Raw genomic sequence first — 70598 nt, forward strand, 5'->3', positions numbered from 1 at the left:
GCACTAGCCAATCAGATCGCGTTTCTGCTCAAGTCTAAAAAGTGCGAAGATCAAAAATAAAAAGATGGCGTACCAAACTCCATAGCTGGCTTTGTTTGTACCTATAAATTGTTAGTTTGACATTTTTTTTCTTAGATAAAAAAAAATAAATGAAGAGAAATAGACACTGTACAAGGTCAAAAAACGTTAATTGTAACTGAAAAATAAGTCAGAGGATTTGCGAGGTGTATGAGCCCCCTAGCTAATGTAAGCATGCTACTACCTACAACTTTAACAACTTGCTAGCGGTGTGATTGGTTTGTTGAACTGTCAATCTCACTATAATCCATGCGCCAGACTCCTCCTCCATCATCCGTTGGATCGTGTCAGTCAGGAGTTATTGAAAAGATAGGCCTACATCTCAATAATGTGGGAGGATGTGTGCCATCGACAGATGCTTGAGGATTCACTGTCCCTGTTTTTTGTATGATGAAATAAAAACATATATCTGTTAATTATTTTAATAAGTTGTTATTAATTGTTAGCTCAGAGTTGTTTGCAAGATGTATGTTTATAAATGGCAGTGGAACGGCCACCCTGTACCTTTCATGTTGTTAAATGTTAAATTAAATTCAATGTTAAAAAATGTTAAGTTAAAAACCCCTGCTCTAGTAGGTTCCACAGCACACCAGTAAGGCCATACAAGATGCAGGCTACAGGCTTTTTTTTAAAGTGTGGTCTTTGTGGTTTTTGTGAAGTAGAAGAGGATGTCACCGGCCCCATGTCTGCAGGTTGACTTATGGCCACCTTCACTGCTGTCTTCTCAGCCATTGGATGTTGAATGTTGCGTTTGTATGAGTCAAGTTGCTGTGTTTGACGTAGCGCTATTAGTCAACTACACCGAGGCAGGTAAAAGAAAGCGTCTATGTCCATTTTAAAACCAAATGAACATTGAAAATGCCCCGCATTATAGCCTACAGAAAGCGGTAGGCATATAGGCTACGTTGTTTCGTCTCCAAACTTGGGTAAGTTAACTCAAAAGTAACTGGTAAACTTCCTAAAGCAGCAGCCCCGATGCTTTGTTTAGCTAGGATAATAAAATCATATGGCTCTTCTGTTTAATTAACCACTAAGTCTGAGTTAACTTACTCAGGACTTGGAATGCCCCGCCATCCTTTTCAGTGATGTAATGACTCATTTACTCATGTTTAGGCTACTGGTGGGCGGAGAGACCTACTAGAACAAAATGTGCCTCAAGAACACGAACATAGCTCGTTTTCTAGAACTGAAAGGGATCGGTTTAGTCCCAGAGAAGAGGAACGTGTGAGCGGGTTGCTGCGATGAGAGCGCCGCACCCCATCTTATTTCTTAACCGCAGAATGTTTGATACAGAAAAACACAAAATACACACCCTAACGGAAACATGAGACACTTTAGGTTTCCGAGAAGTGAGGTTCTTTACAGTGCCTTTTTATCCTACTCAGCTATACAATTGATCACACATTATCTCACGTTGCTGTAGCCTGCTTCATTTTTAGGGCGAAATAAATTGCCATGTCCTCGATGTTCCGCATTGTTGTCCTGTCCTGCATCTCTAACCCACACACGCCACAAAGGCAAACGCAACTGCGGGATAAATGTCTACTTAGTCAGCATTTTCATTGTTTGGGTCTATTATATCCGGGCTTGGCGAGATGATCCAGGCAACAGTTGAAACAGACGAATGTTTGTAATACAGCACAACTCCTCTCTTTGTGGACAATGCCCTGGAAAACTTCAATCTTGAATATTGAATGTTCATCACACTTTGCCTCTACTATCTTTCCCGCATACTGGTCACAGAATATTTAAGTGGCTATGAGATGCAGGTTACAGGGATTGACTGAGAAGGGTGGCTTGAGGGGTGCATGCATGCGTTCGTCCAAAATGTGAGTATTCCCAGCTTGGATAATTACGTCACTGTCAAAAGGTTACTAAAGTTCATTACAATCAGAAGTTGCCCACCGCCAGTTCATCGGGATACACCGTCTGATCACATTTAACCAATGAGACTCCTTGGGTAACTTGTCTGACTCCAGCAGACCAATCCTACGTAGCCCTTAAATTTAGACTGAGTCTCACACGAGATTCTTCGCGGTTCAACGTCTTCTCGAAGAACTAGAACCTGCAGCGTGGAGGTGTGACTGCCTAAACCGTCGATGTATTAATTATTCATATCACCTCATGGTCCGATGCTGCAAATGTGCCTTTCGTTATTTTAGGAATGTGTTCTAGGGCTCAGTCACAAGTGATTCACACTGAACAAGTAGCATCTATACAGCTTGGTCGCTCATACACAATAAAAAAAAAAACTACGACGACATTAATTGATGGCCTTAAAAAGAGTATGATTAGGTCACCCTATAAAAGTAGGTTTGTCAAGTTTACCTGGTATAACCATTCAGTCCCGTCTTCTTGGGGCTTTTTCGCCTATGTTCCGGGGGCCTATAGCTGCAGTAGACACGGCAGTCTTAATTTAACGGCAAAACGGATGCGTATGAGATTATGCATTTGCTGTCACACAGCCATTCCTTGTGTCATTGTTGGCTCGTCCAAAATCTAATTAGCAAAGGTGGTCTGGTCTTGAAGAACGTTATGAATATGGCAATGCGCACTGCAATAACATCGTCTGTACGACAGACAGCACAGATCATACTTTCGTTCCCCCTGCTGGATGTACCAGGAATTGTTTTCTTTTTTTTTTTCACGCAAGACCACTGCAATAAAATGTGAACTTTTGAAGACATACTTCAGCATTTTTTTTTTTTTACTTACACCCAAAACAAGGAAAAATTAACGTTAATAAAACCCCCACACACATCCGAGCTCCAATTACCAGGTTTTATAAGAAAAGCAAAATACAGCGATGAATGACAACATTTGCAGTAAAGGACTATAAATACATAGGTTAGGAGTGTGGGACAAAGGTGAACGAAGCACAGAGGCACTTGTCAGCCTTCCTCAGCTTTGAGGCGTTTGTGTTCATCGCACTTCTTAACACGGCACATCGACAGAAGATCTCTACTGATTAGCCTGTTCGTGTCTTTCCATTTCCTCTTCGCAGACAAAATTTGTACACAATGCATACCCAGCATCCTTGTAAAGAGAGTATTTTTTTCTTACCGCCCCCCCAATTACTCCTACACTTTGATAGAAAACAAAACATTTCTGCAACGTTAGTGGTGTGTTTTTCTTCCCGTTTGGTATTGCCACTGAGGAAAATAATACTTTTTCAAAATATGTTCAAATTCTCCAAATATTACCCACACTACCCATCGTTTTATATCTACAGCATAAGGGGGAATCTCCTTCAGAAGACTGAATGATCAATATCCCAAATGACTACTAAAACATGTATGAACAAGGAATGCCACAATGACTCAATTCATTTTCAGCCATGTTTAAATTGTCAGGCATAAGAGTAGACACCACCCTTTTCCAATATATAAGCATCCCAGAGAGCCACTGGACCCTGGGTCAGATTTGGCACCGAGATGTCAATGACCCAGAGGGGTTCCAGATCAGGGCCAGCTATGATACAGAGACAAGCTGCACTGTGGAACGCAACAATCACAACATCTTGAGTGAATCAACCTCAAAATGCAGTGCAGCAGACAAGATCATAACTCGTCATGTGGAATTGGTTGGGTAGGAAAGCCCAGTGACCAAATGACAAACTCCGAGCTGCTCATGACACACACAAACAAACACACACACACACACACACACACACACACACACACACACACACACACAGACACACAGAGATGCAGCACACACATGTACACACAGACAGAGATGTAACGCACACACACGCGCACACACACACACAGATGCAGCACACACACATTTGAGTTAGTTAAGTGCCCACTTTTCACTCCCCCGACCATAATACCTCACGCTGCATGTGATTCCTTAAGACCAGTTCATTCAGACATATGAAACACACAGAACTACTTAGACATTCAAGCCAAACATTTAAGATAAACAGACTCTTTTCTAACTACATTCCCTGGACAGTGTAGTGCTGTTATAATCAGAAATAACCGTATGACAACACTGGAAGCAGATGGCACAATGTGTGTGTGTGTTTTTTTTTTTTTTTTAACCCCTTATCAAGAGTTGGTAGTTAACAGTTGAAGAGGCTGAAGCTGATCAGTGTTGAAAGCGAAAAAGGGTTAGCTAGTTGGCGTCGCAATATGTTTACACTACTACAAAAACTCTCATTGAGTTTGAGAGTGACTTTCATTAAAAATATAATGCTTCCGATGTTAGAAGCTCACTACATCCACATATTTGTTGCCTTTAACCTTGAGGTTACTTTAGAACTTCAGCAGAACCGTCACTGAGTCCAGTTGAGGATCGGGAGAAACACCTTTGGAAACATTGTCATGTTTAAAGCAACTGGAAAATAAACTAATTCCTATAAAAAAAAAACCTGCTAACTAATGATCACCATTATGGCAACAGTAGCATTGCCAACTCTCTTCCGAGAACACAGGCTCACAGCATCGGAGTTATAAAATGCATAAAAAAGGAAAACAAAAACAATGAATCACTCATGCGCAATAAAAAAAAAGAATCTGCAGCAATGTTGGTACAGCTGGAGCTTTTTTTTTCTCTCTCTCTCTCTCTTGTAACCTGACAAATCGTTCATAAATAAATATCATATTTATATAGTTTTAACACTGGAGTCGTTGGTGGTGATGGATCCCCCACCCTCCCACCACATGAGCACTTTTGGGTGGAGGGGTTGTGGGGATGGGGTGTTTAGACGGCCAGCTTGTTGGCAATGGTCATTACCACTTTGAGGATGGGCATGAAGGCGGAGATCTCGCTGAAGTTGCTGCTGCTGACGATCTGCGTGTGCACCTCTAGGCCGTGCTGGTAGTTCCTCGCTGCCACGCCGCGGCAGATCTCGTGCAGGCCCCCAAGGATGCTGGGAGAGAGCTGAGGAGGAGGAGATGACGAAGGGTGGTGGTGATTAAATATATTTACAACACCTACTTCACCTAAGGAAGAGATGCCAAAGCCTGCTACTAGGGACTTGAAGAGAAATACAGAGGTGGGCACTTACAGCCTGGTCCCTCAGCTTGTCGTACAGGTGGGAAAGCCTCTTTGCTGCGTCTTCAAGTTTTCTTTTCGTTTGCTGGAGAAACAATAATATGGAATGTTGAAATCCACAGAATGCTCAACAGAAAGGAGACATCTGCGGCGCAATCTCAGAGTGAGGTGTTTCAAACTCTAGCCCGACTGGCATGATCTGTGTGTATGTGTTTGTGTGTGTGTGTATGTGTGTGACAATAGCACAAAATAGACATGTGAACTGGTCATTGAAGTTTGTGTGAGAGACACTTGTCACGTGCAAGTACTCATGTGCATGTGCAAGTTGGTATTTGTACGTGTGTGTGTGTGTGGGGAAGTATTCACAGATCTCTATGCAGTGTGAATCCGCCATCCGCCTGTTGTTTTTAGGTATAGGCGCTGTGACGCGAGGCTAGAAAGTTCTTGCCTGTTTTCAAAAGGAGACTGATCCAATGCCGCAAAGATATTTAAAGGATAAAGCCCCTAGTATGAAAGCCTATTGGCTATGTTGTAGCCTATCCCCAGAATATTATCAGTGAAGTGACGTCTGTCTCCGATCGATGCACAGGGAGAAACTTTAAAATAGCAAAGCACATCGGCAAACCTGACCTTACCATAGGCTAGTAGGCCTACACTTTTTTATCATTGTAATAAAACGCAATTTGGTACACCATTTTAATATGGTAATATAGCCTACTGTTTTTAGTTTAGAAGGAAACGCCGAGTCTATTAATTCCGAAATTTCACCGCATTGTAGGCTTTATACTGTAACAACCCCAACACTTGCCTGCTTGCCTTGCAAATCAAAGTTTTCCGACTATTTTTCTAACCTTCTTTCTTAGCTGGTGATGTTACTGAGCTAGAAGTTTAACTTGTTCATCTCGCGCTGCCAATGCCCAATGTCACTTCTGAGTCAAATCACTCCATCATCTCTTTGAAATTCCTTATTCCACGAGTGGTAGGCTACAATGACTGGCTGTTTTAAAATATAACTAATAGCCTAACGAAACAAAATAGCCAGGCAGTTTCATCTACGACACGTTAAGGCTTCTTCCAATACTGACAGCTGACTAATAGCTTGCAGGTTTGCGGCGTTGCAAAGAGACGCGACATGATGGGGATCGTCACTTAATTTAAACTTTTTTGCTTCCTTTGTTTGCTTTGTATGCATACACGGAACAAGGCCAATTTACTGCCTGATGAAAATTTGATTATTTCAAAATGTGCTTGGATGTAGGTAACGACATTTAACAATGTGTATATATTTTGAATTTCGTTGGGTAAACCGCCACCCGCCCGAATTTAATTCAAATATAATTTTTTGTCACGTCATCCGCCCGATCCGCGGTTTAACCGCGGAGTCCGCGGGTGCAACCGCCAACCGCGCATCTCTAATCTGTATATCTATGAGTTGCGAGATGGAGAGTCGCTGTGTGTGTGTGTGTGTGTGTGTGTGTGTGTGTGTGTATGTATGTGTGTGTGTGTATGTGCATGTATGCACAGAGGGCATCATTACCGGGTCTCCAGCAGCCAGCTGGCATCTCTGTACCAGGCTGTCGAAGGTGTTCTTGAGGACCATGTGCTCAGCAGGGATCTCTTTTTGCTCCACGCGCTCGGCAGGCAGCTGCGCCAGGAGCTAAGGACGGACGGACGGACGGACACACACACGGACACACACACACACACACACACACACACACACACACACACACACACACACGGTGCACATGAACACAGACAACACACCTCGTTGCCTTTTCAGCCTTATCAGTTCAGCTCAGTTCAGATCAGGGCCAGATCAATTCCACAGTGAACCAGTATCCTGTTCTGCTTTTGTGGAATCTCACCTGACTTGATTTAGCAATGCCGCCTGCCGTTGGGTTATGCGTCATTTGCTTAGTACAAAAATCAACAAGGTCATGAGTGGCCCATCAGGTTCCTCTGACCCTAGAGCTTTCAACGGTGCCTGGAACTTGGATACATGCAATTGTGCCATTGTGACAAGGCTGTAGGCATTTTATTAACAAAAATTAATCTAATAAGAATTTTGAATAAGCCACTTGGTATTTAACTGGCCATGCATTGTGACAAATTGAATTCCATCACCTTCTGACAAAATTTCCAGTGGACAAAGGATCAAAAATGTCACAATGTCACAAAAATGAAACAAAATGTAGTGCAACGCAATCTCATAGGAAGCATTTAGATAGGAGGGTTTTTTACCTGCACACTTGGCTCCTGGGGGGCCCCGGGGGGGACCTGCGCACGGTCCTGAGGCAGAGGGGCCTCTACCGGGTAGCCCATGACCGGGGCTGTGATGGGGGCCATGGGAGTGTAGTTCTCAGGAAACTGCAAAAAGCAGTCATGAGCCTTTAATGATTTTCCTTTTAATAATTTAATAATTCCGTTAATGGTTAAGATACCCAGCAAATGCACTGCAAAGTAATGAACAGTACTTCGGCAACTGTTCCGTTATCAATAAAGCCTTCAACAAGGGTCTACTTAACGACCAAATGTAACTTTTCGGTACCTTCTTCTTCCTGGGACCACCCCTCACGGCTGGAGGATCGTTCCAGCCCTCTTGTGCTGGAGAGCGTCAAAAGACCATAGAAAAGAACCATTAGGCATTATCACACAGTAAAGAAACACAACACAACGCTAACTACATGATGCAGACGGACTATGGTAATGCAAGCAAACACCGTATTATCGGACTTAGATGAGGCCAAGGAGGCGTCTCATTGGACACTCTGATACGTTTTGGATTTAGACTCATCCTTTGGAGATGACCCAATCTAATTTAGAATAATTCAGCTACCTAAAATCCCTCATCTAAGCCTCATCTTTCTGGGACATATGGTTATGTTTGGCTTTCTTGCGATGCAGCACAACACAGAAAACTCAGGCTATATCGTGACCCCACCTTGAACAGAACCAAAAAAAAACTGCAGGCATGACTACATGCTCACAAGCACTTTCATACCACTCGCTGGCCAGGCAATGCTGCAAGGATTAGCTTCAAGCTTTGGTTCATGTTTGTTTGTTTTTGTTGTGCCCAGTTCACTTGTGGGAATGATCACACACACTGCAATACACCCTAACGCTCAATCCACACTGTCTCCTGCCTGTCACCTTCATCCTCAAGAGGGGAACTCAGCCACGGAAAATAACCTGAAAGTCAGAGAGCGGGCAACAGCTTCAAAACTCCTGCAGTCAACACTTCAATGACAAACACGAACCAACAGGAACTGATAACATTATGGTAACATTAAAGGTACCCTGTCTTCTGACTGAAAAACATCTTCTGACTGAAAGATGAAGAGAGGTTGATATGCAAGTTGATATGCTCAAAGAAAATTATACATTCCACCTGCTGTGGAAACTACAACCTATCTTTCCTCAGCTATTTAGTCGGGTTGGGAAAGCACAATCACCATGGGAACAAAAGAGATATTGATATTCCAGGGGTCAGTTTTCTGGAAGGTACTAGTAATTTCTACAAATATTTGGAAAATGTTTCTACAAAGGGTACCTTTAACCTTACAGTCCTGCACTGCTATCTAGGTTACAGTGCTTGAGGACTGACTCCGTGGCATTGACAAAAAATATGAAATATTTCTGAGAGACTGTAGTTTAGAATAAAACTTGCTATTTTATGACTGGTGAAAATATGAAAGGGGCCTGTGAAGTTATTACCTGTCGGAGGGGGGGCTACCACTGGGGCACTAACCGGCCTGGATGCTGGCGCCCCTGGTCCTCCCTGAGGATAGCCTTTCCCCATGGGGGGGTAGGAGACACCGGGCATAGAGGGAGGCATCCCCCCCTGGCTGTGAGGGACCCCTGGGTACATAGGCACGGGCGCCCCTGGCAGGACATTGGGTGGCATGGCAGGAGGCGTGGAGGGGACCGACGACGAGGGTGGCAGGAAGGCGGCCGGGGGTGGCCCTACGGGGTTGGGCATCATGGGCAGGCTGCCCGCGGACGAGGAGGACGGCGGGGGCCCCGGAGGGCCAGACAGAAAGCCCAGGGGAGCGCTGATGGGCGCGTTTTGAGGATGGAATGGCTGAGAGGGAGGGAATCCTGAAGGAGCAGAGATGTAAAGGAAGGGAATGAACAAACAAAAGAAAGAAAGACATAAAGAAAAAGAAGGTCATGATAATAAGGAGTCAATTAGTGTCTAAACTTTCATAGAGTTTTACTAGAAAAGCAGATTACTAGCGCTAGTGCTTCTGCTGCTCCAGTTAGACCCACAGCTTAAGGGCGATCTGAGGTGTACCTGGGGCGGGGTTTGGTTGTTGAGGGTACATGGGCCTCTGGCCCGGCCGGGACATGCCCGAGGGGGCGACGTGGGAGCCGGGTGGTGGGGCCATGGCGTCGGGAGCCTGTGGGGCTAAGGTGCGGGGCATCGGGGGGAGCCCGGCTTCTTGCATCCGTGAGGGCATGGAGGGCTGGAATGGTACCTGCTGTTGCTAACATGGGAGAAGAACCACATAAAACGTAATGCAACCACCAACAACACTGTGCAGATGATACAACACTACTAGAGTCAATCAGTCAGTCCCTTGCCGCCAACACCATCAAGAGCTGGTTAGTGTGCGAGTCCTGCGGTCACTGTGTTACCTGTTTGGGTGCGTTTTGGGTGGGCATTTGGGCCGGAGCTGGAGTGGGCGCAGCTGCAGGGCCCTGCCTGGGACTGCCCACTGAGGGTTTGGGGGAGGGCTGACTCTGTGCACCCATCCCCTGGGCGTGGAACAGCCTGTCCCGGAGCATCTGGATGATCGCCTAATAACCAGTGGGGAGGTCAGTTTGTTTAGAAAAAAATAAAGGAACAATCCCAAGTAAAAGGAGAAAACGCAACCAAATCAACTCTATGGTGTAGAAACTACCTGACATTATGTTAATTTGGAAGAGCTGATTATGAGCCATTTTTTTTCACCATGCAGTGAAGGCCATGTTTACCACACTATTCCCTACTACACATTTCTATGGATCTGCTCTCTGATTTCAAACAGATCTCCGAGGCCTGGCACCTGCAGGTGTGATGAGGCCCAGAGTGCTCACCTGGTCTGAGCTGTCGGGCAGGTAGCTCATGGCGGTGGCCAGGCTGCCCTGCGATGCCAGCAGGCTGGCGTAGTGGGTGAGCTTCTCCGCCAGGACGGGGCTCTGCACGGACACCTCCCCGTTCCGCAGACGCTCGATAGACTTCCGTAGGATCATCACCTTCTCCACCAGATCCTGGGACAGCAAAAAAGAGCGAACCGTGGGATAAATAATCAAACTAATCCTGTGTTCTGGGAGCTCAATGGGTGGAGCAGGGTGCCAACACCACCAAGGTCACAAATTCAATACCCATGAAAGTGTACATACTGGAACCAGTTACTCATTTATTTTTTAGTGGATGAAACTGTATTGGATGGGATGACAAAAAAAAAATGCAAATAAGCACATATACTGTACAAACAAATCAAGTATTGACACAGAGTAACTGGACTACAAAAAGCATTCAGAATGGCCCCAAGTCGGAACTGTTTACATGAAAACCTGTCCATGCCAACGTTTTACATACTAGTAAAATGTTTTAAACGTGAGACAGTGTACCATCATGGTACTGGTGCGTAATCCAAGGTTCTGGCCTGTAGAGCTCCAACACTGTCCCCTCATTAGCTGACACTGCCTTTTGAAGAGCACCTTCTATAGGTGTGGAAGTTGGAAGGAACTGCACTCTTGTTGCCATTACTCTAAATTATATTATAAAGTAATTGTCCTACAGTAGTCTGCCTCATTTTCCTTACTTGCCCAAGTGGACAATTCTTGTGGGTCTGCATACTTGGAATTATCCATAAGGACACACAAAAATGGCTGATTATACAGACACACTCCTGTAAGCTTGTGTTCTTATTCTGCTTAAGGTAAGAAGTTCATATGAACACCAAGGTTCCATTACATCGCTATTCCTTGACAAAGGATTAACTATGGCAACAGACAAATATCTACTTTAAAGAATGTGCTCCTCTTTAGCCTAACTAGCATGAGTCTCTTCTTTCCTCCTGTGTTTCCAAGCTTGTGTAAGGTGCGTATGTAAGGTGCCTATGTAAGGAGCGTGAGTGAGGTGCGTATGTAAGGTGCGTGAGTGAGGCTGCTCCTACCTCCAGGACCAGCGGTGAGGAGGAGTCCCTCTGCTGGGCCCAGCACTCCACCAGCTTCTCGATGTTCACGGAGCAGATGTAGCACAGGCAGGCCTGCAGCCGGTTCTTTTCCGTGCCTCCGGCCTCCAGACGAGCGCCCAGCGTGTCTGTCGCAAGAAACGCAAGAGACCATTAGCACATGGTAGGTCTCTGCAGTGCTGTCAGAGTCTAGAATAGTTCGACTCACAGCAAGTGCTTGCTTTACTTGCAATTTCAGGTTATGCTGAAGAAAGCTTATTTTAAGGAATACTGGAAGTTCAGGCCTAATGTCAGTCATTGCCACAACTCTTTAAAATGCTGTAATTTCTTGTATAACATACTGTCATTTTCCACTGATCTTTGCACTGGTGTTTACATAAAAGAAACTTTGCAGCTGTTACGTGGCTCCAAAAGCACTATTGCAATGTCAACATGCTACTACACAAGGTTGAGTCCAATGCCATGTCTTCATTTATATCAGTCACTGCAGTGAATAGTTTGCACACATGAGCACATTTGGCTTCTCATGGTTTCCGTGACAGGCCAAAGCCTTTTTAGTAACTTGATGCCACGTTATAACCTTGTGCACATAGTCGTTCCCTTTTGTATGAAGCAGCATGTTCCCTCTTGTTTGGTCTGAAGGTGTGTCAGGAACACAGGTCCACTGTTGGCCCGCTATACAACATATCAGCTAAGCCGTGAACCAGCAGGCTTCAAATTGATGTCAAAGTTCAAGAACAGACAGAAAAATGTCATATCAAGATCGTGTGTGCTTTAAGAAGCAGGGTTGGTATGGCACTAGAGATGTCTGTGACAGATATGGGACAACAGTGTCTGAAATGTTTCACACTTATCGGTATCTGCCTCCCCATCTCAGTGTTGCTGATATTCGCCCAAATGCGCCCTCTTGTGTTAACGCTACATATGGCAAGAACTGGAACTATTTATTATTTGAATTCTTGCTTCTTGATATACTTACATTCGTTATTAACATTCATTTCTGGAGACTCCTGGTTGGGAACCATAACAATCAAGACAAGGCAATTTAGCACACCAGGGAAGACATTCACTGCACTTCTACTGGCACAGATTGGCTTACTATCTCAGTTTCTCAAGTTGTATGCTTTAACATCCTATTTTAGCAAATTCGTGATGGCACATTTTAGTCAGATATCTTAAGAATGAAGTTAAGGTTATAAATTCAAATAGATGTCAAACATGATGGCAAAGCTCAATCTTTGTGTACGTTAGCTGGTTAACGGGTTAATGAATGCAACATCCATACCTTTGCTACATTAATTCAAGCCATCGTTGGTGCCATTCATTTGACTTTCATATATTTTAGAGAGAAAGATTTTGACATTATATGAAGATTTGTAAAACAATGATTGGTCCCTGGTGGTGCAAGATTGCTTCTTTAAGAAGGTATTTGCAAATAAACTCATTATAATTCCCTTTATGCATTTAGTTTTTACAACAGCCAAATATGATAAATGATTATCGGCCATCCTAAGCCATTAGATATTGATATCGGTATCGGCCCTAATAAATCCTATCAGTATCCCTATATGTGACAATACCCACCCACACACAACAGTCTGTGAAATGTGTCGGAGTACTGAAATGGATCAAGAGTTCCAAGACCTCCTCAACCCAATCAACACAACTGACAATTTACCTCCCAATGAAATATGAGGAGAAATTCTTTTAGTCTTAATTTTTATATTTTTGATACTTCTACACTTATTTAATTGTATCCCGTCCTATATTTGATCCAGAGGTTTCTGGCGTGCACTCTTGTCTTACCACAGAGTGGGGCGAACTCCTCGGGGTGAGCGTAGGTCAGGAGGGCAGCCAGGGCCTCCTTCCAGTTGTCCAGCTCACAGCTCTGCACGATGTCCTGCCAGTTCTGCGTCACCACTGAGGAGATCAGCTGAAAGGGGCGCACAGTTACATTTATGACGTCAGCTGCGGTGAAATTCACTTGTCATTGATCAGTCAGCCGAGCAGTCACGGCTAGGGAGCAGGTATTTGTGAAAGTGTACCACATTCAAGGAAAAAAAAATAAAAAAGTAATCACATTAGACAACCTCCAAACAGACATTGTCGTGTAGCATGTAATGAAATAGCCCATCACTAAACTAGAACATCTAATGGCAGTCATGGGTATTACCATGGACACGCTGTTCTTCTGGCGCTCCAGGTATCTCTGCTGGGTCTTCTTCAGTAGCGCTTCCCCGCCGCTGATGGACAGCAAGATGGCCTCGGCGTAGCGGCCGTCGCTCAGGCACAGCTCCACGGCCCCCTCGAAGTTCCCCACCAGCAGAGCCTGGCTGATCAGGCCGTCTGTGTCTGTGGTGGGAGCGTGTGCAGGAGGAAAGATGAGATGAGGCAAACCCCACAAACAGACAGACAGAGAGACAAACAGACAGACAACTCTCACAATGGCCTTATTCACTTGCAGATATACATTATTTACAGGGAATGTTACAGTCCAGAGACCTTCATCCGGTTATTTTGAAAATTAATTGTTGAAGGCCTTTTGTACGAAAACGTTGAACCACCTAGTTCAACTAATGGTGCCTGAAAACAATAACACCCGCAGATAAACTATCTATGAAAGACAAGTCACAGTGGTCAAAACCATCCCTGCACGTACTTAAAACACTGAAATGAATGTTGAAAGGCACAGCCCCTAAACCCTCAGTGTGTGCATGGAGGATCACCTGCAGAGACTGGGATTTGGAAGCTAGTTTTCTCTTTGGGCAGCTGGCTGAAGAAGTCGGCTGGGGAGTCTGAGCGTGGACTGGCGGCGGCAGGAGACTCACTTGATCTCTAATATGAAACAAACAAAAGACAAGACATTAGGTCTACATAAGGGGGAGGGGTAAAAAACTAAAAAATGAAAGACAAATCATACATTTTGCAGGTGAAAAGATTTTGCACAATGTCGAATGATATGACATTACCAGAAATAATTTTCAAAAGGGATAAACCACAAATAAGGATTATGTATGCAGTAGAGAGAGAGAGAGAGAGAGCGAGCGAGAGAGAGAGAAAACAGACCTCGTCAGAGAGGGCCTGCATCTTCTCAGCCAGGTCATTAGCGTCCACACCATGTCCATTTGGCTGAAGGCTCTTCCCTAAACATGTGGAAATCTGGACAACCACAGACAAACATAAACAACTGCTTTACTGCTAGAGAAAACAAGAGGTGGAAGCACACATTTAAATCTAGGATGGCCTTGTACACAACACAGTGCAATAATAACAAAACGCTGTCACATCCATTTAGCCAACACAAAGCGATAATCCTAAATGGATTCCTTTTTTCTTAAATTCAAGTTGTCATTGTGAAAAACATCACACACAGAACAGCAATTGCTGCACAGAAACTTCTGACAGATACCTTTTTGTCCAATTCATCTTTACTAAATCCTAATAGCTTCAGGAACTTCACACGGGCTTCATCTTCAAAGTTGACCTGAGGAAGGATGGCAAAAATATCCTCATTATGAAATATTAACAAACTATTTTCTACGTCCAATGACAAAGCCTCAAAAAGTCATCTGATAGTAGAAGAGAACTGAAAGCTGCATCCAGACGTTCCATCTCTGAACCCTACATGTCCTTCTACCTCTCCTTTTAGATCCCCATCATCCACCCATTCCCCTCACCATGAGGAACTTCCAGACGTCTTGCTCACAGTCAGAGGGGGCGTTCTGGACTTTGGCCTGGCAGAAGCTGGAGAAAGAGCCTGACTGGAGAGCCGCCTGCAGATCCCGGGACCGTTGGAGGAATTCCGTCTCCGTGGTGACCTGGCTGACAAACACCTGCCGCGGGGTGAGCTGGGGGCCCGGCTGCTGGAGGGCCTTGGGGCTCTCGAAGGTCACCAGCTTCCCCCCAAACTGGAGCAGAGAGAGAACAAGCATGGAAAAGGTTCATTAACAAGAACTGTTCTGAAACGAAGCGCAAACTGTGGCAAAAACACAAGGTGCTTCTTTGTTTAAGAGGGCAGCAATAATGTCTTTCTGCTGAACACTACCACACTGAAATAATTGTATAATTTGTCTAAAAATGTTTTTTTAAATGTCAAACTAAATACAATCGTGTATGTATGTGCCTTGTTGGAAAAACATGCATGCATGGAAATATACACAAGGCACCATTTCATATTTCTACCTAGTTATATATAATAAAGATCTCATGAACATTTAAAGTCCACAAGAACAACCCATCATGTGCTGAAATACAGTTCTGATGAGAGTTAAAGATAAATGAGCCTTTATCATTATAACACTTCACTCACAGCAAAGCGGGCTCCAACTGGGCGGCGCACCCACTTAGGAGGCTTTCGGAGTGGGGGGACGATGGTGGCCTGTTGGGTAGGGGACTGGGGCATCTGCAGGGGTGGAAGGACCTGGCCCGTCCCAAAGGGGTCCATGGCATCAAATGATGCTGATATCTAGGAGAGTTTCCAAAAAAAAAAACGGTGAGGGGTAAAGATAAAACATTACAAAAGAAATTGCACCAATTTGCTAGGGCTCAATTGACAGGATAGGGTCCTCAAGTACTACAAAACCACAATTGGGATGAAATCATCTTTGAAATCAATTTCATATCATTATGATAAATAACACAATGTACATTCCTGACCATCCAATTTTTACACAACATCTGATTGAAAATGCATCACCAATAATATGAAGCGGGTCTTTTATTGTAATACGTTACACCTGTGTTAGTTGTTTAAGAAACATATCATCACATTGTGTAATTTACAGACAGGCATTGAATCCACATCCTGGGGCCTTCTACCTTATCCACACTGCTGTGCTGCACAGCTTCCAGGTTGCCTCCCATGACTGAATAGACGCAGATGTGTCCATCAAACGAAGCAGCAGACAGCAGGGCTGGATTCCTGGGGCACCACTGGACGTCAAAGCACCACTGGTTGATAGTAGGCAGCTCATAGATCACCTGGATGGACGAAGGCACAAATGTGATCAGAGTGCTGGATTAGTGACTATACACCGACCTCCTCAAACTGAAGCACTTCCAGACTTCTACGTCTCTGACAGAGGTGGCTCTGATCAAGGCCAAGGGCATGATTTGAACTTGAAACACCCGTATCGAAACCTGGCAGCATTCACTGATAACTGGCATCGTTCACTTATAACTGGCAGCATTTACTGCACACAGAGGGCTATTAAGTTCCATTGAAAGTGTGACAAACCTCTCCAGTGGCGGGGTTCCAGCAGAGGATCCTGTTGTCTTTGGCGCTGCTGAGAAGCAGCTCTGCGTCAGCCTGGCTCCAGGATATGGAAAGAATTCCCCTGTAAGGAAACCCCATTCAGATAAAGGTCAGCACAGTATCAAATGCCCACCAGTCATAAAAAAAACAAAGGGACTGATTTCAGCTCAGTCCTCACACCGAACCATTCCTAAAGTACCACACGATTACTGATGAACACAATATGTGATACATCAAACAGCTCTGACCAACATCGATGCCACTCCTATACATCAAACTTTAAGATTACTCAGTATGTAAGTAAGTGGCACACAGGCATTCCTTTGGAATAGCATAACTGGAGTTGACCCACTGCTTGGTTTGCTCTGTTTATTTTTTCTGTTTATTTTCTCCACTGCTTGGTTTTAAACAACTTTCAACTTTATCATATGATGATCGTTATTGTAAAGTACGTGGTGAGGATGCTCTGTTCAGACAAGATTCTTGAAATGCATATGAACCATGTCAGACTTAACACAATATAATCTAAGTTTTTACCTGGTGTGATTCTCTAGGACTTTAAGGGGAGACGTGGCGAAGCGCAGGTCCCACATCTGAATGACGGGAAGCCGGTCATCTTCTGAGGCCAGAATCAGCTGAGTGGCCACCTCTGGGTGCCACAGCATCCCAGAGCAGTGCATCTTGGGTACACATAAAGAATGTCCATTAGTACAACAGTACAGCACAGCATGGCAGGAAATATTTTCACAGCAGGCATGTTCAAGATTTTGCTGTGTTGATTGCCATTGCAGAGCTGTGGCAGTTTGAAGGTTAGCAGCCGTTGCCTTCCAAATGGCAATCTATGCCTCATCAATGATGCTAATCACTCTCTGCTGCTTCGACATCTCGCAGACATATGAACACATTGGTCTGGCTTAGAGTTATTGATGCGCAGACTTACCCTGTTGCTGTGGTCGCTAATCTTAATGATTGGCTCGTTCTTCCTCAGGTCCCAGACAACGGCTTTGCCGCTGGGACTGGCTGATGCCAGGATGTGCTGAACCTGTCTGTTCCACGCCACAACACTGACATCTTCAGCCGGCTGAGTGGAGACATGATGGGTGAGGACAGCGAAAAAATATCAAACCATGCCTTAATCAGGATCATAAATTCCAGTCACACACACACACACACACACACACACACAAACAAAACAGTCCACAACTGACCATATGATCTATGCAACATCAAAACGATCCATATTACCTGATTTTTGTGATGCACCTATGTTAAATATCACCACCAAGAAACCCAAAAAATGCATGTTCTCTATTGGGTTGTTTCATGATTTGAGATATACTCATGCGATATGAAAATTGTAAAGATTTTATTTGGGAGACTCTTCAATTGCAGAAGACTATCCACACGTTAAAACACTCAAAACAAGTTCATCATTTAGTAATCAGTAATCATCATTTATTTTTGAATGCATTTTTTGCAAGAAACATGCCTGATTGGTTTAGTGAGGAGAAAGTGGCTGGGTGAGAGGTTCACTACAATGCCCATTAACCCACACAACATAGGACAGCTGTGACCAGTTAATCAACATCAATTCACACTCCAAACCATTCCATCAAATATTATTTTCTCTTACCTCGTTTATCTACAAAACAGATGGAAAAAAACATCTATAAATCAAACTTCTTGAGATTGACATTATCTTTTTTCAGCAATGGAAAACAATGGACTTGGTTTTCAAAAGCCAGCACTATTTCACACAATAAAAGTGAGCTACAACAAAGAGGAAACAACTAATTGGAAGAATAATTACCTGTGATTTTGCTCCCGGTGTCATAGGATTGCTGAAATTGTTCAAGTCCCAGATATATATCTCAGAATCATTTGCCCCAGACGCCAGAAGATTACTCTACAATAAAACATTAAGCCATGATTTAGGAAAGAGCATAATATCAAAACATGTCAAACCCTACATGTCTATTTGGCATTGGCACTTAATACATTTAAATAAAAAGGTCAGCATATTCATGTGTTTGTGCTTACTTGGAAAGGATTGTAGTCCAGTGCTCTCACTGGACCTGTGTGTTTGGTGGCCTGGCCAACAATGACATCTTCTCCTGAGGCTAAGATGACGTCTGGGTTGTACACCGTGATTGTGCCGTTTTCACTTCCTCCCACGAGCCTACCTGCAGAGCCATCTGTTCCCAGGCCAAAGTTACTCCAGATCAGACTGTGAAACCTGCAGAGATATGTAAGCTGCTTATTCCAATCCATATTTGATTAGGAAACAAAGATCTTCAGTGATCTTCAGCCCCACCTCAAAGGCTGATCAAAAACGTTTCATAACTTATTATTGCACATTGCAGTAAATTGCTCTCAACATATATTTAACATTTTATCTTCGCATTTTATTTTGTAGTTTTCTTGTAACTGGCCTTTGTGTGACACATGCTGAAAGAATGCATTGAAATTGCTTGCTTTGTCCTGGGAAGCACCTGACCTGGGTATACAGCTACCATGCTAAAACACGGGATACCAGGGCAGCATGCCTACCACATCACATGTGTTCCACTTACCTGTTAGAGGTTGCAAGGGTTCCTCTGAGCTTCATCTCCACAGATGGATCTGCAAAATCCATCTCAAAGATCTCCAGTACAGCAGTAGTGTTGAAAGAGGCATCTAGCTGCTGAGCAGAGGTACCTGACAACCAAATTGTGGGATGAGGCTTGCGTGCATATAAATAAAGCAGTGGCTTTAAGGCTGAAACTAAACCCATTTCTGAATCCCTCTAATAAAGTATCCCACAAGGATCCGTATGAAAATCATTTTTATGGTTTATGTTAAACTTTCTGTTTTGGAGAGTTGTATAGACATCCTATTTATCTTGAACACACAGACGAACTTTACCTAAGGCCAAGAACGCAGGATGATGAGCTGCAGGACTCCATGCCTGGGTAGCCGTCCGTAGAATCTCCTTCAACCTCATGGTCTACTCTTGGCTGGCGTTTCGAACAGAAACCTTAGATGATATGAGGCAAATGCAACTTCAGTCAGGTCAAGAGTTACCTAACCTACCCAATGAATGCAGCTAAGGGACTTAAATAAGTGTCCCCAGCAGAGGAAAGAACTAGCCAACGTTAGGCTGCTTTTGTCACTGAACTTGGCATCATTAACTATTAACCCCCCAATCCATAACGGGGTAAATAAAAGTCATAAATTATGATTACTGCAATAACACTAATCACCGATAAGCCGCACAACTCCGGTGTTGATTTTAGGTTACTCAGGTGCCTTAGCTAGCTAACTCAGTAGCCGCAAACTAACTTAGAGTAGCGTTAGCAATAAAGGTGTCAAAAGCGACAGGCTTTAGAAAGTGCTAAATACTGCATGAATAGGGATGGTTAGGTCACTGGTGTTTGGGAAACTTGCTATTTATCTGGCATAAGGTAACATGTAAGAACTGGGGAACTCGAACTAGCTAAAAAGAGTAAGATGACGTTCACTGATTTTGCCCTCTCGGTATCTTGTGACATCAATAGCTAACCTCACATATTGCGTTACTGTGGTTTAGCAAGCTTCCAAACAAAGTATTCATACACCATCTTATTTAATGAAAATGTTTTATGTTAGACTTAATGGGTAGTTTACTGATCTGAAGACGAGTGCATAAATAAACAAATGAACAGCTGAATAGCGGTTAGCAAGCTAGTAAGCGGTTAGCTAAGACGTTTTCCTGTCGGCATTTGAAGTGGGGCGTCATCAGTTACTAACTTAGCTGGCTAGGTTAGCTGGCTAACCATGACATGTCCCCAGGCAACCTCCACTACTGAAAATGAAGCCAGCTATGTAGACTACTTTACCTCAATAAATCACTTACTGCCCTGACATGCCATTACCCTGTTATATACATGCACTTATCGACAAATGTTCACGATCTGACACGCAAAAAGTAACGCAGTACTTACAGTTCGATTGTTGATTATCAGTGTCGTTGGCTAAGGGAAAAGACACTCCTTCCGTTATCTTAGGGATGTGTAGTCCACTACGGCAGCCGACGTGGCAGGAAAGGGTAAAGCCATAGAGTAAAACCCATACATCCACAGGTAAGTGACAGGGGTTTAACGTCAAGGGCATGGAGAGAAACTAATTCCGGTTAGTTCATGAGGCTACTTAATTCGAATTGTGAATTGGAGTATAGATTATCCTCTTCAGAGCATGCTGTTTAAGTTTCACCACACATCTGTAACCTTTGTAATGAAAAACTAGACACATTGTTACCCAAATTATATTTTTTATATAAACTCAGTTGAGTACGAAATCCTGGAAACCTGAGTTCAAGAATATTCAAGTTACTCATGTTCTGAATTGTTATAACCCTCCTCTGCTTCGCACCAGCACTCCTAACACATCACCTATGAATAACTAGTATGTCAGAAAGTAGCTCAAAAGAAACTGTCAAAATCACCTGACAAATCTTCCTGTAAACAAAACAGAGGTCAGTCACCTGTTTTCAATTGTCTTTGTACATCACAAAAGTGACATTTATTGACCCAAAAGTGACATTTCTTGACCCATCATTAATGTATTTATACAAATCAATCAATAAATATATAAATTGCAGGTATTTGTAGGTTTTAGTCTGTGCTTCAGTGAAAATGACAGATGACAAAAAGGCAAACCGTTTTAAGTTAGTACTTTATTAGGATTAAACAAACATGGAACGAAACAGACATATAACATTTTAGATGGTATAATTTTTCACTTCTTCTGGTGCTTTCTCAGGGTCCCCTCCTGACTCCAGGTGCAGGTTGTTGTATGGATACTGCTTAGGTGCCTGTAAAAGTCAGGGGAACAAAAACATTTTCAAACGTATGTAATGTCACAGGTTAATTTAATGTCAATATATCCATGAAGACTAAGTGAGGGTTTCTGTTCCTAATCTTGAACCCTAGAAGTAGAACAGAAAATGTGGTGGTTGGCAGCTTGGATACTGCTGGGCCTATACACTGAGGCACATTAACATGCAAAGGAAGTGTGGGTGTACTACTGCTTGTAGTTTGCAATTTATACTACACTGTTATACTATTTGTCTGTACATGTATGTCCCACACATATTAATAGCCTCTATTTAAGTAACATTTTCCAGCAGTTTGAAAAATTCAAGTTCCTGGAGAATGGCCACCCTGTCTGTGTTTAATGTCCTCTATTTTAGAGTCAGCAAACTGTATGGGATAAGCACCCCAAACAAAACCAATGCTGCATTTTCTTTTCTTCAAGAACCACATTTTTTCCATCCATTACCTTGTTCAATCCTACTCCTGTTTTCACCTAATAGCATGATACAAGCCCAACAAAACCACCCATACCTTTTGTGTTTAGAGTGTATAATCTTAGAGGAACAAAATATCTCTGTGACTTCAAAACATTCTGTAATCTTCGAAAAATAACATCAACTAGGATCAAACTTAGCCTGGTGACACCAGCCTACGTATTTCCGCCTGAATTGATTTCAAGCTCATACTCAGTCTGGCCCAGCCCCATTGACAATCGTTTCCAGAACTCAAAATTTTGCCGGACCAATCAGCGAACAGTTCAGAGCTGTGACGCAAAACTCGCCTTGCCGAGTTGCATGTAGTCCAGCCGAGTTTGTAGTTTAACAGTATAGCAAAAATGGCTACGGAGGAATAGACACGAAAAGCTATCGGAGAAGTTGTTTCAACTCTCGAGAACATCAGAAAATTAAAAGGAGAACAAGAGTATTTTCTTGTTAGTTTTATGATTGGAAAGGACGTCGTAGCTCTTCTCCCAACTGGCTTTGGGAAGAGTTTAATCTACCGAATGCTTACTAAACGTTGCTGATTGGTTAAGGGAACTCCAATGATTTTAAACCTCAAGATAAGCACCCGCCCATCTTGGAAACCAAAATGCATTGGGTTGGCCCAGACTGACTGACGGAATGAAATGGAGTCACAGTCTGGTAACGGCCAGGCTAGATCAAACTGGCACCTTGGCTTAACTTGCACTTAAGCAGTGACAGTCCCGCACTTCTTTTTCTTTCTATGTCGTTTTTCTATTTTTTTTTTTTTTTTTATGCAGTATTTATTGTTACACCAGGTTTTATTGCTCTTAGCTTGACAGTTCTCTCCCTTGTACGGTGCTTTGGACAAAAGCATCTGCTAAATGACTAAATGTAAATGTAAGATAAAAGGACAGTAATGTGTCCCAACCAATGCATTGAAGTATGGCAATTGCCCTCAAGTAGTTGACAGATACCTGTCTAAAACTATAGAAGAAACACTCAAATAAGCTTACCACAGGTTGGTAAGATGGGAATTTTTCACCAACGTAAAACATGAATAACATGAACCCCACAAAACCCAGTAGGGTTGTGTACATGGTCTTCCAGTCCATGGCCAGGGGAGATGTGTCAACTCGATTCCTGATGTACATATCGAAGTCCCAATGCATCTGTAATTAAAGAAGAAAAAAATAGAAATTCACATGTGATATCACTGATATGGAAACCCATGCACGGCTTATCTAGATAGGATATTCTCCTGTCACTTGTCATTACCGGCTCTCCCCAGTTCCTCCTGAAGTCGGGATGGTCCCATGCATACCAGGGGTCTCTCTCATGTTGGGATTTGTCGGGCAGCATTGGGTAGTCTCCAAACCTGCATACAGAAATATATATGCAACTCCGAACTTTATAAATGTTACTGAAACTTACGATCTGAAACAGTCAACACACTCTTACCCCATGCCATCATCCGGATGAGGTTTGTAGTCTGTTAATGTCATGTTATACTTCTTAGCAGCTGCAGCCATCTCCTCGGGAGTTTTTGGATATGGGCCAGGGAGCATATCCTTTGAAGGTCCAGAGGCTGTCGTGTTTCAAATGTAGGATTAATGCAAATACAAGAATGAGATTGAGACCTGTTCACTTTACCAGCAAAGTCAATGAGTTAGCTTAAGTTAGCATGCAAACACTGAACCAAAAAGACATATAAAACATTACATTTAATTGGAAGGCACAATCTATAGTTTATGTTTACTACTTACAATGTCAGGGTCGTACTGTCAAATGGACAATAGTGCCCATCAGTGATAACGGTGACACTACTGAGAGCTAGTTAGCAAGCTGGCGTCTGTTTACATGTAGAATCTAACTTACTGGCTGCTTAGCTGGTTAGCCAGCCATCTCTGAAGGTTAGCTGCCGGGCTAGCCTACACAGGTCATAAATAAAATGGGATACCGACATAGTTATAGGACAATATTTCATATGTATTAATTATGTTTAAATAACAACCTACCTGCTCTTGCACCGATAAAAGCATTTGTAAATCCTTGCCCTCTGGCCTTCAAAAGGGCCCGAGCCCACTGCCTTGCTCCAAGAGCGGCCATCTTCATTCAGTATTGACCTGACACTGATCGAGCTTGTACGCATGCGGGGAAAATTAAGGTACGGTAAGCGAAAGGAAACAAACTTGCTGAGTCGTGATAGGAACTTTACTTCTGGCATCGCGGAGCCTCCCTCTATTACATAAACGTTCTCTTTTATATATATATTTTTCGTTTTGGTATCTGAATAGGGCCTATAAATGATCTGACGCTTTTTATTGAGCTTCTCAATATAATAAACAAGGCTTCGTGGGGAAATGTAAAACATTGTGACATTTTATCAGGCAATTTGTAACACTACCTTGCAATTTGAGGGTCCTTGGGGTCCTTGAAGACACGTGTTTTTGTCTTGTATTTCCTGTTAGAGCGTGGTAGCTGTGTGGGGCATCATGGCAGACTTACAGATGAAGATTCTCAGAAAAAAAATACAGAAAAAGAATGATAAAAACAAAGAGCGCGGAATGCTAAAGAAACTTAAAGAGGCCGAAAAGGAGGAGCTGGTATCAACTGACGAGTCTAAGGTTGATTTGGCGGATGAAACGTTGCGCCAGTCAGAAGGTAAAGCGGCCGCAAACCCGAATGATACTCCTACCAGTAAAGAGTCTGCTCCGACTTCTATCGGAAAGAAGAGGAAAGTTGCTGCCTCCATTGACTCTAGTGGGTCGAAAAAAAAGAAAAAGAAAGATTTGAAGGGAGCTGAAGATGACTGCTTGCAAGAAGATGAGGAGTCTGAAACGGCAGATCATGAGGAAAGCGAACAGCCAGACGATGAAGATGACACGGAAAATGAGGTGGACAGTAAGAGTGAAGATGGAAAAGGAGATAGTGAAGATGGACCCGAGCTCCCGTTAGGACTTTCGGGCGCATTTGAAGACCGTTCTTTTGCATCCCTTGCTGAGTTAGTGAGCGAGGCCACTCTGAAAGGTATAAAGGAGCTGGGCTTTGAACACATGACTCCGATCCAGCACAAGAGCATCCGACCTCTGCTCGAAGGAAGAGACGTCTTGGCTTCTGCTAAAACAGGTAGTGGCAAAACTTTAGCCTTCCTCATCCCTTCCATTGAGCTAATTTACAAACTGAAGTTCATGCCTAGAAATGGAACTGGCGTTATCGTATTGTCACCCACACGAGAGTTGGCCATGCAAACGTATGGTGTGTTAAAGGAGTTGATGACCCATCATGTACACACATTTGGGCTTATAATGGGTGGCAGCAATCGGACCGCAGAAGCTCAGAGGCTTGCAAATGGCACCAACATACTAGTGGCTACTCCGGGGCGACTGTTAGACCACCTGCTAAACACACCTGCTTTCATGTACAAGAATCTCCAGTGTCTGATCATTGACGAAGCAGATAGACTGTTGGAGGTCGGCTTTGAAGAAGAGCTAAAGCAGATCATCAAGCTGTTGCCAAAGAAACGTCAGTCGATGCTGTTTTCAGCCACACAGACCCGCAAAGTAGAGGATTTGGCCCGCATTTCTCTCAAAAAAGAGCCGCTCTATCTTGGTGTGGATGACAACATGGAGAATGCTACAGTGGATGGACTGGAACAAGGCTATGTGGTGTGTCCCTCTGAGAAAAGATTCCTCCTGCTCTTCACCTTCCTGAAGAAAAATCGCAACAGGAAGTTGATGGTGTTCTTCTCATCCTGCATGTCTGTGAAGTATCACTATGAGCTGCTCAACTACATCGACCTGCCAGTCATGGCCATTCACGGCAAGCAGAAGCAGACCAAGCGTACGGCCACCTTTTTCCAATTCTGCAACGCAGACAAAGGCATCCTTCTCTGCACTGATGTAGCTGCCAGAGGCTTGGACATCCCAGAAGTTGACTGGATCGTTCAGTACGACCCTCCTGATGATCCTAAGGAGTACATCCACCGTGTCGGAAGAACCGCCCGTGGACTCAACGGTCTCGGCCACGCCCTGCTGATCCTCCGCCCCGAGGAGCTGGGCTTCCTGAGGTTCCTCAAACAGGCCAAGGTGCCCTTAAGCGAATTCGAATTCTCCTGGACCAAGATCTCTGACATTCAGGCACAGCTGGATAAGCTGATTGAGAAGAACTACTATCTCCACAAGTCTGCTCAAGAGGCCTACAAGTCATATGTCAGGGCATATGACTCTCATTCTCTCAAACAGATCTACAGTGTTGATACTCTCAACCTTCCAATGGTGGCCCTGTCTTTCGGCTTCAAAGTACCCCCCTATGTGGACCTGGGTGTTCACTGCAGTAAGGGGATGAAGATGCAAAAGAGAGGTGGTGGGGGTGGCTTTGGCTTTCAGAAGTCTAAGAACTTCCAGAAGGCCAAGATCTTCAAGCATGTTAACAGGGGAGGCAAGGGAGATGGAAGGCAGTTCTCCCGCTGATGAAATTGTTGGATGTTAAATGTACTAAATGTATTCATCAAATCTGTTTTCTATTCAGTGTACTCAATAACATTCAGTGTTCATGATGTCTAAAGGCTGTATTGCCATGTGAAGAGAACTGTCAATTACAACATTAGTTTAATATTTGTCTCTGGATAGAGTAGTATATTTACTCTGTAGGCTCATATCTTCAAAATGTTATTGATATCATGAAAAATTACAAAAATTGTAATAAACCTATTAGATCTGCTCCATGTCATATTTTATTTAACAGTTGACTCTGTTGTGATTATCTTTACTTGTAATTCATGTTTTAGACTTGGAGTAATGCAATAGTTTACACTGTTGTGCATAATCCTGGTGTATCCATTAAAATTGGTTCTTTGGTAAGAATTTGTTTATGAGTTATACATGTGTAACTATGAACCTGATATGGACAACGTTACCACTTCACCCCCCAACACACACAAAGAAAGTACAGTTATAAATGTTGAATATATGTTTATTTACTGTTTCATAATCAATATATTGTGATGGTTTTGTTGTTAAGGCCCAAAAGGCATCATTGAGAACAGGTCCTGGATGTGACTTAGTCACTGTGAGGGGCTGGTGGGAGCCAGGGTTCTGGGTGAATGCACTGAAGCCCGGAACCTTCTGAATCCCGACCCATCTGATCCAGCTTGGGTGCAAGTGGAATTTGCATTTACCAAGAGGTCATCACTCTGCCCCTCTTGGTGACAGTCACATCCTGTTTGCCTTAAATGATAAAGGGGGACGGGGTAGTGGCATTTAACACAGCAGCTTTGCTATGTCCTTTTCCACCTCCTCTATGGGATAGTGCAGCTCATACCTAAGACAACAAAGAACAGCATTCAAGGTCAATTGTAGCGTCTAAAGTGACATTTTAAAAGTCAAATGTTTTGTGTGTAAATAAGGCATACCTTTTGAATGGCAGACCATTAGCTGTGATGAGGAACTTCTCAAAGTTCCACCGAATGTCATTGACTTTTAATGGAGACCAGTAAAATTTCTTCATGTCTCCTATGACAGGATTAACATAAGGTAATGTTTCCTGGGAAGAGCAATAATGGGTAATGTTAAAAGCCTACTGTTTGAGCGAACAGGTTGTTGTTCTACTATGTCCTTGTCAGCTTTATTCATGGGATAACACAGTGTATATTGCCATACATATTTAATGAAAATATAATCACTTTTGAATGCCTAATAACAAGCACAATTAGATAAAGATCCTACCTTTAGATAGGTGAAAAGAGGTTCCTCACTTAACCCATTAACTTCAATTTTTTCAAATATGGGGAACTTAGGGACAAAACCTCCGCCAGGTCTCACATACTTCAGGATGTTAAGTGTCTCGTTATTTACCTCTAAGAAAGAGTATTAATGAAACATCACAAACACAACAAGCTATTTAAAACTCTATACTATTTCATTTCACCTTTAGTACAGAATGCATTTTATATTTTTGTCTTTCACACATATTGCATTTGGGTTTCCTGATGGTGATGATTAATGTGACATATATGTGTACACTGTACAGCTCTTTTTAGTTTATATTTGTATTACTCAATAGCACATAAAACTTACCAGGGGATTGTAGACCAAACTGATTACATGGAAATCCAAGGACAGTGAAGTTGTGGTCACCAAATATATCCATTAGTGCATTCAGTCTGTGGTACTGAGTAAGGAACCATTACATTTGACATAGATGTTTACAAAATATAATCGCCAAAATAGATGTTTTCAATGTTTTCAATTATCAATGTGGAATATAAAAAAAGTCAGAAATGTAGAACTGAATCCAGTTGTCATTACCTCCTCAATGGTTGAACCTCAGAAGGTTGCCAGGTTAACAATCAGGATCACCTTGCCCCTATAATTACTAAGTGGCACGGTTTGACCCTCCAGGGTGCCCATGGAGAAATCATAGATCGATTTCCCTTCCATAATCACACAAATTAGGCTATTGGCTGTAAATCCACGATGATAACTTGGTGTTGGTCCACTGTTACCCTGTCGGTTCCACTTCTTTCAGTGTGCCATAACTCTTGGCTCAGCAGTTGTTCTGCGTGGCTGGTTCCATTGTGCTTGTGTCCAGGGGTGAGTTGACAGGGTAATTATTTGTTCAGTGTTTGCATAGGTATGCGAATCCCATTGGTCATGCATCTACGTTTTTCAATGGACAGGTATACATGACGGAAGTCATTCAAACGTGTCTGTTTATGGGAGGATATAACAGTTATAGCTTTATGTGATGCAATGTAGGCCTACAACCATGTAAGCTACATTGTTTGTGATATAAGTTTTGTTGTAAGTGTAATTTAAAAAGTAAAAATGTATCCTCTAATATACTTTCCATGTTTTAAATTAGTTTGAGCTCGTGTTTTGGATTTATGCCTCCAGCCCCCAAATAAATGCAACATTTCTGCTGCGAAAGCAGGTACCATCCTTTCATTTGAAAACGGAAAAAACGGTTACAAAATATGATCTGAATTCAGCCGAAACAGCAGGTGGCAGTATTGATCCATGACTCGTTTGGCTTGTTCATGTAAAATATAGAAGGAGTGCAGAAGGTCCAGAGCAGGATGCTACCTTGTTATGTCAAATATTAATTACCAATCCACTCATATTCCTGAAGCAATGGATTCAGAAACGGGAAAGTCCTCAAAGTAAGCTATGCATTTGTTTTTACTTACTCAATATATCTTTCGAGTAGCCCAGTGATCCGTAGTATTCTGCAAGTTGATTAACCAGGCTCACAGATGACATGAAAACAAAATGCATTGAGTGAGTGAGTAAGTGAGTGTGTGTAAGAGACTAAGGTTATTGTTATTTTCCTGTTGAAGTGATCTTCACGAGACTGTCAGCTGAAACATTTCCTCGTGCTGTTTACCGTGGGTCGTCAACATCAAATCATCATTTTGCCCAGAGACCATCTTTACTTAGATTACGGGAATAATGCTAACGACTCTTTCCTAACCAGCCAGCATACCTTTGCTATGTCTGTTATTTTCAGAGTTTTTGCTGTAAAAGGTTTACTTGCTAATTTGTGTTGCCCCATTAATTGTTTATCATAATGCATGTGCTACCGTGGGTGTTCGTTATTTAGTTCATCACAGGTGGTCAACGAATGTTGAAAAATAATGTAAACACTGATTTTAGTATCACATGAATATTCAAAATGACTAAATATTCAAGTCTTACTTAGACGGAAAAAATACACCAGTGTTGAATCTTAGTTGTATTTGTTTCATAAAGCAGAGTAAAGTTGGGATTGTAAACAGCCAATGTAGCCCTCTTCTGTTTGTGGACAGAAAGGCCCATTTAAGTCTTGCCGTGTTCTTTTTCAGATATCAGCTACTAGATTTGCCCTGGGAGGATGTCTTAGTCACACATGTTTTCTCCTACCTTCCCTTGCGACACTTGGTTACCCTGCAGAGGGTCAGCAAGCAGTTTCGTTCCTTCATCCAGGTGTATCTTGCAAACTGCCGAACGTTTGACCTCAGCCAGGTAAAAGCAACACAGCCTACGTAGTCTATTTAAAGACAGGTTCGCACGAAGACCTTGTTTGCTTTTAAAAAGGACAGGGGAGACTACTACTGTCTACTTTGCACCCAAATTAAATTGCAACTTCTATAACTTACGTGCTGCAGTACTCAGCTGGTTGGAAAGACATGTGAAAACTTGATATAGGTGTACTGTGGTAGCACTACAACTAAAAATAGCATGATGACACAGATTCTGACACTGACCGCTTAACTCTAGTATGAACTGTATCCTGTATTCTCTATTCCCTACCTAATTTTCCAAAACCAATTCTTGATCCAGTATGTGCAACCGGGGCGTTGAATTCGCTGATTTATTTTATTGGTTCCAGCGTGAACATCCTTTTCTTCATCCTTTACATTTTTAAAATATATTTAGTTTGGATTTTTTTGTATGCATATACCATAATTATTTTCCACCTTTGGTGGTAGATGTGATTCAAACGGTTCTCTAGCTGGTTCCAATCTGTTGTTTTTTGAAAGTGATGAAAGCCTTCTGTCTGCAGGTGGGGCCTCACATTCCCAAGGAAGCCTTCTGCTCCATCCTGAGTGACAACAAAGTCCTCCAAAACTTATCCGTCCAGAACTGCTCTGATTGGATCTCTGACAAGGAGCTCCTCCCCGTCATCGGCCAGAACCCCCACCTGCAGCGGGTGGACATGCGCAGCTGCGTCGGCCTGAGCCGCCACTCACTGGTGGCCGTGTCGCTGAGCTGCCTGCGCTTGCAGCACCTGAGCCTGGCCCACTGCGAGTGGGTGGACAGCCTGTCGCTGCGGAGCCTGGCCGACCACTGCAAGGGCCTGCGCTCCGTGGACCTGACCGCCTGCCGGCAGCTGAAGGACGAGGCCATCTGCTACCTGGCGCGCCGCTGTCAGGCGCTGCGTTCGCTCTCCGTGGCCGTCAACGCCAACGTGACCGACGAGTCCGTGGAGGAGGTGGCCAAGAGCTGCCGAGAGCTGGAGGAGCTGGACCTGACGGGCTGCCTGCGGGTGCACAATGAGGCCATCAGGTGAGCTGTCAGTGACCCTCTTCCCGCTGGGTCTTTTCTGAACTGCCTACATGCTTGGGGCTCAGGCCTTGAACGCTGTAAAGCGACTTGAGACGATGTCAATTGTTAATGCCACTATATAAATGAACAAACTAAAAATATGATTGAATTGAGACACTGCTGGCTGTAGTATGGAGGAGGGGAGGGGTTTGTGTGTGTATGGGTGTCTTCACAGCTTCTCAAAGACATTTGATTATCTGAAATTGGGGTTTGCTGTATGTCTCTCCATAAATACATTTGGGATTATACACGCGTAAATTTGGCAGGTATAGTGTCTCCAGATATACACTTCAGTACGTCTCAGCGTAGTCCAGGTCAGTCAAGAGTCCTTTCATGACAAACAACTTATAACAGGACCTTTTTTTTCCTGATGCGTTTGCAGGACTGTGGCCGAGTACTGTCCCAAGCTGCGCTCGCTGAAGGTCAACCACTGTCACAACGTCACTGAGTCCAGCCTGGGTGTGCTGCGGAACAGGGATGTGGAGATCGACGTGGACCCACCCCTGCAGAGGGCCCTGGTGCTGCTGCAGGATGTGGTGGGCTTTGCCCCCTTCATCAACCTCCAGATTTAGGCCTTGTGGGCTCCTGAGGGTGGGTTGTGTGGACTGTGACAGGTATGTGAGATCATGTCAGGATACATCCCATGACTCCTTCCTCAGTGTCAACATTTGTGATGTAGCTCTGTGGCTTTTAGTTCTGCCATTGTAAAAAGGATATTATATTATACGTTTTTGCATCCTCACACATTGAAGGAACTGATGATTTAAGCTGAACCATGTTCGGTTAATCAATAGTAGGAAGGGATTCGTGCACTGTGTGACTGCAGGATCAAAAAAAAGATACTTACTGACTGAACTGTGGTGATGCTGGTTATGCTAACCCAGGTTATTCCATGTCTTCCAGGTTTCACCCACACCACTGCTCATTGTGAAGACCCCCTATCCAGCCCAGTGTTAATCAGTGCAATAACAAGCGTTTATCAATAGGAATCTGAAGTGGTTATGGGAGTTGATGAACTGATTATTTATTGTTTGATGCAAATGAACACAATTCACTGTGTGGATACCTATTGCACTTCAAGTAACACTTGGTTTGAGCTGGCCTTTTTATCTTCGGTGCCGATCCGCTATCAGTAAGCATGGTGCGATTTACATGGTATTAGGTTATGTATTTCATGTCGTAGGAGTATTTCTTAAATACTCTGTCACTTTCAGCACAGGGTAATGCATTCTCTGTGATAGGTTAAGTTTAATGAAGTGTTTCTTCATTTGCACAGGCATAAGACTGATGAGGCAAACCTTTGCACCTTTCATAATTTCTGTCACAACTGTATTTGTAAATATTTAGCTGTTGATACAAATGGTTGTCATACCTAGTTTTCACATTTAAAAGTTAAGGATTCTCCTGGTGTTAAGCTACACTGAAGCTTCTTATAATGCCTAATCCCATTTAAAGAACTTCATGTTGTTTACTCCACTTGTATGTGAGGATTTATGTCAAGACTGCATATGTAGGTTTAACTATTCTGCTTGGGTTTATGTCTTAAGTCCCCTTTTACATTTCATTGTTCCAGCTGTTTTCAGTTGACCTAAACGTCTCTGTGTCTTTTTCTTTATAATTCCTCTTAGTTTAGGACAAGGTGCAGAAGTTAATGGCTTTCACAAATGCTATAAAGTATTTGCAATATATTACCCACGTATGCAGTTAGATAGATATCTGTGTAGAAACTAAATGAATTGCAAGTTAACTGAAACACATAGTCAAGTAATTAAAGTAAATAGATAGGGTTTTCCTCACAAGTCAACAAAATGGTTTTGTTATCTTGAAAAGGCAGTCCAGTTTCAATTCTGTTTATGTAGCACATGAACTGGTGACATTCCTCTGCCAGTTTGTGTTTCACTAGCCTTTACCTCAGTTCATTTTTAAACTGTAATTTCCTTTTCTCTGATTTTTTTTAGAAAATGTATCTTCTTTGCATTGTAAAATAATCTTTTGGTTTACAAAACACATTATGATTGAGGATGTTTGTCTGAAATTCACCAAATGTGTCCAGTGGTCTGTCATAGTATTATTCTGTGGCATCATTTTATGCCCAGAGTATACCTCAGACACTTCTTCTTTGGAGGCTTTTGTTGCAACTTGAAAATATGATTTGCGGATATAAACTTTGTTTGCTTTTTGCGATGTACAGTAAAGGAAAACATGATCACCCTCAGAAGTTTTTTGTTATTTATTCAATGGATGGAATGTTTAGAATACTCTCCTTTGCATTATGACAATAAAACAATTGGGTTCTATTGCGTAATTTAGCTGTTTCTGATTGGACGAGAGACGTTCCATGCTATAGGTTATTCGTCAACATACCAACAGTTACGGGACTTTTCACAGCTAAAAATAAATCACTCCGCGATGAAAAAATTCGCGATGATAACCGTTAATTCAAAATTCTTAAAATGCCAAACCAAGACGTTGACAATGGAACTATTTTGTGTTGCGGAGAAACAATGGCGAAATAAACCATTTTTAATCAATAACTTCGTGTTGAAATGTTAATTTGTTGATGATCCCACGGGTGTTGTTGCCTATGCCACTCGGCCTGCGGTCTCGGTGGCTACGGCCGAACACCACCTGTGGGATTATCCCTTACCTACCCCACTCCCACTCGTGCTATATTGCTTAATTATACATTGTCTAAGAGAATGTAAAGTAAATCTTACAATATTTGTGGTGCATGAGTGAGTGTGTGATCACAGGCATATATCGTTCATTCATTTTTAAAGATCAGACTTGCAACTAATTTCTTTTGGTGCTCGAAGATGGACAGGAAACTTTTTAGACCTAAGCTGTTTGGCCTTAGTGCCCAATATAAGGTATTTAATCCTCACGTTTTCTGAATTCATCACTACTAGTGTTTTTTTTTTATCAAACATTTCTATTAGAAGGCATCAGATATTTAACGGAGAACACCTTGCCTTACGCGCTTATTGAGAAATAGACTGTAAGACAGAGGGACATAGGGTTTGATTATAGTGGACCTGGATTGTGTATGTTTACTTGGGTTAATGATTATATCACACCAAAGCAGGAAAGACAATTATTTTTAGATTACACGAAAAATTGTTGGATGAGTTTTTGATTTTGTTGGAATGGACTTGTTGTGCCACAGATCCAGAAGGTGGCGACAATATCCCAATATGTGTAGAACAGGCAGCTGCTCACCGACACTTTATTCGTGTTATTTTCATCAATCGGTGCGGAAATGGAATTAGTCAGGGTTAAAAAATACATTTACATTACATAATGCTGATCCAACAGACCAAGCACTGCGGTCACGCCATATTGCTCTGCTTTGAAAGAATTTCAGCATATTCCCAACCATAACTTTGTTTGATGCAGACAGCAAACAAGGTTGAATCAGACAGTAAGTTTGGACCATAGGTTTTGAACCAGTGCGAACTTTTAGGTGTCATGTTCACGATTCGATAGTGCAAAATGTATCTTTGCACTAACCATTGAGCAATGGTTTGGTTTGGGTTTTCTATAGGCCTTACCTTAATGGACAGAGGTGAGCGACCGTAGCTTGGAAGGATATGAAAGAAAACCCGGTAAGAAAAAGGCATTTATTACTTCTTGTTAAAGACCACTATTTATATTTATAACGTCATTCCGAGCCTCTATGGTTATGCAAACGTGCGATTTCAGTCCTTGAAATTTGCTGGCTAGCTATGCTAGGGTGAAAATTGCCATACGAATTGCATGAGCTACCTAGCTAACTCTAGATTGGTTTATTAATTAACATAATGCATATCTCCTTTGACATTCTTCATGCACGGTAGGTCATTCAGTAGAAATTATTTTGAGTTTTCGAAACTGAGTAACCTTAGCTAATTTGGCTGTAAACTAGCCCCATATAACATACTGTAGTTTGAGCAGGTAGCTAAAGGCAAATTTACGTGAACGATTCTGATATTCTTTAGTAGGATGTACTGCAGCTCTCGTCTCTCTCTCTCCTTCTTTCCATTTCCCTCCTTCTACACCCTCTCTCCCTCTCCTAACTTCTCGTTTCCTCTTCCAACCCCCTCTGTTCTGTGTCTTCCTCCTCTCTTTCCCTCTCTCTCCCCCATCATTTTCTCTCTCCATCTCTATTGCCCTTTCATCATTTATCCTTCTCCCTCTATCTTTCCCCCAGTCAGTCAGGGATCTGCTGGTAGTTCTTAAAATGAATGAAAAATCACCATATATTCATCATGTATATACATTTTTAAACACAGTAACGTAAGGCCCCCCGTATCCGCATGTTGTAGCACAGTAGAAAACTGAAGGCTTCTCTTGCCATTGATTGAAGAACCACACCTGATATTGAAAGCAGGGAAGGCAGACAGGTTGCTAAGCGAAACACATAGCACACGCCTGAAAGCACATCTCCACTTGCACGTTACAGTACATTGCTCCTACCAAGCTGGTCAAATGTCCCTAGTGACCCAGGCATTAGTGCCTGCCTGGCCAGCTCATGCACCTCCCTCAGAGTCTTTCACAGGTTAAAGTAGTAGTCCAGCCCAGGCTCGCCCTGGTCTGGATGAGAGCTGAGAACAAGGTCTCCCAGGGTTCAGAGCTCCCATCCGAACATGGTCTGCTGGGCTGCACCGCTTGTATTTCTGGATTGCCATCAGGCACGCCTATAGGACCAGGGGCAGATGTCGGTCCCAGTCACGCTGCCGGCGGCTAGACAAATGACAAGCTGGGTTGCCAGAGTGCGGTTAAACTACTCCACAAGGCTCCACATCACTCTGGGGTTGCAATAGGTCAGTCCAGGTCTTCCTGATGCCCAGCTGCCAGCAGACCTGCCTGAACATGCCAGCCTTAATGTTCCGCCCCTGGTCATTGTGAAACTCCTCAGGCAGTACCATCTTGATGACTAGGTGCAGTTGGCAGTGGTGGCTGCATATGCCTCTGGTCACATAGGGAAAATTTGTGGAAAGAAGATTATGTAGTGATTCCTTTGGGTTGGTGGTGGGAAAAGAGCCCAGGATGTCCACAGCTTCATAGACTCCCACAGTGGAGAGGAGTGTGAGAGCACCAGGTCAGACCCTTTTGGGCTGTGTAGGAGTGGCTCTGGTGGATATACAGCTCCATGTTCTGGCGACAACCTAGCAGGTAGGTAGGTAGCAGTAGAAGTGGGACCGGAGCTGATGAAGCCTCTTGCAGATTCCAAAGTGGCTGCCTGCCAGAACCAAGACATGAGTCCGTTCTGGATGGTGCTGTCCTCTTCTGGTGCAGATGACACTTCTGCAGATGGCTTGGAAAACTTTACCCAGTTTGGCCAGGGCGCTTAGGAAGACTGCAATGGGCACAAGCTGACTAGGCAGACTGCACAGTTGCTTTGGGGAACACCAGCCGGCACTCTCTCCATCAGGCGCTCAAAGGTGGCTGGCCCAGGTGGTGCAGAGCCCAATTGGAAGTGCTTGGAACTGCCAGAATCCCTGGCCCTTGTAAAAGGTGGTCTTTGGGCGCATTAGCTGCTGCAGAGGTTGGGTGAGATGAATCAGAGCAACCTAGTGATGGTCGTGGACGTCGTCGATGTGTGCCGGCGGGTAGGAGTCTCTGCGGGTGGCTGCGTTGATGTGGTGGTAGTCGACACGGAAATGCCAGGAGCTTTCTTTTTTTATTGCCTCCGACAGTGGCCATGGCCCATGGACTGATGCTAGGTTCAGTGAAGCCTGCCTCACCCAGCTCTTCAATCCTCTGCTCTGCCACCGGCATGGGTGGAGGTAGATGGGGCATGCATCTCCAGTGTCTCCAAGGTTGTGCAGTGTTAGGCTGGTGCACGTGCTGGTGACAAGGATATGGCGGCCCCTCTGCTCAATGGGTGGTCTTCACCAGCAGTGTGAAGGGCCATGGCCCAGAATTAGCTGAGGTCTGGACACATCCAGCGCAGCCCACCCGCTTAGCCAGCATGTCCAGCCCAATAACACATGGGTCCCGGATGCTGGTCAGCCAGAATGGGTGATGGACCTCTTGGCCAGTGGCCGTCACCTGCAAACTTGTCTTCCCTTTCAGCTGCGCCCTCTCTCCGGTAAAGGAGCAATGCGGAGCTTGGTGGCAGCCTGGCAGTCTCGGATCTTCAGTTCCAAGCAGTGTTCCAGGGCGGACTTAGGAAAAGGTGGATCCAGAGTTCACTAAGGATGTCTTCCAGGCTGCAGCTGTTCTAGCAGAGAGGAGGAGACAGTGTTCAAGGGCGACAGTCCTCCAACGGAGTTGAGCTGTACAGTGTTGGCTACGTGGTGCTGGCACCAGACAGCAGCGTGCGACATGCCCGGGTTCTCCACATCAGTAACACTCGGCAGACCGCCCTGCTGCTTTCTGGGGACCCCAACTGAGGGCGTGCTGCTGTCTCTTCTATCTCCTCTGCTCTCTTCCAGTTCAGCCTGGCGTGTCCGATGTTTCGAGCTGGTGGACCACAAGACCTTCTCCACTCACTCATCCTCATCCAGGCCTGCCACAAGAGAGCGGGGAGCGCTGAGGCCATCGTGCTCCTGCAGCTGATCTGGCTGCAAGCCTTAAACAAAAGCCTGAGGCGCGAGCTCCTCTTGTTGGCTGTCATCGAAGGTGGGGTAGCCCTGGCAAGCATACTGGCATAGGTCGGCAGTATAGATGCCCAGCCCCTCTCTCTTGCTTCGGTGGCAGGATGCTAGCTTGTCCAGGACATCGTTGGCGAACACCTTCTGGCTGCTTGAGGGCCCCCTTAATGGCTCACCAGCCCCACTGGTTGCAGGTCTAACAATGCTTGAAGCGCCTTGCCCTCTAGAGAGAGCGTGACCTGGACCCCTGTCTCAGTAGCAGTGGTGGTTCTCGGCTGGCTGGCAGTTGAAGCGGTGGCTGGTCCCAGGGGTCCAGGCATGACGACTTCCACCATCCATTGCAGGCTCGCTGGCATGCCCATTCCCTGTTCTTGGAGCAGCTGCAGCAGGGTCTTGTCGCGACTCTTAAAGGAGGCTGTCTCTCCTTGGCAGACTCCTCTCTCGTTGTCCAGGGCAGGGAATGGAGGCTCCATCCGCCGCTTCTTCTTGCCGGCTTTGAGGGCGGACTTAAGGCTGCTGGAATATAGCCGTACCCCATCCTGGTGCAGCTCTTCAATGTTGTCGCAGTCTAAATCCCACTACTGATACCAGTGTAGCAGCAGAGCAAACTGGAGGCTTCTTTTTGGCGTCTTGCTGAACCATACACAGAGAGTGACCATTCAGAAACTGACACAGAAGGCAGACAGTGAAGACTTACATGAAACACATCACACACACACACACCAGGGAACTCCCTTTGCATGCTACAATATATAACTTGTATTTGTGTGCATACATACCTATGATAAAGTTTCATTTATAAATTACACACAATAAGACATTAACAACAATAACTAAAAGTATGTTTCTTACCATCAACGGACAATGGAGGAATGTAAAATATCTTCACAGCATTTTTCCCTTTTTCCCTTCCTTCCTTTGATAAAAACGTGAGGAAAATAAGGACAGAATACAAGTAAACAAGGACAGACTTGCATGAAATTAGATGAAAAGGCATGAGTCACATACTAAGCCCAAGGTGCAGAAAGGCTGCTCAGAGTGGCGCGGAATTTAAAACTTCTGAACCGCTCCACTTCAGCCAGGGATCACTGAAACTGTGGTTACTAAATCAGCAGGGTTCCACTGCATACTGTATGTATTTGTATGGCCTTAGAGGGATAGGGGAAGTCTCATACGCCATCACTGGTTAACAGCTTGATATTGGTGTAATGCTCACATATACAGTGGTGGCCAAAATTATTAGAACACTAGACATATTTAAGAGTTTTCAGTTGTTTTTGTTGAATTGGCCATTAAAATACCCTAAAAACGAATTCAATATCTACAAAGTCATCATTATGCTCTATAAACCATAGAATAGAGCCATCATAATGAGATTTAGGTCATTTTCCATACAAAAACAAGCTAGGCCTATTTCACTGTCACACAATCATGTTCCTGCGCAGAAGAAGCCAAATGACTTGTGTAATCATTGTCAGGTGTTATTGTGGTTAAATTGATGGTGATGCAAGAGTCTTAGGACACAGCTCGGCAATTCTTTTGAATGTACAAGGCCTATCCTGCTCATTAAGTGATTGGTAACATCAGGGTTTTGTCACTGAGGCCACACCACCAAATGGTATAGATCCAAAGCCTCTAGAAGCAGTCTTGAAGCACATGTTGCTCTTTGAACATGGCTAAGGTGAAGAAAGAGCTAACGAGTGAGCAACGGGTTCGTATAAAGGCTTTTTTTGATGCTGGTACTCATTGATGCTTTGTTACTGCCCCATAGCCAAGGACGTGAGATGCAGTCCAAGCACTGTAAAGTACACTTTAGATGACCAAGGCACCAGAACCGAAAGGGGAGAGGTTTCAAAAAGGAACTCTCAGACACACAAGTGAAGCATCTCAAAATTCTCAGTCTTCAGGACCGAAGAAAGACTTTACAAGAACTGTGTGACGAGATCAACATCACAATGACTAATGGTGCAGCAGTGCCTTCAAGAACTGTCCGCCGGAAACTGGGAGAAGAAGGACTTTTTGGCAGAATAGCAGCAAAAAAACATTACTGAAAGAGAACAATTGAGTGTAACGCCTGAAATTTGCAAAAGAACACAAGAAATGGACAAAGAAAGATTGGTTTAAGTGTTGTGTACTGATGAGTCCAGGTTTGAATAGTTTGGCAAGAAGCAAAGCGTGTATGTTCCACGAAGTGAGGGGGAGAGATATAAAAATTAGTGTCTCTTGCCAACAGTTAAACAAGGAGGGGGTAGTATTATAGTGTGGGGTGTAATTTAAGCCTCAGGAACAGGTGACTTTGGCTAAATTGATGGCATCATGGATACAAAAGTATACCACAACATTCTGGTGAGGCACAGAGTTCCTTCTTGGAGACGTCTTATTGGGCCTGGATTTATTTTCCAAGAGGAGAGTGACCCTAACCATTATTTTAACTATTGCCGGATCTACCGGCGACAAGGAATCTGCTGGAACATTGAAAATGATGGACCGGCCCTCTCAAAATCCGGACTTCAAACCCATCAAGCAAATTCGGGGCAAGTTGGAAAATAAACTTGACAGATCTATTGTAAATTCCAAGGAAAGCCTTTGGCTTGAGTTGCAGAAGGCATGGGATAACATTAGTGTTGAAGTTCTCAAGAAATATATTGACTCCATGCCAGAGAGATGTGCTGCTGTAATTGCTGCAAAAGGTGGACGTACCACATATTAAAGTTAAAAGTGGATAAAAACAGTAGGACTAACTTCATCTGATATTTGTTGTGCTCAGAACAGCCATCTGCATGTTTCATGAACATTATGAATTTAAATCATGTTTTGGAGGCAAAAAAAGGTCATTATTCTCAGATCTGTCAGGCGTTCTAATAATTTTGGCCACCACTGTATATCACACTTATTTTTTTCATCAAAAGTGACGAATTGATCATTTGCCCATGATTATCATGGATGAGCTGAATTCTATTTGTCTGAAAAAGGAAACACAAAATGTAATTATGTGTCTTGCCTTTTATCAAAACCTGAAACACTCACACATGGCCCTTGACAATAACAACCACAACAGTCTCAGATGAAAGATAGGTCCATGGTAGATTTGGGGTTTTAGAAAATAATTCCACAATGGTAACCACTCATAATTGTATTAAACAATCGCTAATCTAATTTATGCTTCAACAGGGATAAACAATTCAAATTATAATATTTGTATTCAGTATGTATTTTCAGTCTGTGTGTGCCACTGACATTACATTACATTTAAAAACCTAAAATTTAAAAACCTAAACCATTGAAATCATCCCTGATAATGTACTTTGTAATTTTTATGTAATTTGTTTCATATCCAGCCATACCTGTAATAAATGTGCAAGTAAATGTTGTCAGCTAATAGTGGCACAAGTGATTGAAGTAGGTGCCCATATGGAGTTTATTCAGTCAGGCAAAAAGGGGAGTTTCATTTTCAACCATGCCAAACTACCCAGGCTTTGTTTGATCGCTGATGTTGAAATACGGAAAGAACAAAGATACAAAAAGAGAAGGGCAAGCTAAGAGTGCAATACATAGAAATATAATGACTTGTCACATCTTTATCTCACCTTTCATTTGTATGTACATGTATAGTATAGGCACATAGTTTAGTATAGTTTCTCACATACACCACATACAAATGTTGTCATATTTGATGTTGAAATAAATTGGGTTAAAACTAAATTTAACCCATGATATAAATTCAAGGACACACAGACTAAAGCATTCATTGAGATTCTCTGCATTTGGCAGAGAAGAAAAGTTTTATTTAATTTGTGTCTCTGAAAAATGTTGCAGAACCATCAGATCAAATGTAAAATAACACAAGAGTGATGTGAGCAGGGAAAGAGTTTCTGACTGTGAGGGAAGAACAACAACATGAAGATTATGTCAAATGAGAAACAAGAACCTCGACCAGAAAGGTCAACAGCATCACTAACTATTCCTTGCCTTAAAGATGCAACCCGCGATTTTGATTAAAGGTTTATATTTGATCTTAACAGCCAATCAAATGATACCCTTCTTTTCCTGCTCCTAAAGCACCATATCGATGGGGTGGGATTGTTTATGGCTCGGTCCAAGCCACTAGGTTTGTTTCCTATACACAATGCCAGGATTGTGTATGAACACCAGTGGTTCTATAAGCACACACACTGTACGGACAGCTAGAGGACTGTGGTGAGCAATTAGCAGAATTTGACAAAAAAAGTGTACTGGATTAGCATCGCAGACTGTACCTTTAAAGAGGCTTTTACCTTAAACAACAGAGCTTTTTTGTCCCTCCAAGTCCACAATAAAGTCCACAATAAAAAACACTCAACTTCAATCAATTATGTCATAAGTAGGAGAAAATTAGACACATATAATGCAATCTAATATCAAAACAAACTGCCACTAGTAGCATTACACTGTGAAGATTAGGCATGCAAAAAAAGGGTTTTGGAAAATGAAGGCATTATTGCATTGGATGCATTCAGATTTGTCTGTTAATCCTATTGATGCAGTGGTCATGTCAAGCACTGGTAAGACATTTATATTGAAGCTTTTGTGTCAGAAACCGTAAAACATGCTCAGTTATGGTGAAAAATAAAGGTTTTTACAGTTACAACTGCGTAGACACCCGAAGAAATCAGATGATACAGTACAAATATGTTAAGTACTGTGAAATGAGTATTCAATTCAAAGTATGTTCAGGCAGATTCTTTATATGACTTATTATGTAGAAGCAATCTAGTAATTTCCTTTTCTACACCTCAATACAGGTGGGGTACACGTACTTTACAAACTAAACATACTTCCCGATGAGAGAGTTCATTATATTAATGCCTAAAGCTTTTTCAGCTTTTTAAAAGCCATACATTAAGACTGGCATTAGAATTCCATTTGTGAGGGTAATGAAGGCATTTAATCTCAGCGTGTTCTTAGTAACTTTTCTACCTTTCATTTTTGTGGATTGTCTTTGTGTCTTTTTGGCACTTGTAAAAAAACGAGTTACTAGCAAAATACAAAAAAATATATAATTGACTTCAGATAAAAAAAAACAAGAGAATGTAACATGCTCTTGTAACCACTAGAAGTGAAATAGTTGTACAAACTTGATTATTCTTCAAAATATAGGTAAAAAACCCCATTGCAATTTTTTAATCCGGAGGGAATTCAAATGACTTGTTATTAAGTATGAACATAGTTTGTACAGTTTAGGCGAATACCTCCTTACTGTGAACCATGTTAGTGACTTCAATGGATTTCCCGTAAATCTTAGAACAGAGAACCTCTTGGTGCAAGGTGCATAAACCTTCAGCTGACACTAGATGGCAGCATGGAGTTGAACTCAGAATATGAATCTTGCCTCATTTTGTGTGAGGTCCTGCTTACTTTGTGCCAAGGCGGTTACCATTGGGTGTTTTTGAAATTAATGTGTCAGGCTATTCTTAAGCTACAGATTTGCATTAAATGTACCATATTGTACATGTGCCTTTTGGGCCTATAAAGTAAGAATGTTAGTTTTCAAATAGTGTCTTGACAAAATAAGCTCATAAAGACTGTATGGTCAGCATTAAGCACAAAAAAAATAAATAAACCTGAGTATATTTACCTGCTGTTTTAAAAAAGGCCATCTTTTCTTTTTCATTCATTCCATCTGCCATTCCTCCGTCACCTGCAGCATTACCTCTGTCTCGCTTGGTGTGGCGGTGGTGACGGTGGGGGAGCCGGGTGGGTGGGGTAGCTTGTTGGACAGCTGAGTTTAGCTGCGAGCCGTCATCTTCTGCCAGCGCAAACACAAGTGGTCTATTTTCCACTTCATGGTGCTCTGTGTCCCCATCTGCCGTGGTGACGGTCAGGGGAAAGGGAAGGTGCTGGGCCCGCTGAAGCCGCACAGAGAGATTGTTCCTGGAGGTTTTTCTGCCGTGACTCGGCCCCCCTGCCGCTGATAGTCATTCTGTCCGATGTCCAAAAATATGTGTTTGGGCTGATTTGTCTAAATCCGCACATTGTCAGGGGCGTGCCAAGTTTCATAGAGGGAGAGAAAGTTGTTTGCATTTCACGGTGATTCCTCTGACACAACTGAAACATAACTTTTTTTGTGTTGGAAGTTGTCCAGGTAAATTGGATGGGAACTGGGAATAATTTGTCTTCACAAACAGCGACTTTGTGACTAGTTTCCTGTTGAATGGGTGTTTACCTCAGGGTTATGTGTTACACTACTTTTGTTAGACATTTAACAAATGGTAAGTAGTGTTTTGTCGATGGTCACATTTGGGCTGTATTACTTGTTTTCTAGGACATTTTCACACTTTCAGTTAGCTAGGAAAGAAAAAAAAAGTTTTGATTTTGATTTAGGGTGTAAACATGGCTTATGAGTATTTTGTAACATGTACAGTCGTATGTGTTGTGCATTAAAATCAACGGAGTCACAATTCTCACAATTTATGCATTCTTAACGTCTCAGATTTCAGACAGGAGACTAAAGTCTCTCGACCGGATTTACAATTTGCCATTGCTTGTTAGATTTTGCTAAACAGTTCTTGACAGTCTGAATAATTTATCGCTGCCTTAATTACTTCAAACCTGATTTTGACAGTAATATTATTGGTTGTCTCAGGAGCAAGTTTTTAATATCGCATTTGTCAGTTCTGGAACAGTGCTTTTGAGTTTCACTTTTGCTCCTTTTCAGGTTATAAATTATATAATTTACTTTAATTGAATGCTTTTCCTGCCATATTCACGAAGTACAAGTGACAATTCATAGTGATAGTTATACTTTGTGTGATCGTATGGATTGGAAATTAAATAAAAGTCCTAACATGATTTATAATCTAGACTGTTTTGTCTTAAACTATTTAAGTTGTTGCTGTAATGGTGCCTGTGGAAACTTTCGATTAAACTCTATACTGTGCATTTAAGACCTGGTTTTCTGGTTTTAGGAGATTTTGAAGAGAAGTGGAAGTATTACATGCATTTGAAAATATACCAAAGTAATAAATGACAAATTTGGTAAAACAAAACAGCAAACCATGTTTAAAATTAAACACATCAAAATGTATATATACAATCTTGCAGTTATAGTCTACAGAGAACAACTTTAATGATCTCCCATTTAACTGTTCATTTAACCCGTTTTTTGGGGGGCGTCTGAAATCTCTGCATGTCGTGTGGAAAATAGTTCCACAAAGTTAACCCTACTCATCAGAAACCATTCGGCTAATCATTTTATTTCTATCTGGGACTGAATTACAGAGAAGTTTCTGTATCAGAATGTTAGGATGTCAGCAGGAAGTCCTGCCGCTGATTTACTGGGTCAGGGTGTCGCTCTAGAGGCCCCTGGCTGTATCAAGCCATCAGACTGGATTTATCCTGTCTCTGGCGAAATGGCCGAGGCCTTTATTCAATCCCAGACGAGAAGGAAAAGCGCATCAAAACAGTGTCGGCTTACTCATGACCTGAAAGACACACTGTCGAAGAGCTAGAGATAGCGAGCGAGGGAGAAAGACGCAGTGGAGTTCAAACTGAGGGGATGAGAGGAAGTGATTTATTCCACTGTTGAGCGATCTGATTTATACATCCCTCCTGTATTTCCTCAGAAGTGCTGAAACATTGCAAGTGTAGATATGTGTGGATATGTGGATGTGCGTGTGTCATGTCCTTGTCACCTGAAGACACCCCATGTCCCGCTGAGAAAAGCTCCTGTTGAATGCAGGTCAGTGATAGTCAGTTGGTCCATGAACAAGCTCCAAACGTTATTGGCATGATATCTGAAACAAAAAATACGGTTTGATCGTGGCAATAATTCGTCCCAGGCTGCAATTCAAATTCTGTTTTTAAGTTTGCAGTGTTCAGATTTAATTCATTCTCATTGCAATTAAAATCACAAAAACTCTATATGTTTTTATATATATGTTACAAAGACAGTTCTCAGATATAAGTATAAATTATAGGGATGCACAATATTGAATTTTAGCCGATATCCGATATGCTGATATTTACAAGCTAATTTTGGCCGATTGCCGATACCGATATATACACCTCAGTTTTTTAATTATTGAAAAGTCTATCCTGTACTAGAATTAATCTGTTATTATGCTAGGGTATTGCTGTAAATACAGGACACTTCAGACTTGATTTGTATCATTTTAGAAATAGACATTCACTCATGAAACTGAAATGTTTTAAAATATGGCAGATTTCTTTGATTTTCACGTCACAATTTTCATACTTGAACAGTACCTCCTTGAACTTGAACAACTACACTCTGGAAATGCAGCTTGGCTTACTTGGCAAGCTAACGTTGGTTAACTGACTTACAGTTTAATAACGTCCCTTCTAGGATTTCTAGACTAATCTATGTAACGTTATTGCCAAGTTAGCTGTATAAATTCCATAAATGCAAAAGTGAGCCATGTACAGATAGCGTGGGCTTGTGACATAACGTTTCACATCCTGTGAAATGAGGTATCATCAACTTCTCTGGTGTCATGTAGCATGCAAGCTAACAAGCTAGTGTTGTCTAGCTAAATCCGTAACTTATTAACGTCTAACACGACAGGTAATGTTGTAAAGCGTGGCACGCGGGTGGTCTGCATCTATGCATGCAACCTACGTTATGGCCAAGCTGCATCTCCTCCTCCTTCTCCTGAAAAGTTTTCTGACAAATAGGCATTTTGTCATCATCCTCTGATACTGTGAAGTAGGCTACTGCCACACAGCCGACGCTCATAAACATTTGCTTCGCGTGCGCATAATTTACACGTCACCTTATCGGCCAGGTATATCGGCAGAAATGTTTCATATCTGCAGATACCGATAATTAAGTTTTGAAGCCAATATCTGCCGATACCGATGTCTTGCCGATATTATCGTGCATCCCTAATAAATTAGCATGCCCTTGCAAGGACTCGATTCCAATGCACTTTCCGGCCTCTCTCGGCCAAACTCAAAGTAAGCAAAGTAAACACAGGTCCAAAGACTCGGGCTGTACCGCCCTGCCCAGCCACTGTATGCTGGGTGAGAGGGACAGCAAGGCCCATCCATCTTCACGGGCCCTCGTCACATTAGCATTGATCCAGAGGGGGAATAAAATAAAGTCAGACTTGTATTATTATATGGCACCAGGCAATTTCTGTTCTAGTGATTGAGTGCGTGGGCAGAACATTTTTTGAAACATGGTTGGGCTAACATATTTTGTCTTCCTGTCAATAGTGTGGCACTTGTCCAAAATCTGGATCGATGGCAGCTGATCTTTTAATGTTGAGGGCATAATGAATTTGCCCAGACTCTACTGAAGATGTAATTCTGCCTGTGGCAACTTTATTTATATATTTATTTTCTTTCTTGCTTACTTGCTCTGTGAACTTAAAAGTGAATCCTCAGGATTGTATGCCTTATTTAATGATTTCATTCCTTGATGTTTTCCTAAGGCTTGTGAGTTTCACTCATGTGTGCGACTGCTCCACTGAAAGCACACTCCCTTTGGAGGAAAAAAAAACATCTGTCGTGGTTGCGGGGCTGTCAGTTTTTTTTGTTTTTTTTTGTCTTTTGCGGTTTGGTCTCCCTCCTCCGCTTAGACTCATTGTTAGTTGGTTTCATATACCCGCTTGGAGTATTTTAGGAGTTTTTATGAAAAACTTAATTTTCACTTAGTAGGTATTTTCCAAAAAAGCAAATATTCTGAGAACATGAAAGCATTATTAAAATACCTTCAAAAATCGCAAGTTGTTGGCCAGTATTATCGCTCGAATTGTTATACGTATGTGTAAAAAAAAAAATTACGTATCATTTGCTAGTTTGCTTGATATTTGTCCTAGATTTCAAGTAAGCAAACCTTTTTTTTGTATTTGTTTGGTGATGCTTATCTTCAGGTTATCGGGTAAGACGGTTAGTCCCTCATGTTCAAACGTTTGAAAGACAAGAGTACATCAAGATGGGAAGTTTAGGGCAAAAGTCATTCCAGAATTATGCCCAACAAGAGTTTTTCAACTGAATCGATGGAGATTGGAAGTGAAAGTCTCAATATGAGGACCAGGTGGTGAAAAAAATAAAAGTGGTTCCACTTTCGACCATGATTCTGAGAACGCGCAGTGCTTAAAGAAGCAAGGAGGTAAAATAATATTATAAAGAAGTTATCAAATTTGCCCTTCCTGGTTACAAGGAATGTTCTCATGACCTAGAGACATGGAGGAAATCATTTTTAAAATAACTTACAACAGCCATCATAACAGGCCACGGCTCACCTCTCTGAGCGATAGGGTCAGTGGCCATTTGTTATCTGTCACACGGCCTCTTTGAGTAATTCCTCATCTACCAGAGACATTAGTTTCCAGTCAAAACAAGGCAACAACATGTCACTTTCACTCCAGGCGAGTCATAAATAAAGCAAGAGCACTAAGGCTAAGTCACGCCGATCCCCAAAACAACAGCAGAAGACAATTCAATCTGCGTGTACTCTTACTAGCACGTGTTGTGAACTTTGTCTGGCCTTCTCCCATGGAAGCGCACTGCTGTAGTTCTGGGCCATGAATTAAAATAGGGGGGAAACCCTGGGCAATGCATTGGTTTACAAGCAAACAGTGCAGTCCAGCTCAGACCTTTTTGTTCTGCCTGTTTCCACCGATCATTCATAAATTATCTCAAATGAGGCCACTGTATTTTTTTTTTATTTTTTTTTCCCATTTAATCACTGAATTGTTATTGGTAAATGAAGTATTAATTGGCCTTCATTTAACATGTTCCACCTTCACATTGGATCTACATCTGCATAATCTTAATTGAGTGAAATGGACTAATGCACTTGAAATCGTCAACTGTAAATCTTGAAATATCAAAAAAGGGAAATCGGATTCTCTCAAGAGATGCTCATTGCATTCTTTCAAGTTCGTTTTCACCTGACTAAAAGCCCTTTTAATCAGTTTGAGGGAGAGAATTGCATTTATAGACTTCAGAAAGGTTTAAGGGATGGGCAAAAAAAAATTGATGTTGGAGATTTTCGTTCCTGTGTTCATTTTCATATTTTTAATTAACAGACCTTTTCTTGCGTGCTCCCCAAATGAACAAGTCTTTTCTCTTCATTTATTTGATGTACTTTATCTCCGCTTACCAGTCACCTGCACCTTTGCAGGATTGTGGCACTTTAGTATCAGTCTTTTGGCCACCAGAGAAGCATAACTAATGATAACATTAGAGAGGCTTTGTGAAGGCGGCCACCGGATGTGGATTAACCAAGCAAGAAATAATGTGGGATTTCATAATCTGCATGAATAAACATAAGCTATGTTTTGGTTTTTGACAAAAATGTTAATTTGGGGGGCCCGCCTTTTCTCTCTTTTTTGAGGGGTGGGGGGGAGGTGAGGGGGTGGAACTTTTTCGATGAGAGCAGCTTTGTTGGGTTAGTTATATTATCTGTCTTACCAGAGATCTCAAACTCAGTCAAGCTTTATTTGGATGCCATGTCTTTGTCCATGTTGAGACCCTCCATGGCTTTTTTTATTTTTTTTCCAAAGGAGTTTTTTTTTTTTTAAAGAGAATGTTTGACACAGGCCTCTTCAAAGTGACACCTAATTAAACTGACATTTGAAGCTAGTCTTTGGACTCCTAATAACTCCTGCCCATTAACATCTTTCTAATTACTCCCACTGATGACAGGCAGGGAGGGAGACAGAGAAAGGAGAAGGCAGACAAAATAAAATCAAAAAAGAAACAGAAAGAAAGGAGAGCGAGCAAGAGCCACACGGGCCGTCAGTTTTGAGCTAAGCCCACTGGCATGTGGCCTCATGAAGCCCGGACACACACAAAAGAAAATGGCCTCTTGGTTACCTATCTGTCCTCATTAAGATTTTCCCCATTGTGGCTTTCTTTTTTATGAATGAAACTTCTAGACAGCCGCCTCGGACTGGTCCCATTCAGGATAGGAGAGTGGTCAGTGAGCGCAGTGGTTAATTAGGGGAGGCAGAAAAAAACCCAAAACACTAAAGTCACCTGGTTTGACAATAAGACGGCCTCAGGGTGATAATTGTCCTGCCAACCTACATATCCTGCACTGAATTTCACCTCAGCTTTTGGGTGGTCACGGTTTGAAAATGCGTAGCCTATGCTCCATGTTCAATATTTGTGTACAATAGAAGCTAATCTGTAGGAAATAAAAATGTTAACTTACAAGAACAAAATTAGGGTGTGTAGTAAAATAAATTACATTCATTTCTGGTAATTATTGGCTGGAAAAAAGAATCAATCCCAATTCTAAGATTAATGTACAAAAAACTTGTCACACATAATTATGAAGTCAGTTATTTTTAACATTAGAGATTTTTAAAAGGAAATTGAAGGCAGATGCTGAACATAATCTTAGAGAACATGGACTTGGTTGTTTTTATATTAAAAGTTTCCGTATTTGCTCTGTTTGAGAAAACATTTAATTTTATCTAAAAAGTTATAGAATTCATTATTCATGAATTATCTTGATGTTGAATGTTTTTTTTTTGGTCAGCCCAAGCTTGAGAGGACCATTAAAAAACCGTATCCAACCTCCATCGGACATGAGCCTACAACAATGGCTGCCAGCACAATTCCAGCCGACTTATCACCTGCATTTTCATTTGAAGAGCCGGGCCACTCTGGATTCCTTTCCGGCGGTGACCGCAGATCAGTGACCCACAGATGGCAGCCGTTTCCGACTGTTTCTTTTCATACGCCATCGCTACTTAAAGGGCCGTGTGATATTCCTGTACGGTCTCCGTCTGAGTGGGAGGGCCAGATTAGGGCGGGGAGATGTTCAGGGCCACGCCAAACCTTGGCTGTTTTGACTGCGTGGCTGGTGGGCTGCGGTGTGGAGGACTTGTAAGCCTTTTGCTGTGGATTTCGTTCCCGTGTGCAGCGGACCAAACTGCCGGTCTGACCCCGAGTTCTCTTCAGTTACTTAAGCCGAGACGTCGAAGTCACAAACGTCATTATTATCCGATTCACCAGTTTGATAGGTGGAAGTGTGCACTTACACTTGTTTCCCTCCGAATTTTTTTTTTTTAAGTAAATTGTGTAGGTGTTTCTATCCATAATGTGAACCCTGTTGCCTGTAAGAATACCTTCAATGGGCCAGTTTCCTAAACCATCATACAAATTAATTATGGTCATCAGGGATCTTAAAACAAGTTGATACGCATTCAAACTTAAACCAGCAAACAAATGTTTGCTGTAAGTATTTCTGCGGTTCGTTGTGGATATCTATAACTCATTTTGAATAACCGATTTCCACTATTATTTGTGCTTTTACTCATCATTGAAACTAAATCAATTCACGAAATTGGCCTGAGGTGCATGAGCAATCTGCCTTCCCAAATGCCGCCTAAAGGGGGGGAATTTTCAGGGGAGCTGGAGCTGGAGCTGGGGACTCACATGGATCCACTGTGGCAGGGGTGCTCGCCATCCCTCCCTCCCTCGCTCGCTCACTCTCCTCTGAAGAGGGGCAGTGTCTTGAACCTGTGTCCTCTGGCAAGCCAGGATCAGAGTTCAGTAGCCCGGCTCCACCACAGATGAGTCTGTGTTATGTACACAAAGCTTTTCTCCATTCCCCTCCACACCCACCTTCTCCTCCTCTGGCCTTTTCAGTGTTTTTGCTGAAAATGCATTGGGTGGCAGCGGGAGGGGGGGGGGTGTTTGCCTGAGAGCGCCACGGTTACTCCCCAACCCCCCCAACGCAAAAACCCCCCATTATAACCTTCAGGTGTCGCCGGATTAATGTTAAAGCGCGCTGATGGCCAGGTTGAGGGGCCGAAGAGGGGGTAGTGCTGGGAGGAGGGGGGTGATGTCGCATCTTAACTGGGAATGGCTGCCGCCTCATGCTGGCTAACTGAGCAGAGCCCGACTCACAACATAATAGTGGGGTAATGCAGCATTAATTGGCGTCAGGAGTGCGATCGGAGACGAGGAGAGGGCCCAAGGTTTTTAATCCGCATGTTAACAGCATTCCAGCAAGGCTTTACGCTGACAGGAGGAGTCTCGCCCAGCTTTAAGTGCTTCGGAAAAAGACGCAGAGAGAGAGAGTGGAAGAGAGAAATACAGAGAGTGAGTGAGAGAGAGAGAGAGAGGGAGGGAGATGCACCACTCTTTGGAGCGGCGAGGAGTTTGTCCCGATAATGCCTTATCCAGCGAGGCGTGATTAGAGGGGAATACTTCAGTGATCATGCAGAGAGAACGTATTCTGTCAACAACTGCTCCGGCATTTGTCTTGTCTGCTGTGTGTGTGTGTGTGTGTGTGTGTGTGTGTGTGTGTGTGTGTGTGTGTGTGTGTGTGTTTGTGTGCCTGACACTTCAAAATGATTCAGTATGTGGCTGTTTGTTTGTTTTGAAGAGCAGGGAGTCATGTTTTTCTTTCTTTCTTTTTGTAACAATTTCTACCGCCCTCTGTCATATGAATTGCTTTGTGTGAAATGTATAAATGTTTTGTGCTTTAAGCTGTTTTTCTTGACCCTCAATTTCAAGAGAAATACTCTTTTACTGATAGACAACTATAAATAACTGCCATGCAATTTGTGATTAAGTGTGTGTGTGTGTGTGTGTGTGTGTGTGTGTGTGTGTGTGTGTGTGTGTGTGTGTGTTTGTGTGTTTGTGTGTGTGTGTTTGTCTGTTTATGTGTGTCTTCCTGCTCTTCTATTGTGAAAGTCAGTGTGCCGTATGAAGGTCTATGTAAGCACAGTAGCACACATTCATTTTCAATATACTTCTACTAAATACTTAAAAACAATTAAATAAGAAAGATCAATTTAGTATAAATAATAACAGTGTTCATCCATAGACTTTGGTTTTATTTGGTCACTACAAAAAATGGTGAAACACTACCTTTTGACAACATAGTCACCCATGTAATAATCATCAATGAGGTTCGTTTTGGCTCAGGGCGACTTTTTCTACAGTGACTGATGTTGGAGCCAGATACCAACTAATAGTGTTCATCCATAGACTTAATCCATTGTCACTACCAATAGATGTCTCATCTGGGCTCAGAGTAACTTTATGAACGATGACTGATGTTGGAACCAGATAAAGATGCCTTAGACTACTTGCTGCCTGTGTTTATGAGCTAACCCTAAAGGAAAACTTCTTCAGTCTCTCTCTTCCCTCTCTCTTCAACCTTAAATTCTCTCTCGCTCTCCCCCACAAAGCTGCGCGCAAACAACCTGATGTGTGTTTTAGTACATGTCTTGGTCTGTAGATTAATGACATTAACGAAGTTTTCCATTAGCACGGCGGGCGGTGGGGGAGCCAGAGGCGTCCATGCAGAAAGCCACATGACTGGGCGGCTGATAAGAGAAAATGAAACACATCTCGGTGGGCAGGGAGAGGGGGTCGGGGCATGCCACTCCAAATTAGCTGCAGGCCCAATTTTGTGGTTACTTCATTAGCCCACCGGCTTCTTAGAAGAGGTTGTGACCCATCTTGTGCCTAAATGGGAGGCCCTCCTGGTGAAGCAACTCCAACCACAATGTGTGTGTGTGTGTGTGTTTGTGTGTGTGTGTGCGCGGGAGAGAGAGAAATGTGGAGTCTGAATGACTTACTGCCTGTGTTGTGTTATTTACAGAGAATGTGTTTTTTGTGCCTTTGAAGGACTAAGAGAGAGTGGGTGCAATTGAGGTTATTTGTTTGTGGAGTATTTCTACGTATGACGGGAGAGAGAGAAAAAAGAAGGATACAGACCAACAGGTAGACAGAACACAAGCGGACAATTTAGCTGCCAAATCCTATTAGCTGTGAACAGCATTCAGTAGCAAAATGGCCTTATTAAAATCCCACTGGGCAGACAGACGGGAATCCTCTTGACACAGACAGGTGGCTCCAAAGAGGATGGCCCTGGCACCAAACCAAAGATGACAGGAAGTCCTGTGGACAAAGCTTTTGTTTTCATTTTCTTTTCGGGCAGTTCTGAGGGACCTTCGGAGGTGAGAGGAACCCCGCTGAGAAGGAATCTCAGCTATGGGGCTGGAGACGTGCTGAAAGAATCCTGTTACTACTCTGCAGAGCCGAGCGTCTGTTTCCATCTCTGCCTTTAGAGTTAAGTTATTAAGCTATTCATAAGTTCTCTATCATAAAATGTTGCATCAGTTGTTATAGTAAAAGTTATTCATTATTCGTAGCAAGGTCTTTTTATGTTTCACTAAAAATTCAAGTGAAAGTTGGCGAAATGCATATAAAGTCCACCTTTGAAAGCCACTGAACAGATATCAGATCTGTGAAAATAGCAGTGTTATTAAAACACATTGTTTCCGAAACGGTAGCAGCCATAACTTTAGAGTTCACCCCCGAGGTCAACATTTCCATCACATATCCATCTCCTTTCCCAATAGTGATGTTTACTGAAGCCCCCTGTAATAAACCATGCCACATCAGGGCTTATCAGGACACTAGACTGACAAAGGCATAATGTGCCTGTTGTTACTGGTAACTTGACTCAGACCAAGTCTCCTTTATTTTCTAGCTGTGCCTGCATTGAAGGCTACAGTTTCTGCACCCCGGTCAAACCCGAGCTACTGCACTCGCACAATGGCCTCCTCTGGCCCGGTTAACCCCTCACCCTTTTAGGAGTCACACTGGGTATCAGAGTGGCACTGAAGTCAATAGGAGAGTCAAGCTGAAAAGGACTGTGTTCCGAAAGCATCTGTGAAGAACCCCTGAATTCACCGGGTGTACGCACCCAAGACAACAGTGCAGTCTTAGGTTCGGTCAAACAAGATCTATTTGCATTGGAGAGGAAGCTGTGCTTGCTTAGATGAGCCTTGGCAGAGAGACAGAAAAAAAAGACTGTATACACTTCATACTCCTCGGTATTTCACAAATGAAATGGTTGTTGTTTTGAAACAGAGATTATGTGACATTGTCAATGATCTTGAATTGTTAGATATTTTCTTAATGCCAGTACTCTCAGAAATATATGAACATGTACCTGACGGTTTTGCAAAGATATACAGACACTTACATGAATAGCAGTCAGTTAAATGGATACATGTATGTTTATGAGGTTGCACAATTTAAGGTGACAGAGATCAGTTAACAATGCTTTGTGGAATAAAACATAAGACTACTTTAAAGCATAACTTAAGTGACGTTATCCACTCATAATTTTGTACAATTTCTTTCCAGAGCACGGAGCATGTCTTTCCATTAACACCTCTAAAAGCATGATTAATAATGACACGTATATGAAAACTAACATAGAAAATCATAACAGTGCAATTATTGAATGTATCAAATTGTCAAATTATGATATGTATTTTTATGAATGTACTTTGTCTATATTGATATTTAAATTATTTTATTTTCAATCAAGGTGAATATTTGTTCAGTTTTGATCGATCGTCAAATATAGGATCCAAATTGACATAATTTTTTCAGCAAAATGGAAGTCAGTGAGTCGTTAACACTAAGCTGCAAATTAGCCATGACTGTAGAATAATTTAAATGCTCGAAATGTTTTTTTTTTAAATATATATTTAAGAAATGTTGATTACAAGCAGATAAACAAACAGCCTGAACAAACTGGCTTATAAGTATCTTTTACCAAACTGACTGTAATGTTTGAAAATGATGTTGTGTTATGTTAGTAGAATGTATTTTTCCTTGTGGTATTTTGGATTTTTCAGATTACCAAAGTTTTTCAGGCTTATTACAAGCTAACGTTTACCCAAGCAGAGTGAAGATAGTGATTGCATTTTAAAAATTGCCCATTTTCTATTTCAGAACGTTGAAATGTATCGCCGGAAATATTCAGTGACTTCTTATTTGTCTGCCCACATGCATTCAGCGTTAAGCAAACACAGTGTGTGTTTGTTGGATTTGAGTATTTGCCTAGCTAATGCTGAGACAGTGATTGCTATGTTTACCGAGGACCTGCGTGACCCTGTGTTTGGTTTGTTGTAGTCTGGAGGCTTCATCGGCACACTTTGACCGGCTGCCAGGTTCACCTCAGACTCCATGCCTCCAAACGGAGCCAAGTTTAAGCTGGCCAAAGGCCTCTGGTATGCCGGCGCTGCAGAATGCACCAGGTATTGTGTTGCTCTACTCCAGTGCTGGGGAAGCTACTTTGAAAAGCATAGCTTACTTCTCACTGGAAGAAGTTGAGCTACAGCAAAGCTCCCTTAGGGAGAAACGTAGTTTGGTTAACTAAAGCTACTTAGAAAAAGTAGTTCAAACTACTTTGAAAAAAAAAGAAAGATCAAATTGATATTGTACTGTACTTGTGATATGCAAGAATAACGAAATATAAAACAGAAAACTCACATTCCAGAAATACATGCCGCTCAGTTGAGTTAAGTGCAAAAAGTACCTACTTCTTCACAGGTCAGATAATCCAAACTAATAACATACTATTCATGAGAAAGTGCAAGGAATGTAAGCTTTGGTTTTGTATACAATGTCCATCAATCAGACACCTGCCTTCCAGAAACTGAAGTCCAGGTAGGGGTACTGCACCAAGCAGAACTACTCAGTTACCCAGTTTAGGGAACTTATAAAATAGCATGCAACTTCTCTGAAATAGAAATAATCAATACTAATGACTATTTGACACCTAATATATTCCGATTCAAAACATTAAAATTATAGCCAAATCCTTTTTACAGGTGAGCTGACAATCCAGCTCCCTAGAATACCCCTGAGACTTAAACCTGTCTTAAACTAAACAGTCTCATCTGGTCTTTTCACAAGGACAATTACAGTAGAGAAGTAAAATGGTCAAATAAAAATAGGGAATCATTTCTTTCTTTTTATGGCCCAAAAGTGAACTACACAAAAATGGCAAACGAGAAATGAAACTACTTGAATCACTATGCCAATATGAATGTGGTTGAACCACCAGCAAGCTACTGCAAAATGTAAACTATTGATATAATTACAGTAGCTCGCTACTGTCCAACACAGCTCTTCTCTCCTCAAACTGTTTTCAAAAGTTGATTAAGGGTTTAAAAAAAGAACAGAAAAAGGGAGACACAAACCAGAATTTACTAGTAATACATTTGTCATTTTTGGTCTGGACTTAATTAAGTATATAAAACATAGTATATTATTTGTCACAGAAAGCACTTAAAGCCTCCACTTCGCCTTCATTTGTTTTTCTGCCTGGTGTTACACACATAATAGCCCTGAAGCATCAGCAGTAAGCAAACATCCTGCGCATTTATGGGGCGTTTAGGGGCTCTCCTAGAGTCTGACAATGCTGCATTAGTGCAACAAGGAGACTGAGGAGGGGAGATGAGGGGGTATCAAGCAGCACTAAGAAAGCTAGGAAGAGAGGGAGAGTCCGCCTTCCATCCCAGCTCCTAGACTGAGGGCCCTTAGAAGAGCTCTTATCTAGAAGTCAGGGTACTTTACGGAGATCAACAATGACTTCCTTTGCCTGATCCTCTGAAGTGGGGCTGGGAGACCGTCTGTGCCTCTCCTCCTCTTTGTCATTGTGTCTTTCTTTAAGTGACCACTTTACATGCTCTTTCTCTCTTTCAGTTTGTTATTGGTGTTGTTGTTGTTGTTTTTCTCTGCATTTTTTCTCTCTGTTTACTCTTTTTTTTCCTTTATGTTTCTCTTCTCTTTCTCTCATTCTCTCTCCCTCTTTTTTCTCTCTCCCTCTTTTTTCTCTCTCTCTGCCTCCCACACACTCACTCCCTCTCTCTTTCTCTCTCTTCCTCTCTCTCTCTCGCTGTCTGTCTGTCTGTTTGTAACTGTCTCTCTCTGTCTCTCTCTCTCCGTGTGTTTGTGAGGGTTGGAGGAGGGCTCAGTCTCTGCTCGGCTGATGGGAGCTACAGGAGTGGGTGCCATATGGCTGCATTTATTCCCGGCTGAGTTGGAGCCGGTGGCGGCTGCTGTATAAAGAAGTGAGATCACTGATATGTGACTTGTGACGACGACGAAAGTGACATGGGCCTTTGTTGTTGTCTTTTTTTCTCATCCATTCATTCATTTCTCTCCTCTCTCTGCCCCTTTTTCACCCTCTCGCTCTCTCTGTTCCCCTCATCATTTTGAGATGCTTTTAGAAATGCCGTCATTTAACAAGACAGAAGTCTTTTCTGATATTCTGTCTTTTTTTAGTATTTGTTTATTATCCCTTATGTATTATGAATTTACAGGCATCTTCGTGTGAGTTGGTTATGTGAAAGCTGAGGGGGATTGGGGTGCATTACTGGACCTGGCCAGCTGAGGCCATGCTTTCCTCAGGAAGGAGCAGGCCCGGCCACAGCGTACGGCACGTTGTAGTCATGGCTACACTGAACCCCCCCCCCCCCACACCTTACACAGGGCAAGGTGGATGGGTGATCTGAGTCGGGTTTTGAGTTCTAACTCTTTTTTTATGGTCCAAAGCGGTTCTGTCCATTTTGTGAAAACCTGCTAATAGGCCAGTGGGATGTGATTGATTATTTGGAATCAGTGTGACTATGTCTGCTGGTAAGTGTCTATTGATGGACTGTCAGTGAAATGGAAGTGTAAAATCAGCATCCTTTAAACCAGCTGCTCTCTGGTCTGTTAAAAAAAAAATACAAAGAAAAATAAAACTTCTAAAACCTGTAACTGTGTGTTTTTTTCCCCCCAAGTAATGTCGGTATAATTGTATTTTTGTGCATGTGCTGTTTCTCTTCGGTCCTCATCCAAAAGCCCCAAATGTTCTTGAGAAGATAACAGTGAGTGTGTACACATGACACTGCAGCCTGTATCTTGACATGGCTCACCCATGACACCCAAGCAAGCGGGCGCGCGAGTGAGGCGGGGGCCGGCGGGGGGGGGGGGGGGGGGGGGGGGGGCGCACCATGCCATGCGATAGCAAGACCTCCCGGACTCTACCCTGTGAAGATCTGGGGTTTGGCGAGGAGGGCGGTCGGTGGGGGGGGGAGAATTGAGGGGTGTATAGATGGTGGTTGGGGGAGGGGGGGGGGGGGACAATTTTCCTGCTGAAAGGTGGCCTACCTGGAGGTCCCGCTCTGGCTGCGGCCAGCTGTATGTCAGCGCTGTCAGAGCCATGGCCAGCGACTATCAATTAAGCAAACACTGGGCAATCTGTGGCCGCTGAAAGGGATCTCTTCGCCTTGGCCCGGTGGTGGAAAAGACGGCCTTTTGTTCCCAAGCATGTCTCACATACTTTCAGAGGCCCGATAAGCCCTCGGCTCCATCAGGCTTGGCTTTATATTTGGCCACTGTAATGTTCCTAGTTGGAGTGATGGGAGTTGGTTGGTGGGGGTGCAGGGGGATAGATGTGTATAGGTGAGAGCTGCCTGTGAAAAGCTAATATCCCATCCACCCCCGTTACCGCTCAACCCTTCCCCCCACCAACCACCACCACCACACCCCTCCCCATCTCTATTATTATGGTGGTCTCATGCCTGACCTGCTCTGGACCTCTTAGTGACTCATCCCGCACACACAAACACACACACACACACACAAACACACACAAACACTAACCGTTGTTCAGCTCAGATATATAAAGGTCTGGTCCAGTGGGCGGCGGGGGTTGTTTGCCTGAAATCGGATTAACGGTTATTCTACACTCGGATATGCACAGCAGACGGCGGAAGGGCTTGTTTATTTCTTTATTTTTGTTGTGTTGTCCCCCCACCCTCAGAGCCTTCATGCGTCTGCCTCCCACAAGCCTGCGGACCACCCAGTCGCAGGTGAATGGGTCCGTCAAGGTGGGGTTGAAAGGGGAACAGGTGGAGGCGGGGCAAGAGAGACGGGGCAGAGAGAGAGGGGTAGGCCGGTCCTCAATGTTGCAGTGTTATAAAATGTAACTCGCTGCCCTTTTGTATCCTGGGAGGCGAGGGGGGGGGGGGGGGGGGGGGTGGGGGAACAGCCTTTAGGTTCACAAAGATGCCAGGAATTCCTCGCAGGGTACTTCAGGTGTATCGAATGTTTCCTCTGACCTGGGCCTGGCCGCTCGTCTCATGTGGAGAGCATTGTGTGTTGTTAGAGAAATAGCAGTGTGGCTGCACTTTAAAGGTAGGGAAGGAGGAGTCCAGGTAGTTTTGGTCATTCCAGTCACGGAGAGTTTCCTTGCTTTATTTCACAGTGCAAATACAAATTCATATTTGAAGGACCTCTTGAAACAGGAACGTTCTCAAGTACTTCAATCTGCCCCTTTTTTATTTTTTAAATGGCCTTGAAATCAGTCCAAAAGTCATTAATTGCTGAAGATTTTGCCCAATTGGTATTTCTGTGTGCCAAGATATATAAGACACAATGCTGCAATAATGCGACCCGCACCTCCATATAAAGGCAGCCTGTGTGTCAGTCCGGCTCAGGGAGGTAATCCTGCGAGTGAATAATGATCACGGTCCACTCGGCCCTCTCAGGATGGGACTCTCGGGCAGATTAGACACCAGCATTTTTTGGGCATGGGGGGGGTGGGTGTGTTGCTGGGTGCTGGTGTGTGATGTAGTGAGGGTGGGGGGTCGGGGTGTTCTCTACGCACCCCTTCATTCCCCTAACCCCCCACCTCACCCTCCCCACCCCCTTGGCGCGGTCGGGGAGTGTCTTAAGCAGCACGCTTGGTGCCCCTGGAAATGAGTTTTCTCCACACTTCCCGGGGATGCGGCCATGCCCACCGCCCCTGCGAGACGGGTAGAGGGGCTTCGGCTTTGTTAGCGGCGGTCGGGCCTAAGCTGGACGTTTTTTTCACCCCCCTCCTTCTTCTTCTTTTCCAACCTTCCCATTATGCCTGGGGGCAGCGGGGCAGAAAGGCAAAAGAGCCTTGGCCACAGCGATGTGGGCACACTGGCATTACAGCGCTCTGCCTGATGTTAGGTATTAGCGAATGATACAAACACAGCCTTCGAAGACCTGCGAGGTCCTCGAATTTCAAAAAAGAAAGAAAAAAGGGGAGCGAGGGAGGGGAGGGAAAAAAGTTTTTTGTTATAATTGGGGAGTTATATAAGTGCCTAAATCCTCAGTGAAGGATTTAATTTCTCTCTCTCTCTCTCACTCTCTCTCTTTTGCTCTAACTCTCCTCCTCTATTGTATGTTTTGAAAGGCCGTGAGGACCTCACAGGGGTAGGGACAAATCCTTTGACATGACCATTCTGTGGAGGTTAGGCCAGCGGGAAGCCCTGGAGGAGAAATCCGGCTAATTGCCTCCCACTGTGGAGTTTTTGTGGAAGGTGTTTTACAAATTAAATTACAGCTTTATGCTACTGCAGATGTGTGTGTGTGCCACTCTCTGTTTTCCTCTTTCTCTTTCTCTTTCTCTTCCTCTTTCCATCTCTCTCCTTCCCGCTCTCTGATGATGTGGACACCAGCAGAGCAAGATAAACTGATTTTGAACTTCTTAAGAAGTTTGGTTTGTCCTGTGAACAGATAAGATAAAAATAGTTGAGCATAGCAATTTTATGTCTGTGGTAACATCGTATTGCCAAATTATTCTTTTCTTTCTTTGCTACACAAATAATCTTGGGGCAACATGCTAAGTATTTAGAGGGGCTTTGGAGATTTGAACAGCTTAACACACATCTGATGTCATCTCTTCTGTGCTGACCTATATGACGTATACAATGAACTCTACATTTCTAAAGTTTTAACACATTATAGGTGCTATATGTAAGGACTTTAGTTTAAAACATTCAAAAAATAACTAGATATAGCAACAGAATCAAGAGTCAAGTTTATTTATAAAACACATTTCATACCCAATAAGTAAATTCAATGAAAAGAAATATCCTAAGGGCAAAGCTTTACAAAAAAATACAAAGTACATTTGTACATGTGATTAAAAGACAGTAAGATAATTAAAAGGTAATTAATATTATTAAATGAAAGTATAAAGTACATAAAGTAGAACAAAAACATAGTGGTAGTAGCCCTGACTGTGCTTATCTCTTTTGGAACACTGAATAAGCTCGCCTGCTGCAACTGTCTAGAGGTCTACTTCCAGTGCAGTAAGAAAAGAATGCAAGTTTTAGAGCTCAATCATAGGCTAAGATACCAGAATTTCCCCACTGGATTAATACAGTATGTTTCTATCTCTATCTATCTAGGCACATGAAAAGAGAAATGTTATAACCTGGATTTTAGCTACATTCGGAGCACATCTAATATGTTCTGCTAACCCGCTAGCCTCAGTCCATCCTCTGTCATAATACCACTAGTGATTGTAGCTAAAACAGCAAGGCAAAGCAAGAATGCCTCACTGGCATAAGCTCAGGAATTGTGTAATACATCACTAAAATCCCCTTTAAGAGGCTAATATAAGTATGCTAAATGTAAATGTGGTTGTTAATTCCTTTTTTTAACTACAGAGCCTTGATCCATTTTCCGAGTGCTGGATTGAACTCAAGTTAGCACTGCTATCCTAAAGTTAGTATCAACAAGTAGCTGAGTAGCCAGCCCATCTGTTATCATTAATGGTTAGACTGTCAACTAGCTCAAACGCTTGAATGAATTGCTGAAATGAATTCCTTCAAGGGTCAGTTTGCCTTCCCTAAGCTAATGTAACAGATAAATATCAATTGATGTTGATGGAGACACTAAAGGTAGCCAAGCTATCTTTCAATCATGCTTTTAATGCTACATGTAGCCTTCTGCCTCCCTCACCTTGGCCAAACGTTTTGTTTACTTCTGCAAAGGGAGAGAGGGGTTAGTGCCAACGTAGTAATAGACTGCCCCCAGTCTGCTTGGGTCGGGGAGTATGAAATCATTTTGCTTGCTAGCCGACAGCTGGTCAGGGTTACATATAGCTCCTTTAACGCAGGACTTGCAGATTAACTCTTATTGGCTGTATTTGAGATATTTATATGGTTTGTATTTTATGTTGTACCTTTGATTTCATATTTTTCATCCGAAAAGAATTACTCTCATGTAATGAGAGGAAGGAAAACCTAGAAGAAAGTGCACCCCGGTAGACGTGTGCGGGTGCCCTAGGGCCTTTGTGCTCTGTGTTCAGGCGCGTGTTTTCTGACTCCTGATCTGCATCCTTAGTCTCAGGGAGTCTAGTCTACTCAGGGACGGGGGCACAGTCAGACATGTCACAGTACAGTGACTCCACGTGCACGAGCGCGCCGCTACAACACAACGCTGGGGAGCTTCCTCCCAGCACCCCAGCGTTCACACCGCCCCTGCACCCCCCCACCCCAACACACACAACTTTCCCCCCTGGAGAGAGTGAGTGTGTGTGGTTGTATGCGTACATGAACAGATCTCAGAGGTTCCTGTGTAACACACACTGATGTCGTCTGAGTATCAGACATGTTGAGAGACTGTGGTAGAACTGGTCACCCATGGTGCTTTTACAAGAGGTGCTAGAAGACAGTGAGTGGAGCAGAGAGAGGAGGATCTGTTGTGATGCTATTGATAGTGTGTACGCTCCTGAATGAAAAGGCGTAGTTCAATACGACCACATTTTTACATGATTATTTTGTGCAGATGGGAAGAGTTGTTTGTCCCAATCAGTATTGGACAATGTAGATGCGATTCAACATCAGAAGCAGTTTCATTGACTAATACTTTTTTACTCTCCAAACTATTTTACTTTTACAAACATGCCACAGCTAGTGCAACACTAGTTATGGATTTACAGTCTTTTTCTCAAGATTCCCAGTTACAAAGTGTTATAAAATATTATTTGTGTGCTTGACCTCTACCCTTGAGTGTGAGTGTGAGTGTGAGTGTGTGTGTGTGTGTGTGTGTGTGTGTGTGTGTGTGTGTGTGTGAGTGAGCCCTTGCGTGTGTGCACTGTATGTATGTGTCCAACGCCATTGCTTGGCCTATGTGGGATGTGTGTGTCCAACCCCCTTGGCTTGCTCAGCTGAGAGAACTGTGCATGCATCTGTCCCTATGTATGTCTGTGTGTGTGTGTCTGTGTGTGTGTGTGTGTGTGTGTGTGTGTGTGTGTGTGTCTGTGTGAGAGTGTGTGTGTGTGTCTGTCTGTGTGTGAGAGTGTGTGTGTGTGTCTGTCTGTGTGTGTGAGCGTGTGTGTGTGTGTGTGTTTGTGTGTGTGTCAACACATGCATGTGTGTCCAGCCCCCTGGTTGACCCAGCCAGAAGTGTGTGTATGTGTACGGATGTGTGTGCGTGTATGTGTATGTGTGCCTCCCTGCGTGGGTGAATGTATAAATCTGTGGTCGACTGGCTTACTCAGGCATGACCGCGCCCATGTCAGCTGATGTGTAGCTGGAGCACAGAGCATAGCGCCTCCAGCAGTGGATCTCCCCACCATAACCACTCTCCATCCCCTCCCCAGCCCCCTTCTCAGCCCGGCCCTGCCCAGCTCTAACCTAGTGCCCAGCCAGCCAGCCAGCCAGTCAGTCAGCCAGCCAGTCTGTACGCCAGGATGTAGGTCAACTTGACACCAGCGTCTCTCTGGTAATTCCCCCGCACAGATTTGATTCGCGGCCACTGACGCTGTCACTCTGGAAGGAGACCCATGCAAAAGAGCATTGGGACTCCAAACAGGTCACTGTTGGGGTTTTCAAACAATGTTTGCATTTATGAACAAGACAGGCATTGTCTTAGTTAAAAAACATGTCAAGCACATATATGAGATGTCTGTCCTGTTAAGATTTTAAAATTATGTTGGAAGTATAGAGGTTTGTTTGTTTGTTAACATGGCAGGATTTCCATTGTAGTTTGCACTGCAGCTCAGGTAGCTCTTTCCACTTGAATGATACTTACGCAGTGGGTGGGTTTGAAGACTTGCAAAGCCATCGTCACAGCTTGGTGATGAGCTTTTCTCTCATTCCCTCTCTCTCTCTTTCTCTCTCTCTCCCTCTCTCTCTCTAAGCTTCCTTCTCTCCATTGACTGTCTTACCTGGGGCTGAGAAGTGTTAGGAGGGGGCAGGGCATACCCACTTTACGTTTTCATTGTGGGCTTGAAATCAGATTATAAATGGGTGCACTCAATTGACTTACTGGATTTGAGGAGACTAGATGCTGGTAATGAATAGGATGACCTAGCTCTGACACCTCTCTACACAAACACACACACACCCGCACACACACACACACACACACCCGCACACACACACACACACACACACACACACACACACACACACACACACACACACACATATACACGCTCACACTAACACACACACCCGCACACACACACACACTCACACACACACACACACACACACACATATACACGCTCACACTAACACATACATACACACACAGAACACGCTCACACACACTCCACCTATGGCCGACTAATGCGCGATGCAAATTAAATATGCCCGCTTTTATAAGGCCATTCATTACGCCGATTTATTTATGTTATTTAATAGAACAGGCCTCCATGCACACTGTCTCCGCATATCAGACGAGAGATCCTACACACCCTCATTACGAGACGAGAGGCCTCCGGTGTCTGGGGTCAGAGTTGAGCGGCTGCAGGTTGTCCCAAGCTCCAGTGGAGGGAGCAGTGAAGCCACTCTCTTCCCTGCTCTTGTGGTTTCTTCATGTTGTGTCCCCTCTCTCCTTATTTTAACTCTCTCCGTACCTTTCTCTCTCTCTTTTTCTCTCTCTCTCTCTTCTCCTCTCTTTCTGTTTCTCTATCAGTCTGGAACTTCCTGTTACACTCTGGGGGATTGTGTTAGGGATTATGGACTGACAGTCACACAGGCAGCTTCGGCTAATCTGGGAGTTTCACAGTTTTGGATGTGTGACCGGCCAGGTTCTTTTCTGTTTGTACTGGCATGTCGCATGGCAAGACGTTATGTACTGAGTTTGGCTCGGCGCAGTCCTTTGAACTCGGTGGCCTCCTCTGACTAGTTTGTGTCGCACCAACCAGTGCTTTCTTGAACACAGTGTCCCCGAGCTAGTCTGCGTTGATGACTGTAATGTTGTTGTTATTGTTGTTGTGAACTCTTCGCCGGTGTAAACCTCTCCTCAGACGATTACATAAGTGTCCCGTCCCACGTAGTCTGCCGATTTAGACGGCCTTGTTTGTTCTGTTCTCTCTACCTCTTTATTTCCTGTCTGCCTGTCTGCCTGTCTGTCTGCCTGTCTGCCTGTCTGCCTGTCTGTCTGTCTGTCTGTCTGTCTGTCTGTCTGTCTGTCTTTTTGACTGTCTGTCTGTCTGTCTGTGTATCCCACCATCTATTTATTCATCCATCCATCATTATTTTATCTATGTAATCTATCGATCTCATCTTTCTATCGAATCTATGTTGCCTATCTCCTGATCTATCTATTTGTCTTATCTATATCTATTTCTTTCTTTTCTTTTTTCTTCCTTTCTCCTTGTCTCTCCCATCCCCCTCCTTTCTTGCAGTAGGGCAGATGACGGTGACGGACTGATGCCATGCGTAAGCGTGGGACTTTACCCGCCTTAATCATCAGTGGCGTTAAAAGCCGTGCCGGAGACTCTCCACCGCCACTACCGCCGCCGCCGCTGCTGATCAGCTGGTGCGGGCTGTTTGAGCTTCTGTCAGTTCCTTCATGCCTGGTTAAGCTGGAGCCCACTCTGCCAGCACAGTACAGAGAGCAGGAGAGCAATGGAGGGAAAGAGAGAAACAGAGAAAGAGTGAGAGAGGGAGAGAGAGAGGTCACGCTGAGGCCAGGTGCCTGTTTCAGCCTGATATGGCAGCAGATTTAGCTCGTAAGGCCTGTTACTAATGGTAGAAAATGCAGCTCATAATGCACCATAAAAGCTAATCTTTCAGCCTAATCATCACTGATTTGTTTACCATTACTGAGGCAGGGCTAAGGATGAGCTGACTGGAGAATAAGATACCCCTGAACGAAAGCGTGGGGATTTCACAATCATAAAATCACCATCTCAGTCTGAATAACAAAAGAGCAGTTATCTTTCAATTTGAGACTGACACCACTACGGTGTAGCTACCAAAAGGATGTTCGAGGTCCCATCAAGGCTTTAATTGTATTTAGTCCCTTTTCAATTGAGTTTTGTTAGTTATTCATTCTAGTTAGTTTGACAATCAGCCGCATGCTTTCTTGTGGAGTGTAGTTTAGAGGTGAATTGGCTCCATGCTGGTGGTATTGGTGCAGACAGGTCCCTTTGAAGCAGCAGTAGGGTGGCCAGAATGGCTGGCAGATGGCAGACAAGCAGGGTCGATACGGCAGGGTAAATATATAACCGTTTTCCATGAGTTGGAATTTATACACCCGAGCAGCACCGGTGACGACCAGTGGGATATGCGTTATGGCAGTGTGTGATGTAACGCGCTCCATTGTTCTGAGTTTATCTCTCTTGCCAGAACATCCAGCAGATTCAGTGGTGGGGCACTTTTAGACCCAGCTACTTTGGAAAAACAAAGTCATCGATGGCTAGTTTATCCCTCAGCAATATACCCCAACACACAAAATTCAGTAATAAATGGAATGTGTATATTATACAGTCAGGGACTTGACATCCAAAATGTTTTTTTTTTAAACGGTAAGTGCCTCACTTAATGTAGAGTTTAATCATATTCCTCTCACAACCTCTCACAGATGTAATTGTTGTACTGCCTCAAAACCCTTCATAAACCTGGTGTGTCGCACAGCTCTCTACGAGTCTGATTGTGTCCACCTTAGACCTGACACTGCTGAGGTCGGGGTGATGCGCCGTGTGTCGGCACCGAGCACCTGACCGCTAATGAGCAAACGATTATCCGATCACTTTTTACACAGACTTCAGCAGAAGCCGCTGTCGCTGCAAGAAAATGGAGGAAGATGTGAATTGAATGCCTCTGTCTATTTATCTAACATTAGACAGCGCTGGAAAATTATTTATTTATATATATATATATATATATATATATATATATATATATATATATGTATACCCCTCCCTGCCCCCACACATACATAAACACACACACACACACACACACACACACACACACACACACACACACACACCCCACCACCACCACCACCACCACCACCACTGCTACCCCACCACCACCACCCATCCCCATTCCCTGATGCAGGTATGCCTGAGTGTGTGCACCTCATTTCAAGCACAATTAACTTGAAATGGAGTGCTGCCGGATCAATAGTCCCTAGTTGATCCAGAGGGTCTGTCACTCCCTGGAAATGGCACACATATGGTAATACCCCCAGCTTTACAACAACTCCCAGCATCCACTCTGGCTGATGTTGTTTTTTTTTTTGTGGGTTTTTTTTCTACCCGGGCCAGCATGAATAGTAAACAGTGGGCTGCCCCCCTGGGAACCATCCTCTTTTCTTCAGCCCTCAATTAATCTTCAGGGGGAGTACACCATTTAAGGCTAATGAAGGAGCATATTCCAATATTAGCCCCCATTCAGACTGGGACCGCGCTAAATGATAGCGTGAGGATGTCGCGTCAGGAGAAAAAATTACTGTTGTTCATGGCGGACTACTATGTGGATAGTTGTGTGCTATTGTCATTTTATTGAAGAATAATGATGGTGTTCACATCAACAGGAGTCTTGTATTTGTTAGATTGTTTGCAGCTTTGTGAAGGGCCCATACTGAAAGTTGCCACTGTTATTATGATCATTCTCAGAATGTGAAATGAAGATATTTGTATCCCTTTTAATAGATTTATAACTGTAATATTCACTGTGGATGGATTCTAATCTAAAGAAGTTTTGAGGTCTGTCTACAATGTCCGTATGTGTGTGTGTATTTGTCTATATGTGTGGTAAAACTATGTGTGTGTGTGTGTGTAAATCTATGTGTGTGTGTGTGTGTGTGTGTGTATCCATGTACCTACTCTGACAATCTCTCCCCCTTTTCCACCCTCCTTGTATCTCACCGTGGGGACCGGCGTGTTCAGCTCTCCCAGTTTCGACTGCAGGAGGCCGGAGAGCTGGAGAGCAGGGGCGCAGGGGGAGTCATTTGGGAGAGATTCCCATCTCCAGCGCTCGCCACCACCCACCTCTCATACGGGCAGCCTGGGAGGCAGGTCTCTGCAGGCGCTCCTGATTTACCACACACACACACACACACACACACACACACACACACCTCCATCGAGCCCGTCGAGCAGTTTATTGAGGCTGCCGCGTTTAAACGCCACTGTGATGTGTGACATAGGGCAGCAGCAGAGTGTGGACCGGACACAGCCCAGATCTGGCGGATCCGCGATAGATCCGTTTCCAAGTTCGCTGGCGTCTACGAAAAGGGCTCTTTGAATACTCAATAGCTTTGTGTACTTCACCGTCGTCCAATCACACTTTGGAGAGTTTTTTTCTATAGAGTCGATTTCTTGTCCGTTGTTGGCTATCAACTTTAAGTGTGTGTGTCCTTGACGGCACGTGTATTTGTGTGTATACCGCATGCATGTCTGTATGGAGTGAGTGTGTGTGTACGAATGAAGGCTTATAAGTTTGGGAACAGCATTGTATGTCTGTGGGGGGTGTGTACATATGCATGTTTAAGTTGTGTGCATGCGTGTGTGAAGATGTATCTACGTGTGCGCATGAGAGACCGTATGTATATGTGAGTAGCACCCGCATGTGAGTAGTGTGTTTATGTGTAGCAGTGCTCTTGGGGGGATGGTGTGGGCTGGGTGGTGCTGGTGGGCTCTGGTGGTGGTGTAAATACCAAATCAACTAGTGAAGCACCACCTTGGAAACTGACAGCTGCTATTGTGAGTGGCTGGGCTCTCCCATCTGCCACGCTCTGTGCAGCGTGAGAGGTTAATATTCCACACCCTGGCCTGCTGCTCCTGTCACACGCCGCGCCAGAAGGCTCCGGCACGAGCAGGAAGTCACAGAGCGATCATGCGTTGGTCTCTGTGTTGCTGTGTGTGTGTGTGTGTGTTTCTTTCTTTTTTGGACCGTCTACTCCCCACACCCGCCCCCCCCAAATAAGTTTGTTGTGGAAAGAGTTGTTTAGGACACAACTGCTAAGTGAAAAAATGGTGATTGTTGTGGGTACTGTTACAAATGAAATGAATGATTTACTCTCTCCTTTCACATATTTGGCCTGTGTGTAATTGCCCTCTTGAGTACTTGAGTACTGTACACTTTTGTTGAGAGAAGTTATTGTCATAATATTCGCAGAAGTGCGAATCTTCAAGGAGATAGATTTACGAACCGAAAGTATGTGAAGTTATAAAAGCAAATTTAAGTTAACTCCTGATACCCTAAAAGTATATATATAAGTGTAACTTGAGTGAAAATTGTCAGTCTTGATTCATTTGTATTTACAGTGAATTCGGGTGTAGAGCCTGTATGTCTCCACATGGGTATGCAGTTAGTCTGTCACAGATCCGAGAACTGCAGTATTAAACAGCGGAGACACATTTTGTACAGTGCAGCACTTACCCTCTGGAGGAATGACTTTAAGGGAAATTAATAGGCTTCCTGGGGCCCGGTAAGAAAAGGCTGTAAAATTATGCTAAACATGCCCAAATAGTTTGAGTGACAGGCAGTGAGACTGGGAACAGCAGGCGGCTCCTGGACCGAAGAGCATGGGAGGGGGAGGGAAGGAGGGAGGAAGAGAGAAAGAAGGGGGGGGGGGGGAGTAGAGGGAGAGTGCACAGGGATATGCCAGAACACAGCACACACAACAGGTGGACTCAGGACCGGTTCAAGGAATTCTTTGGGGTGTGTTTACATTTTAATTTGCTCTCCTCGAAGGAGGTTTTTTTTTTTTTTTGATAGCTCCATTGTTTACCTTTATTTTACAGCTTGAAAGGATTTTTTCTCTGCGCCATGGAATATCTATTTTTCAATTGTGATGTCATTTGTTAGCACCAAGTTATGGCTAGGGGGCACTATTTTTTTCTAAACTAGTTTGCTGTTCTTTTATGAATTCGAGAAAATCAACTAGAGACTGCTCTCTCTCTTCCTCTCTCTCTCTCTCTATCTCCCTCTCTCTCTCGCTCTCTCTCTCTCTCTCTCTCTCTCTCTCTGTGAGTGTGTGTGCATTAAATAAGGTGACCATTGTCTTCAATGACTCCCTTCACTGATGACTGCTGTGTGTTGACACACAGGGGGGAAAAAAAATCATTACCAGCCTCAGTGGTGAAAAAGCTCTGCAGATGAAACAATTAGCTGTCAGATAGCCCTGGCATATGGACACTCATCGCCCAAAGGGTTAATGTTGATGAAAAGGCAAACAAACAGGACCATAAATAGGTTTCTTCCCTTTGGTGGAGAGACTTTAAATGCCACCGGCTCATTTCGAATTCTGTGGAATGTCTTGCAAAAT

At 43.3% G+C, this 70598-nt stretch overlaps 5 protein-coding genes across 5 annotated transcripts; 2 read left to right on the forward strand and 3 right to left on the reverse strand.

The window, feature by feature from the left end:
• Window positions 1–2858: 2858 nt before the first annotated feature.
• sec31b (SEC31 homolog B, COPII coat complex component) lies at window positions 2859–20529 on the reverse strand. The gene is made up of 28 exons (XM_080834663.1): window positions 20484–20529; window positions 19426–19537; window positions 19095–19218; window positions 18562–18757; window positions 18332–18427; window positions 18155–18163; window positions 17462–17602; window positions 17059–17201; window positions 16504–16603; window positions 16086–16247; window positions 15577–15732; window positions 14945–15175; window positions 14677–14751; window positions 14334–14426; window positions 13994–14102; window positions 13441–13619; window positions 13074–13200; window positions 11250–11395; window positions 10165–10338; window positions 9724–9885; window positions 9380–9572; window positions 8800–9183; window positions 8236–8274; window positions 7634–7689; window positions 7327–7452; window positions 6620–6739; window positions 5096–5167; window positions 2859–4968 (listed from the first exon to the last, which is right to left on the reverse strand). Exons 2-28 carry the CDS (start codon window positions 19502–19504, stop codon window positions 4789–4791), a joined length of 3672 nt encoding a protein of 1223 aa, XP_080690789.1. The 5' UTR covers window positions 19505–19537; window positions 20484–20529; the 3' UTR covers window positions 2859–4788.
• Window positions 20530–21196: 667 nt separating this feature from the next.
• ndufb8 (NADH:ubiquinone oxidoreductase subunit B8) lies at window positions 21197–23956 on the reverse strand. Its single transcript, XM_080835775.1, has 5 exons — window positions 23833–23956; window positions 23276–23402; window positions 23093–23192; window positions 22831–22986; window positions 21197–21352 (listed from the first exon to the last, which is right to left on the reverse strand). The coding sequence occupies exons 1-5, from the start codon at window positions 23927–23929 to the stop codon at window positions 21260–21262; spliced, it is 573 nt and encodes a 190-aa protein (XP_080691901.1). The 5' UTR covers window positions 23930–23956; the 3' UTR covers window positions 21197–21259.
• Window positions 23957–24296: 340 nt separating this feature from the next.
• Window positions 24297–26679, forward strand: ddx18 (DEAD (Asp-Glu-Ala-Asp) box polypeptide 18). Its single transcript, XM_080834479.1, has one exon. The coding sequence runs from the start codon at window positions 24310–24312 to the stop codon at window positions 26284–26286; it is 1977 nt and encodes a 658-aa protein (XP_080690605.1). The 5' UTR covers window positions 24297–24309; the 3' UTR covers window positions 26287–26679.
• Window positions 26680–27030: 351 nt separating this feature from the next.
• gpx9 (glutathione peroxidase 9) lies at window positions 27031–28254 on the reverse strand (the record flags this gene model as incomplete). Its single annotated transcript, XM_080835045.1, has 5 exons — window positions 27031–27136; window positions 27228–27358; window positions 27541–27671; window positions 27892–27985; window positions 28123–28254. The coding sequence occupies 5 exons, from the start codon at window positions 28252–28254 to the stop codon at window positions 27076–27078; spliced, it is 549 nt and encodes a 182-aa protein (XP_080691171.1). The 3' UTR covers window positions 27031–27075.
• Window positions 28255–28801: 547 nt separating this feature from the next.
• fbxl15 (F-box and leucine-rich repeat protein 15) lies at window positions 28802–32446 on the forward strand. Its single transcript, XM_080835294.1, has 5 exons — window positions 28802–28976; window positions 29658–29817; window positions 30359–30861; window positions 31283–31514; window positions 31804–32446. The coding sequence occupies exons 1-4, from the start codon at window positions 28906–28908 to the stop codon at window positions 31470–31472; spliced, it is 924 nt and encodes a 307-aa protein (XP_080691420.1). The 5' UTR covers window positions 28802–28905; the 3' UTR covers window positions 31473–31514; window positions 31804–32446.
• The last annotated feature ends 38152 nt before the right edge of the window (window positions 32447–70598 follow it).

Source organism: Sprattus sprattus (assembly GCF_963457725.1).
Source record: "Sprattus sprattus genome assembly, chromosome: 3".
In the NCBI taxonomy this organism is placed as follows: Eukaryota; Metazoa; Chordata; class Actinopteri; order Clupeiformes; family Clupeidae; genus Sprattus; species Sprattus sprattus.

Bases quoted from the DNA above. Each gene is read 5' to 3' on its own strand.
- sec31b (XM_080834663.1), bottom strand. From the start codon at position 19,504: ATGAGGTTGAAGGAGATTCTACGGACGGCTACCCAGGCATGGAGTCCT. The intron at 14,752-14,944 runs GTGAGGGGAATG...ATCCTTCCTCAG, and splicing joins ACGTCTGGAAGTTCCTCATG to GTCAACTTTGAAGATGAAGC. The intron at 9,184-9,379 runs GTACACCTCAGA...CTGCTCCTTCAG, and splicing joins ACAACCAAACCCCGCCCCAG to GATTCCCTCCCTCTCAGCCA.
- ndufb8 (XM_080835775.1), bottom strand. From the start codon at position 23,929: ATGAAGATGGCCGCTCTTGGAGCAAGGCAGTGGGCTCGGGCCCTTTTG. The intron at 22,987-23,092 runs GTAATGACAAGT...CTTTAATTACAG, and splicing joins GGAGGAACTGGGGAGAGCCG to ATGCATTGGGACTTCGATAT. The intron at 21,353-22,830 runs GTAAGCTTATTT...TGACTTTTACAG, and splicing joins TCCCATCTTACCAACCTGTG to GCACCTAAGCAGTATCCATA.
- fbxl15 (XM_080835294.1), top strand. From the start codon at position 28,906: ATGTCAAATATTAATTACCAATCCACTCATATTCCTGAAGCAATGGAT. The intron at 28,977-29,657 runs GTAAGCTATGCA...GTTCTTTTTCAG, and splicing joins GAAACGGGAAAGTCCTCAAA to ATATCAGCTACTAGATTTGC. The intron at 29,818-30,358 runs GTAAAAGCAACA...TTCTGTCTGCAG, and splicing joins GAACGTTTGACCTCAGCCAG to GTGGGGCCTCACATTCCCAA.
- ddx18 (XM_080834479.1), top strand. From the start codon at position 24,310: ATGGCAGACTTACAGATGAAGATTCTCAGAAAAAAAATACAGAAAAAG.